At 48.0% G+C, this 65,960-nt stretch overlaps 2 protein-coding genes across 3 annotated transcripts; one reads left to right on the plus strand and one right to left on the minus strand.

The window, feature by feature from the left end:
• The first annotated feature begins 25,005 nt into the window (after positions 1 to 25,005).
• Positions 25,006 to 35,694, plus strand: Alx3 (ALX homeobox 3). Its single transcript, XM_047559890.1, has 4 exons — positions 25,006 to 25,302; positions 30,889 to 31,205; positions 34,081 to 34,209; positions 34,588 to 35,694. Exons 1-4 carry the CDS (start codon positions 25,026 to 25,028, stop codon positions 34,894 to 34,896), a joined length of 1,032 nt encoding a protein of 343 aa, XP_047415846.1. The 5' UTR covers positions 25,006 to 25,025; the 3' UTR covers positions 34,897 to 35,694.
• Positions 35,695 to 40,818: 5,124 nt separating this feature from the next.
• Positions 40,819 to 60,312, minus strand: Strip1 (striatin interacting protein 1). 2 transcript variants are annotated; one of them, XM_047521170.1, is made up of 21 exons: positions 60,116 to 60,312; positions 56,861 to 56,930; positions 56,054 to 56,128; positions 55,579 to 55,713; positions 55,357 to 55,477; positions 54,512 to 54,580; positions 53,383 to 53,489; positions 53,151 to 53,278; positions 51,456 to 51,638; positions 50,868 to 51,085; positions 49,564 to 49,629; positions 49,391 to 49,454; positions 48,092 to 48,163; positions 47,458 to 47,532; positions 47,132 to 47,229; positions 45,838 to 45,964; positions 45,523 to 45,623; positions 44,660 to 44,726; positions 44,031 to 44,135; positions 43,184 to 43,388; positions 40,819 to 41,770 (listed from the first exon to the last, which is right to left on the minus strand). In XM_047521170.1, exons 1-21 carry the CDS (start codon positions 60,293 to 60,295, stop codon positions 41,523 to 41,525), a joined length of 2,514 nt encoding a protein of 837 aa, XP_047377126.1. In that variant the 5' UTR covers positions 60,296 to 60,312; the 3' UTR covers positions 40,819 to 41,522. The 2 variants fall into 2 exon arrangements, with proteins under 2 accessions (XP_047377126.1, XP_047377136.1); XM_047521180.1 differs by lacking the exon at positions 48,092 to 48,163.
• Positions 60,313 to 65,960: the final 5,648 nt, after the last annotated feature.

The raw sequence follows: 65,960 nt of genomic DNA on the forward strand, positions 1-65,960 counted from the left end.
GACAGGTTTGAGAGTCAGAGGGCCAGGGCTGCTCACAATCCCCGTCCTGGAGTGATGCAGGAGGGGAGGTGACAATGAGAAGATGAGGGAGCCACTCCAAGCCTAGAAGAGCCAACACGGAGTAATTTTTCCAGACGAGAGACTTCCTCCTGGTCTTCGGAATAAGATGGTAGGAAGGAGGGAGGGGAGGGTCAAGAATGGTCTCTACCACCCAGTGGGAGGAGGACTGCGTGCCATGGCGGACACAGAGCCTGAGCAATGGTGCCTAGACTGGGCTAAATATGCCTAAATATGCCACCACCTGAGGGGAAAAGTTCTATCGTGAAGTCAAACCTAGAGAATGAAGAGGAGGTCAGGAGGTATCTGCGTGTCCAGTTGAGGGAACAAAGGCCTGGCAGGGCAAAAGACTGGGAGAATGATGATATCCCTGGGCTGCCCTCTGGTTGGGTGAGGAGTATGGGAGAAGGGCTCTGGAGGGGGAGCCCTGGTGTCACACTCTCTCAGCTTGCTGAATGACCTTGGGAGCCACATCCCTTCTCAAGGCCTTGGTCTCCTGCTCTATAGCACAGAGTGATGGAATATAAGCTAGGTAGTCTGGAGATCCTGAGAGACATTTAGCAAATTCTTAAAAAGAAGCCTGTGTGGCCATGCATCTGTGTATCTGCTACATGAATGTCTATCCTCACAGCCCAGTAAGTCAAGGAAAGGACCCAGAGAGGTTCAGGGACTGGGTCAAGGTCACACAGCCAATGAGAAAAGAATCCAAGGCTCAGAGAATCTGTCCAGTGCCCCAATCTTTGGGGCTGAATAGCCTCAACATCCAGATGAAAACCTCGAAGTCAAACAACTGAAGGTAGAGCCCCCACACCTCTGCCCAGACCCTCTGTTCACCCTGCCAGATGCCAGGAGAAGGGTCTGGATCACCCTCTGCTCCAACACTTGGAGCCGTCTTTTCCTGGAGTGGACTGCTGGATGATAGCTGAGGGTCCGGCCAGCTCTAACACTGCCTAAAACCACAGGGCAGGCTTCTTGGGGCAGATCTGAGTCTTCTAATTCCAGGGAAGGGTTCTGTTCCATGATGATGCTTTTGCCAGTCTGAGATGAAGGAGAAAAATAAGCAGTGAATTCTTCATTATCCCTTTTCCAGTTTAAAATGTTCTTCCTCGTTATAAAACATTATGATGAAGGGAGGACTACTAGGAAGTCTATTCTTGGCAAAATAAAAATTACCATACCTAGGTCCATCCTTCAATTAAAATTGTTAATTGGTCCATAAAATCCACAAGTTTGGAAACAGCTATATTAGTTTATGCAGGGACATTCTTACCTAGTCTGAGGCAGAGTCCAAGGTTTTGCATGCTACAATTAATAAATTCTTGTCACAGGACTTACTATCATTGGGGTCAGCGGAGACTTGTACTGGGAGATCTGGGGTCTAGAATCTCAAGCATGGGCAGGCCTGAGCAAATTTCTCAGCTTCAGTTTCCTCTTCTGCGAAAGGAAGAGACGACTAGAAGGCAACCTCTGGCATGAATCCCAGCAGCAGCAGTCCACAGGGCACCTACGCACAAGGTAAAGAAACCAACCTGGAGCACCGAGCACACAGCTCTGCCCCAAACCAAAGACGTCTTGAGGAGGAGGCAGGGCTGCACTTCCTCAGCCAGCCCATGCAAGAGAGATTCTACCTGCCAAGAGAAAAGAGCCAATCTGGACATTAACCAGGACATAGGCTCAAACCAGCAAACGGCAGCTTGCCCACAGTTCTAAGCCTTCGGATACATCTCGCAGGCCCTCCAGCCTGGGACCAGTCTTGTTTCTCAGAGGGCCTCCTCCAATCGTGAGTCATCTCTCCCCTGTAAGTCAATTTGATCCAGTGCAGCAAACCTGGACCCCAGTGCCTGCTCTGCACCAAGGGTGGGAGACACATGCATTATCCAGAAAAATGATGAATATGTCAGTGTTGTAACTTTTAAATTTAGAATATATGTATTCCTACTTATCTACTGCATACCAAACTGTTAAGAGGCATTTAAGACTAATAATATATTTGGTTTTGCATACACTTATTTGTGCTATTGACAAATCTCCCGAGCTCTGGGAACATTTTTTACTGGGTCAGTGGTTGACCTCAAAACCTGCATTTTCTCCATCGTGGCCTCTACCTTAGTCTATTGGGTGTGTTCTCCAGACTGATTCCCCACCACACTGAGGACCCTCCAAGAACAGAGATGGTATCCAGTATTTAGGTAGCTTGGGATACAGAGGCATATTCTAATACAACAGGAAAGAAGTTGTGGCAGACCACAGGTGAGGCCCTGCCAACCCTGGAGGCATACAGAGAAGAGAGGAGACCCCCTAGGGAGCATTCTGGCCGATGAGAAGGTGAGCACCCGGCCCAGACCCAGCAGCAAGGTAAGCCAGAGGCAGAGGGATAGCAGTCAGCCATCGATGGGGCCTGTGGTCAAGAAGTTTGAATGCGGGAGCCAGGTCAGAAGAGAAGGGAAGGGGCTGAGGTCATTCTGCCTCTTCCCACAGCAACATCCTCACACTCCTGGAGCTGGGGCCTGGGGGGTTGCCTGTTCCAAAGCAGGCCACTGCCTTCCAGGCACTGTCCCCAGGAGAGGTGACTTTGTCCAGCCTTAGTCCAGCTATGAAGTGGTAAAGGGGTATTTGCAGGGTTTTTGGCAGGAGTGGGCACAGTGGCCTCTCCTGGAGCTATGGAGGAGGGATGGTGGCAGTCCTCCCACCCCCTCAGACTGCTCGGCTCTGCACAGCCTCAGCCCCATTCCCCAGACACCAAGGGACACCCGCTGCTGACACCATGGCATTGGGTTTCCCCTGGGCAGGCTCAGGCTCCTGTCACCAGGCCTGCCAGGAAATTGCTGCTGACATGGGGGGAACAGGGAGGCTGGAGATCATGAAGTCTGAGTTTGTGAAGTTCTAAGAGGGCGCTAGACAGGACTGGAGCAGGGGAGATGTTGCAGGTCAGAAGGGAGTGCTGGTCACGCAGAGCTGGCCCCTTAGTCTCCATCCAGGTCCTGCCCCTCCTGGCCTCTCCCCAGTAGGCTGGAGAACCTTGGAGCTGGTGGTCAGCATGGCTGCACGGAGTGGGTATAGGTGAAAGGGCAGCACTGTCCAAGAGTCAAAGGACCCCCTTGACAACCCCACCCCAAAGTTATACAAATTTTCCCCTCAGTACCCCCTAGGATCAAAGTCAGGGCTACCCTACCTTTGCTAGGCCATGTGCACAGTCAAGGGACCCTTCAAAACTTTAACTGGATGGTCTCAGCCAGCTCGACCCCAAGTCCTGGGAGCCTGTGCTATGCTCTTACCCTGTGTCTGTACTCTACCCACTCCCCTCTCCTTCCCCCGCTGCCTTCTTCTCTGCTGCACTTATCAAATTAATCCATGCCTTGACTCTGCACATTTTGGAGAGAAACTGGGGAGGAAGTTTGGAGGCAAGTGGCAGGAGGTGGGAAAGGGTCCTCACACTGGAATTTAAGATGCTCCAACTGTTAGTGTCCTCTTCCAGTTCTCCATGAGGAAGTGTGTGTGTGTGTGTGTGTGTGTGTGTGTGTGTGTGTGGGTGTTGGGGAGGCTGGGATGAAATGACCAAGCATATAAAGCACTCTAGGCCTCAAGAGCAAAGAAAGGTCTGTGGGTTTCTCTCCTCTCTAAACTGCATGCCTCCCTCTAGATGAAAGTCCTCAGTCCTGGATGTGACATCTCCAGAACTTTGATCCTGGACAGGAAGAGAAGGAAGGCCAGAGATAGAGGCAGGCTCTGTGGAGTGTGGGAAAGGGCCAGGTTCTGCTGGGAGAAAGGCAAGGGGCACAAGGCCTGGGCCACAGGGTGGAGGTGATGATACAGAAGGGGCTATAGGAGGGCCGTGACCATCTGCACAGGTACAAGTGGGGGCCGTGGAAGTTCGGTCTCAGGCCCCAGAAGGGAAGGCTGGGCAGAGGCTAGCAGCCTGGGCATCTGACCTCAGCAGGGAGGAGCAGCACCTCCTCCCCCAGCAGAGGAAGCCAGTGTACAGGAACCTCTCAAGGGCAGGACGCACCATCCACTGCAGAAGATCAATCACTGCCCAAAGGTATGCTAGCACTTTTTTAAGAAAAGAAAGGATAACATCAAAGATGGTCCTTCCCAATATCAATCAGCAGGTATGTTAAATACCTGTCACAGGAAAGTGTTGTGACAAGCACACAGGATTGTCCCCAAACATTCCACACCCTCTCTATGTAGGAGACTCAGGAAGGCACCTCAGAGCCAAGCAGGGTCAGGGTGGGAGCTCTAATTTATTGCTTCCCAAATTTGGTATTAACAGACCATAAAACTTTATTTAATTTTCTTACTTATCATTTACTCAAGCAAAGGCATTAAAGGACAGAAAAAATTAAGATATTTTAGCACTTTAAAAAATTAGAGAAGGAGAGAAAGAATAAAATAAAAGCTGGTCCCACCCAGATCAGGGGCTGCTCTGGGGGAAAGTAAAAAAGACCCAGAGGGCTGGGACACACAGATCAGGTTCTAGGGCAGGCCTGGGAGGCGGTTACACCGGGTAATGCATATCCAAATTCCTTGAGCTGTGCACTTGGGATTAGTATGCTTTCCTTACACCTCAATTGAAAAGCAAATCAAGGCAGTAATCAAAGGTTAAGCTCATGGTCCAGGGACTTCAGTTCATGAATTCAGATTCTAGCTCTACCTCTTGGTATCTTGGTGACTTTGAACAAGTTACTTTTCTCCTCTGTGCCTCAGTTTCCTTACCTCTAAAATAAGGGCAATAACTGTATTTGCTTCAAAGAGGTCTTTTTGAGAGTAAATGAGTTAACACATGTGAAACCCATCAAACAGTGTGTGGCTGTAGTAATTACTCAGTAAGTGGTTAGTCATTGCTGCTAATATTATTACAACCAAGTCCAGCTGACAACTTTATACTGACATACAAAAACAGATCAAATAACTTCAAACACAGAAAATGGAACATGAAATATTTCATGGTATGAATTACACTGTACAAGATTTCTTTCTTATATAAACTTACCATTCAAGCAGCTCTATATTTAATTATTCATTCATTCTTCAGCAAATATTTATTAAATGCTGCTACTTCCAAGACTGTTCCTGACAGAGGGAACTAGATAATGTTCATTCATGTCCTCATGAACATACCTTCTCTTGTGAGAAATAGTAGACAAACAAGAAAATAATATAGAATGTCAGTCAACAAAGCACACCAGGCAGGATAAATCCCCAATACTTAGGCATATCATATTCAAACTGTAGAAAATGGAGACAAAGAACAAATCTTGAAAGAAGCCAGAGCAGAGAGGGGACACAGTACCTACAGAGGAACAAGGATAAAAATGACCTCAGCCATCTTTTCAGATGCCACACAGAGAAGATGAGAGTGAACATTTGAAGTGTTTGAAAGAAGAAACCCCAGCAATCTAGAATTCTGTATCTGGTGAAATTATCCTTCCAAAGTGATGAAGAAATAATCATTCTCTCAGATAAACAATGTCAATAGTGATAAAAGTTGAGAGAGAAAATAAAGCAGGAAAGGGGGTTAGAGAATGGTGGGGAAGGGCCATGCCAGGGTGGTCTGGACACCTCCCCAAGGAGCTGCTGGACAAGATGGAGAGTGCTTCAGGCTGAGGACCACAGAAGCAAAGGCCCTGGGGAGGCAATGGAGCGTAGGCTTGATGGAAATAGACTCTCAAGGCAGGAGCATGCACTGCCCCAGGTAGAGAGTAGGAGGTGAGGAAGGGAAGGCAGCCATGTCATAGGAAGTCATGGGAGGGTTTTAAGCCAAAGGGTGATAGGATCAAATATCAAAAAGTCACTCTGGCTTTAGTGTGTGGAAAATAAGGAGACCCCAGCCCAGATGCACTGTGGTAGTCTAGGCAAAAGTCAGTGGGGCACACACCCAGGTGGCAGCAGAAGTCACTGGACTCTGGATATGTTTGGAAGGTGGAATCAGCAGGAAACATCCAGAATGGATCTGGAGTGTGAGGAATATAAAGAGGCCATGTGGACCAAGGTGGGGGACCTAGGAGAGCAGGTCTGTGGTGGAGTCAAGACTTCTCTTTTGTTTGGACATGTGGAACTTGAGACACCCATGAGGTATGTAAGGGGACAGGACAATGAACAGCTGCATTCTGGACGCGAGTGGACAGACAGTAGGAATACAGCTTGTATTCCATGCTTGTGCTCAAGTTTTGTGAGGGGAAAGTCCCTGTAGCTCCACGAAGGAAAGTGGAAATGATCCTACTAGCATTCAGACTCATTCAGACTGGATGTTCTGGCAACATCTAAGACCGGTTCCTCACATCTCCAGAAATTCCCTCAGTTTCTTCCCATGTGCTGAAAACTGCAGCTGCAGCAGAGCAGGTGTCTGATGGCAGATCACTTGGGGAAAGCATGGCAAAGTCAGGAACTAGCTGAGAGGGACCCTCCAGGCCAATGGCCAGGGAACCACTCAGGGCTTCTGGGGAGAACCTGACATAACCTTAGATGGCACCCTGGCTGCAGAGTGAGGAAATCATTCCTCTCCAGTTCTCTTTCCTACCTGATTACCAAGTGCCCTTCATATAACAGCTGTATCTGATCCCCAAATACATGGCAAATAGGGAAGGACTATACCCCTAACACTTGCCAACATTCCTGTTTAAGAAAAGAAACAAAACTGGGATTCAGAGCCTTCAACAGTCAACTCTAGCTACAATGTAGTAACATTGCTATCTTTTCATTTTATTTATTTTTATAGCTAATCTCTGTTTATGGCAAGTGCTACTAGTGTTCCATTTATGTTACGGATGTAAAATTTTCTTTCCAAAGATATTTAGGAGCCAGGCACCATGGCACATGCCTGTAATTTCATCTACTTAGGAAGCTGAGGCAGGAGGATCACAAGTTCAAGGCTGACCTCAGCAACTTTGAGGCCTGGACCTAACTCAAACTAAAAAGGGTTAGGGTTTTAGTGCAGTGGTGGAGTGTTTGCCTGGCATGTGTGAAACCCTGGGTTCTATTCTCAGTACGGGGGAAGGGGGTGGATTTTTTTGTGTCTATACAGTAAAGAAAAATATTAATAGTACAGACAACATTCAGATGTGAGCTCTACTCAAGTGATTAAAATTTGAAAAACATGGCTCTAGAGGGTGCAGGAATAAAAACATGAGTCCTGAGTCCCATCTTTATACCTGAAGCTCATAAAACCCGGAACCAAGGTATAAGGGTGGGAACATGCTCCTTCCCCTGCATCGCCCCCTGCAGGCCACAGGTGGGTAATGTCCCCTCTTCTCTGCCACTTGATAATTCTGTGACAGGATTTCACCAAAGGAGAAAATAAGAAAATTCTCAGTTCAATTCTTACCATCTCAAGGCCAAAAAAATTGAAGCTGTTACCAATGGCATCTCCCCAATTGCTGTGAATTCATGAAATACCTTCCAAATTAGCAAAGATCACAACCCTTTTGAATAAAAGCTGCATCTGATCACACTTCTAATTCATGGGGAGAGAAGCTGTGGACAACTATGTCCCCAGACTTAAAAATGAGAGTGGGTTTTTGCATGACTCAGTGCTTCCGACAGCACCTGGACAGACCCTGAGTGGTCTCTGAGGAATAAGTGGTCCACACTGCTGGCATCAGATGATAGCACCTGTGTGGGGTCCATAGACCCAAGCAAAGAGCAGAGGTGCAGAGGGCAGAAGATCATCCATGTAAGTCATGCTAACCCTTTGGGGGATCCCTCAGAAGCCCCCACACCCCTTTACTCAAGACCTTTTGACCCAATGATGTTATCCCCAAATTAGGAAGTGTGGGTTCTGGGTTCCCAGCACCTCCAGCTGCAGCAGGCTGAGGAAGGCACAGCTGTCTTGCCTGAGGCTGTGTCTCTTGTGAAGGAGAAACATCCGGCCAATTCCATCAAGAATGTCAGTCAAAATCCCAGGGAGGGGTCAGTCAGCTCAGCCATCCTGTCCAGCTAGCTCGTGTGTTCTAGGAGTGGGCTCTTGGGTCATCCTCAGCCAGGAAAGAAGAGGCCCAACTCCCAAGGGCTGTGGTCTTTGTTGTCCTTGTCCCCACACTTCTCTCCCACATAAATCTGTGGGCTGCTGGCCTGCAACCTGAGGGAGGCTCAGGGCCTTGCAGGATGTGACCCAGGATGTGGGGACCCTCAGGCTCCTGCAGAGAGATATGCAGAGGTGAAAGGGCAAACCTGTTTCTAGTCTCCTTATCAGGAGTGGCCGAGTGAAAGGGAAGTGGGCAGCTCTGGAGGTCAGGCTGGGGGGTCATGGCTGGGGCAGGACTAGGCCCAGGAGACCTGAGAGGAATCCCTGCTAGGCAGGGAAGAAAGACAGAGGGGAGACAGAGGGAGGGCCAGACAAGGAAGGTCCTGGGAGGGGCCCAATAAATGGCCCTTTCCCAATGGGAGGAGCAGCTAGGTGACTAAGCCATTCAGGTTTGCTTGGACTCTGGGCCTTCCCAAACCACAACTCTATTTCAAAACTGGGATGGCTGGTCACCCAAGAAGCAGCACTGCCTAGGGGACTGTCAGACCCCACCTCCAGCCTGCTTACCCTTTGTATGAATGTCTTCTTACTTCTTGCCTCCCTTCATGCGTCACCAAATATTAATGCAATGCCTATTTGTGACAGGCTTGCCAGGCAGTGGAAATTTAGTAGTGAAAGGACAAACATACCTCCTGCCATCCCAGAGCTTGAAGAATATGTATCCTGCAAAGCCCAGGTGAAATCCTTACTCCTGCTGCCACCTGCCCAAACAGCCCTGTGTGGGGCCTCTGGGGTATGTTTCTGGAAGCCCTTCCCCAAGGGTGGGGACTATATCTAATTCACTGCTCTGCCTCTCTTACTTTAGGTGCCTAGCACAGGACCCTGAGCAAAGAGGTGCTTAAAACATGTCTTGGGTTGGGAGCTAAGGTACTGAGGGCAGCTGGAGGAGATGACCCAGCAATCTACTGATGCTCCAAGCCCCTCACCCACCCTCACAAGCACACATCTAAACACCAAGGGGCACTTGAAATGACATTCTCCCTGTCCCAGTCCAATAAGATAGACCTGTCCTCCTGCAGGCCCCCAACCTTCTTAGCAGGAGAGCAGGAAGGGAACCCAAGGCAGACTCCAGACTACACTGGGTAGGTGGCTACTGGGATGGTTGGGTTGAGGAGAGACAGGTGCCGGCTCGTCTTCCCCAGGCCAATACACCTTAGCATCAGGCTCTAGAATCCTGTCCCCTCCGTGATCTCACCTACTGAAAGCCCACAATATGTGCCCACAGTGTGGCTGGGGGCATCATGGGGAGGCAGAGCCAAGCCTAGGCTCCTGTAGCTGAAGGAGCCAGTGGCAGAGGTTAAGCTGCTGGTGGGATAGGCGGCAGGTGCTAAAAGAGGATGCAGGTTCCCACTACATCTGCAACAAACTCTTCTGCCCAAAGGAGAGGGTCAATCAACAATGTCACCAGGGACTATAATCTTTCAGCAGATAGGAACTATGCCCACTCATCTCTAACCCCCAAGGAAGTGCTTCAGGTGGGCTCACTATGGCCTGTGGCCAAAGGTCAGATGAAGCCTGGCCCTTGCAGACAGGAGCCCCATGTTTCTGTCCTGCCCCCTAGTGGCATTTTATCATATTGCAATACACAGGGGATGTAAGGAAAGCAGGAGTGTAGAGGTCCTGATGGTGGCTGAGTTCAGCCCACTGGACACCTCAATCCTGGGGTCCGGTCTTGGAGTACCATTAGGATGGGTGTTCTAGGAACAGCTGGAACCCAACCACTCCCAACTAGCTGGGAAGTGGAAAAAAAGAGCAGGATGTGGGAAGACCACACCAGAGAAGAGGGTGCATGGGGCCTGATACACATTACTCACAGGCCACAGACAGAGAGGGCAAGCACAAAAGGGACCTTGGAGCTTTTCTTTTTTAATTTAATTGAAACTCAGGTGTCCAGATTAAAACATAATTGTAATCTTTGATTCCTGGCACACCTTCACACTTTCGTTTAGCTAATTATTCATTTACCTACTTTTCATAACTCAAACTCCTATGAACAAGGTATTTTCTTTCTTTATTTTTAAGCAAAGGGTGCCCCCTTTTCTTCCAAAGGAAACTCACCTGGAACCCCAGTTCATACAAAGTGGAATTCCTGTGGCTGAAATAGAGGTAGGATCTGGCTGCTGCCTGTTTGTCTTCCCCCTTCGTTGCCCCAGCAGCCCTGAGCAGCACTTGGAATTCTATAGAGCATGCCCTACACCAGCACTGCCCATATGGCAGGGATTGGTCTTCTCTATTCCTATGCCCCCGTGCTCATGCATGTCCAGTCTGGTGCCATTCAATAAATGTTGAATGAATGTATTAAACGAGAGAAACTTGTTCAATAACCACTCAAGTCTGCTCTTTGGAAGGGGCACCACAAAGTGTCTCTGCTCCCAAATACCCTCCACCCCCCTGTTAGCCTACCACAATGCCTAATGTTCCCCATCACCATCCAGTCTGATCCTTCATGTCCTCCAGGACCCGAAACATGTTCCTTCTTCCATGAAGCTTGCCTAGTGCTGCCTTTGAACCTGTAGCCACTTTCGACACATCTCTCCTACATTCATCACACTTATTCAGCCTCCTCACTAGGTTGCTTGCATATGTGCTACCTCACTTTCCCAACTGTGCACTCATCAAGGGTAAGGGCATGAAATGCTTGACCTAGGCATGACTTTCCACAGTAACATTCAATGAATGAATGCTGGAGGAAGAAGGAAAAGTCTCCTGATGCTTCTAAGGACACTGTGTCTCCAGAAAGCCCTGTTCATATTCTCCAGGATGAGGACCTGGAACCAGTTTGACCTCCTATGACATTAAGTTCATCAACTTTGCAAAATATCCCCAAGCTGTGAGCCTGGGAGGGGATGAGGATAGGGAAGTATTGGTGGGGAAATGGCATCTAGGGTCCAGTGATGCCAGAGCTGCATGCAGAGGATGGTTCCTGTCCCTGAGAAAGGGTAAGAAAGTGTGGCTAAGGAAGAGTTGGTGATCAGGGCAGCAAGAACAGAAAAACACTAGAGAAAGGTTCAATCCTGCAGGAGTCTGCCTTGCCATGCCTGTTTCTAGTGCCTGGAAGGCTGGGACAGAGGGGACTGGTTCCCTTTTTCTCCCCCATCCCCCAGAACATCTGGGGCTGCATCAAACATAAAGATCTGGTAAAGAAAACTGTTATGGAAATATGTAACCGTGAGACATTATCAAAGACGTCTTTAAAGTCCCCTTTCAACCCCCAGCCGAGTAAGGGGGGAGGTCTGGAAATTGGAAAACTGGGAGACGATTACAGGACCATCAAAGTGGCCGAAATTCAATCCAATCTGCAGGTTTAAGGATGGCTAGCAGACCCCTGCCCCAGCCCAGAAGACTGCAAACCCACTGTTTAAAAAACCAAATCAACAGCATCATCAGATCCTGGTATGGAGCAAACAGTGCCCACAAAGGCTTCTCTGGATTTCCCTTACTTGGGGAAACCTGAGAAGCAAGGCCCTGGGGAGGTGGTGGCCCTGGGGAGGCTCCCAGCTTGCAAGGCTTCTATCCCCACACCCCACCCCACACCATCACATTTGGGCATGTGCCCTTTGTCTTCATCCTTTTGATGCATTTCTTCTACATCTTTTTGTGCCTACTCTTCCTCCTCCCATCTATACATCTCTTCTTCCATCTCTCTTCCTTATTCTAACAGTGTTACATCTCTCTCCTTTTTCTCTCAGAATCTTTCCCTCCCGGAATCTTTAGTATGTGTGTGAGAATGTCCATCCTTATGTATCTTTCAGCACTCTGTCTCTATAATTCTCTTTCTAACCTTTTTTCCCCTTGGCCTCTCTAATTTTTTGCCCTTTTCCTGCTTGTGAATTTCCTGTAACTTCAGACTATGTAGGAGGTGAGGGTCCTCTTTGGTTGGTTTATTTACCAATGTAATTCAGGGTATTTCTCCCAGATGTCCAAATACAACTGACCCCTCCATACATGCCCATCTAGGGATCCCTCCCAGTGGCCATCATCAAGAGCTGTCCATCGCAGCAATATAATGTACCAGCTTGCACAGGCACACAAAATAGACATGTGGTTTTACCTACAAGCAGGCTCTGCAGACATGGAAATTTATGTCAGTCGGGGTGGAATGCTACAGTACATAAAACTGATACAGGCAGAGAATGTCCACAATTTACAATTCTTTTTTATGTAGAGTGAGAGAAAGAAACTATTATTTTGCTACTAATAAAACTCTTCATATTTATTCTTAGATGTGAAGGTTCATCTCTCTTCACATTTCTTGCGGCCATAACTATGAAGACTTTGTTAGATTGAAGGTTTATAATTTTAAAAAGAGCTCAACTGGCCCGCGACCACTCGGCGTTTGGAGGAAATCTCTATTTTGTCATTCATCTTAAAAGAATCCCCTCGGAAAGACAAAGGGAAACACACACATATATTTATCGAAGATTGGAACAGAGAAGAGGAGAAAACGAAAGCACACGCACAGCCCGCGAGGCCAGAGCCCTAGGAAGGCAGAGGAGCCCACGCCGCCACCCGGTGCAGAAAACAGAGAGGGTGCAGCACTTCGCTGCCGGGCTGTCCCGCGGTTCACCAGTGCCTGTGGCCTGCACAAGTGCCGGCCGAGTGGCAGCGTGGGATCGATGCAGCCGGCACCCACCCGCCTGCCGGGTTGCGGGTGGATCGTCTGTCGCGGCCCCGCGCGCCACGCTCCCGGTTCGCGCGTTTCATCGCCCAGCCGGCCTGGTCGTGCGATGGCACCCTGTCGGCTGCGGACAACCCACCGGGCCCCAAGTTCACCTGTACTGCGCGGGTTCCGCTCACGTGCGCCGGGTCCGACTCAGGCCCCAGTACGGTGCTGAGTCCCCAGCCCCGGCTGGAGAGAAGAGTGCGCCGCGCGGCCGCGGGCTCGACTCCCAGGGCGCCCGAGGCTCCCGGAGGTCCGGGGGAAAAAAACCAAGCGCCTGTTCCCTTTGATCTGATTTTATAGAGACTTGAAGTTGACATTGAACTTTGAATGCTTTTTATCTATTTCAATCTCTCTCATTCCCGTTTTAGAGAGGATCTCCTGAGCCGAGCCAGCGCGACGAACAATCCCTTCGGGCCGGCGAGGGCGCGCGGGAAGTACCCGGGCACAGGGATCATACCTCACAGCGGCGCGAGGGTGTGGGATCCACGTTGGACGCAGCCCCTTCCCCACATCCACACTCAACTCCCGGAGCCCCACATACCTCTCCTTCCCTCGCACGCGCCCCCGGGCCTCTCCGAAAAGCTAGCGCGGGAGGGCGGTGCAAGGTTGCGGCGCCGAGAGACTAGGGCGCCTGGAGGCGCAGGGCGCGGAGCCGAGAGGAGCTGGGAGCCGCCGAAGCCGCTGTGCTTTGGTCCTTGCTCCCTCCCTCTGCAGCCCCCCGCACCCACGCCGAGACTCAATTACTTTCAGGTGTGGACCACTTAATAAAATAAATCTTGTGGGCAGGAGGCAAGTTTTTAGGGACCAGAATCAAAATATCAGACTTCGAACCCATAGAGGGGTTTCCCTCAAATACCCTACTGTTTTGGTAGAGCACGGGAAAGGGGGTTCAGAAACAGTGTCTCTTCCTGAGGTGATAACTGCCCTGTCTGGTTGGGAAGGCCCAAAGACTTTCTTCTTGTTTCGTTTTGTCTCGCCTTGTCTCAATCTCTTTCCATCCCTGTTCTCTGTACATGAGAATGAAATCAACAATTGATTGATTACTGTTAAACCAGTCAGAGCCCTGGAGCTCTGTCTGGGAGACACGGGAGGGGGTGTGGGGGACTGAAAGCTGTCTCTCCCTCACCTCTTTCTGTTTCTCCTTTGTCTTTCATCCACTGGCCAATATTCTACTCATCTGAGATTTCCAAACTTGGTTTTGCAATGCTCCAGGGAAACTCCAATGATCTCTAGGGCTCTGTGAAATGCTCAAAGTAAAATAAACTTTGACAGTAATTATTTAACTACAGGTTATAGACGCCCTGACTCTGCATGGAAGGCAAGAAGGATGTTGGTGAAACCAGCAAATCATCCCAAGTGGTCATCACAGCTCCTTGAGGTGAGGAAGGATGACTTCAGATAGCTTAGGGCTCAACAAAAGAAAATTGAGTTCCCAGGAGGGCAAAGGCTTAGTTTGTTAACGTTTGGGACCAGGGAAGCTTCACCCTGGCAAGAGGGGCTGGAACTCCTGGCTTCCTCCCCCACCCACTTACAGGCCTTTGGAGGAGGAAAGGAATGGATTTCTCTCTTCTCACCAGCATTTAAAAGCCTTCAATAAGGTGCAGTTTACACTGAACAAAACAAACTGGTTCCTTCCCTGTTTGCTTAGGAAATTAAAGAGAATTTTCATGTAACTTTCCTAGGAATTTGGATGGATATAAACAGGTTCTGCTCTTTTAAAGGAGTTACTCACCCAAAAGTCTCAGAGGGCCCCTCACTTCTCCTCACATCACCGGATCTAGGAAACTGCCCTTCTGAGCTCAGTAAGGGAAGCCCCAAGAGGTAACCAGATGGCAACAGTGGAGGGCAACTTGCCCTCACAGCGCCTGACAAGGGCCCACATGTTTCCCGTACAAAGAACAAATCTGCCCCATTAAAGAGTTACTCTGTTGGGGAAACACTGATGCAATATTGGAAACATGCTGGGCCCACTGTGAGAGCCGGAAGGAAAGGCAGGTCTTCTCAGGAAGACTGCGAAGACCAGTGAGTGAAACTAATCCCGATATGTCCGCCCATGTCCACCCTCACTTGGCCAATTGAGGGAAGGATTACTGACCAAAACATCCGTACCACACAAGACCATGGGGCCTGTGGTGCACTTACTGAGAAGCCTCCAGGAAAGAAAGGGAGGAGAGGGTGGTGCTGGTGACTGAGGGGCCAGCTGGGGAAGCATGGCCTATCTGTGTGGGGTTTGGGTCTAAATGGGAAGGAACCTTGAAGCCTCCAAGTCCACTTCCCAAAGCCTGAACTTTATAGCAAATAATTCCACATCTTGGGCCTCCACAACACTACTGATCTAAATAGCTATTAACAAATGGAAGATATATAAACATATAACAATTGCCTCTAAGAAAAAAATTATTGAAATCCCCCTTCATATAATTTGCAAAATAAATAGCCGAGGTCATATGGGTGACAGGGAAAGTGGCTCTGTCCTAATTTGTTGTGTGCTCTTGGCAAAAGTCCCCTCTCTAGGCCTCTGATCCCTCATTTCTAAAGTGAAGACAGCAGAATACCAGTCGTTCTCAAAACTTTAGAGTGCATCAGAATCATCGAGAAAAAGCTTACCAAAACAAAGATGGGAGGGCCCACCCCAAGGGGTTCTGATTTAGGAAATGGAGGGTGGGGCCCAACAATCTGCCTTTCTAACAAGTTCCCAGATGTGGCTGGCCTGAGGATCATACTTTGAGAGACTCTGGGCTAGATGAGATCTAAGCTCCTATCCTTATCTAATATTCTGCTCTATCCCAGGCTCCTCTTGTTTTCCCAGCACCCTCTGGAGTGTTTGGAGCAAAATAGGAGAGGAATATTATTTTACACCCAAGTTCAAACCCCTGACATCAATGTAGAATAATTCTTTCAGCTGGCCAACTGGGACTGGTCACCCTGCCCCACTGAAGGAGGTATTCCTGATCTCTGAGTGCAGATATTCCAGTTCAAATTCCCCCTCAGCTGGCTGATCGTAGGATCCGAATCTTCCAACAGTGGCAAAGCAGAGCTGGGCCTAATCCTAGCTAAGCCTGTCGTGTAGATGGCTGCCTTCAGAGGGGCTGGCAAAAGCCCAGGGTACATCTCTGGGCCCCTGCATGTGGCCTAGTGTCTGCCAAACACTTGCCCCAACACACACACACACACACACATGCACGAGCACATGTGTGCACACATGCTCACATGCACACACACTTCACCACACACAGAGCCCCCAGTCAGGAGAACTAGTTTTACTTTGATGTACCTCTCACTGCACATTTGTTTCAGCTCCTCTCCTGGAGCCACGGTCTTATTTATCTTCTTGGCATGGGTTCTTAGGATACTTCTATTCAGGCAGCAGCAAAATCACTCAGCTCCACTGTTTTATGAAGTTTATCAAACAGCAAAATATCCGGTCTCTTTGTCCAATAGATCTGGTGTGAATGTGCCTACAGATCTGCTTTTGCCCAGACGTCTCAGGGTCCGTTTGTGGTTACAGACACCCTCCGCTGTGAGGACCCTGCAGAATCCAGGGCTTGCCTACCTCTCACTGCAAGGGGCCTCTGAAGCAGAGGAAGGGTTCTGAGACTTCTCCCAGAGAGACACAGACCCACACCCAACACATGCGTGTGTTATGTTCACACCCCACCAGCAGAGCTCCACGCTCCATGGCAGACTGGCTTCCCTCTACATCCCCATTCCAATCGGCCTGGCATAGTGCCAGCCAAAGGCAGGAGCTGCTTCTAAAATCATCACTGTCATCGCAGTCCCAAACTCCAGGGCCTTTTTGGAGAAAGCCTCCTCCCCTGCAGGGCAGGCTCAGTCCCTCTGCACCACTGTAAAGGGACCGGGTATTTCATAAGCACCACAGGGACACCCAAAACAGCCACAGGCCTGGTCTTTCCTTTGCCAACTGCCCCCAGCATTCTGCTTGCTTTGAAGGAATCATACCAACCCCTAGGGGCTGGGCTCTCTACCTCTGCCCCAACCTAAGGCCTTTCAGCAGGGCCTTGAGTGTCCCACACTGAGGGATGAGAGAGCCTACAACCAGGTCCAGTAGGACTCAGCACCTAGCACACCCAGCACAATCACCTGATGGCACTGATCGCAGGATTCCCAAGTCTGGAAAGTCTCCCCCAGCCCTTCTCTCCCTGCCCACTTAAGAGATCCCTGGGGGCTGGGGAGATAGCTCAGTCGGTAGAGTGCTTGCCTTGTAAGCACAAGGCCCTGGGTTCAATCCCCAACACCAAAAAAAAAAAAAAGAAAGAAAAAAAAAGAAAAGAGATCCCTGAAGTCCAGAGAGTAGCCTAGGGCTTTGCAGGTACCAATGTATACTGGGGGTTAAGGACGACTTGCTACATGAAAATCTGGCTCAGAGGTTCAAAATGTCCCCCTGAAGAAACATGATGATCCCTTGTCTCCAGAGAGCTAGCTATTCCTCCAACTAATACCAGAGAGCAGGTCTCTGTGGCCCCTACTCTCTGGGCTGCTGATCACCTACCACCTCCCTGCCTCACCCCTACCAGGCAATGTGTCTGGTCATTTCTTCTCACTAACTCCTCTTCCCTCCAGCCATCCCTCTCTATTACCTCAGCCACACCCCAGTGCAGGCCTTTGTCACCTCATGCCAATCTCCTACCTCCTCTGTGTGTCCCCTTCTCCCATGCCCTAAGGCTACCATGGGCAAGTTACTTTGTGCTTTATTTTCTCATCTATAAAATGCAGATAATGATATCTCTGTCCTAAGGAGGTTAGAATTAAGTAAGATAATGTACTTAACGGGCCTGGTCCACAGACAGTGCTAGTAAATGTTAGGCATCATTATTACTGTTATTCTGATCAAGCTACCAAAATTATTTTCCCAAAGCACACCTCTCATCCTCCTGCTAAATAGCAACGGTGGCAACAGGAATACTTAGAGAACACTTAGACAGGGTCGGGTCCTGCTCCCAGCACTTCTCAATATTCCCCAATGCCTCCCCACTACTTAAAGGAAAGCAGGCTCCATTTTTTCACCCCGCTACCTTCTCAGCCTGCCCAGCCTGTCGGTTGTCCTCTCTGCCATTCCTTCACAGAACCCTCTGCAAGCACCTCCTACATGCCCATGCCTTGTTCATTTCACATGAGGCCAGCAACTGTCCTCATCCCAGTCTGCCGGAATTTCTATGGCCCTTTGTGTTTTCTCAGGCTGCAATTCCAAGACCTCTGAGGATCCTAGGGGTGGGGAGGCTTTGCCTTGATCACAGTGGCTGTGCAGCAGGGAGTTCAGGGATTGGTGCTGATGTCTTATGACCATGGGGGCTTTCCACCTCCACCTAGCAATAACCCAGGAAGACACCAAACCCCTACCATTTCTCAGCAAGGACAGGCAGCTCACACTTTACCAAGCATCTTGTATTTCTAGGTAATTATTCATAGATCCAAATCTTGTTTCCCCAGAAGAAAAGCAAATCTGGTAAGAAGGATCCATCCAGACTTTGACTTGGGGAGCATTTTTAGCCCCTTCATTCTGCTGAGCATGATCTCTGCCCCACTAAATACTGCGGAAGGGAAGGAGAGCCTTGGTCTATCTCAGATGACTCAGGCAACAGGGCATACTGGAGATGGTGCAAGGCTACCATGCACCTACCTGGGCATCCTGAGCTCAGCTGACAGCAGTGCACTTGGAGAATTCAAACACAGTTTCACACCTCCGCAAAGCACAGAGAAGGGATGAATCTGCTTCCTCTCTCCACTCATGTGGGCTAAAAACCATGGAACTCTGACATCAGCTGCCAGTACTAAGGGAGTCCCTTAGAGTTTGCCTGCTACGACAGCTAAGCACCCAGGGTAAAGAAAACAAAGGCACACCTTGTCCCCATTCTGGGGTTTCCCTGGTATTCCTCAGGAGCAGTAGTGTGACTGTCATTGCCCATTGGGCTTTGACACTTGCCTGCCCAGCACCCTCTTATGCCCCTTCAGGTCCTCTGAACCCATCAGTATAGTCACTGCTCTGATTCACATTTGGCACTAGAACCTTACCCATGGAGTCAGTAACTTGGGTGTGAATCCCTGCAGCCCATACAGCGGTGGGATATGGGCCATTTTCTGAACCAGTCTACAGCAGCCAGCCTCCAAAATGAACTCCAAGGAGCCTTGTCTTGTGAAATCCTTGCTTACACTAAATTAGGGCAAATCTCTGTGACCAGTAGACTCTGGCAGAAGCAGCAGTGTGTGAGTTCCCAGGCCAGTTCATAACCCACATTGACACTTCCACTAATGTCTCTTGGACAATTCACTATGAAAGAAGTCAGCTACCTGGTTGGGAGAACATTCAGTCAGCCATGGGAGAGACTCATAAGGAGAGAAATAGAAACCTCCTACCAACAACCAATACCAGCTTGCCAGCCTTGTGCACAAGTCACTTGGAAACAAGTCCCCTAACCCCAGTTAAGCTTTCAGAATACTGTAGCTCCAGGTCAACATCTTAGTTGTAGTCCTGAGAAACCTCAAGCCTGAACCACTCAGACAAACTGCTGCTAAATCCCTGACCCACAATCACTGACTGATACGTTAAGTCATTAGGTTTGGGGGTGACTTGTTATGCAACATTTGATAACTAATACACTTCAGTTTCTACATATTTAAGATGGGAATGTTAACCCCAACTTTATAACATTGTAAAGGTTAAACAGATAGTGTTTGCCTGGCACAGGGCAGGTATTCTTTAATAGTGAATGTTATTAATATTACCCACCCACTACCTCTCCTTCCCTGGAGACTCCAGAGGAAGGCTGCATCTATCCTCTCCCCCTCCTCCCAATTCCTTATAAAGTTTAGACCCAGTCTCCTCTCTGTTTTCCTCTGCTTAGGGACAGTCTGGAGTGATGTATCTGTGACATGATGAGGAGCCCCTTCTAGAACTCTGGGGTAAGTTCATTCACATTTCTCAGGGTGTTCAGTGGTATGTGTTTGTATTTCCTTTGAAGGGCCCCAAATCTGATAATTATATACTTATTAGCCCTGTAAAATAACAAATCTGGAATCTGCACTCTGGAACCAATGGATTTCCTGCTGAAATGAGTTCAAGGGGTACTGTGGCCAGTATGCTCTGTAACAGGCAAAATGGGGCTCCAAAAGGCTCATAGACTGCCTCACCCAACCCACAACACACACCCTGTCCCCTCCACTCAACTCCCCACCTCAGAGCTCCCAGACAACGTGATTGTACTTTCTGTTCTCCTTGTTGTTATTATTGTCTCAATGTCTGCCTGCTGGGTGTAGGTCCTGGGTTCCCCTGCCTTTGGAATAGGGGCACTCCCCCAGGACCTGAGGCTTTCTCCTCTCTAACACCCACTACTGAACACACTGCTTGAAGCCATGTTCAACAGAACTAGGAACTGGACTGATGCTTTGGAGCCATCCTTACTACTCCTGGAGTGTCTCTAGATTCCTGCCCCCAAATTTTCTCCTCCTCCTCCACAACTCGAAATCTCTTCTTCCCCAGGCTCAGCAATATTCAACAAATCCTAATTCCCCCAAATTGGCTTCCTCTCCCTCATGTGTGGAATGCTGTCTCCAGGATGCCCTCTCTCCCTCCACCCTCCATGTACTTTCAGCTGGTTAACTCCCTTTCAACTTTCTGGATTGGACCTTGGAGCATCCCATGGCCAGCTGTCCCTATGGCTGAGATAGGCATTCTTCCCATGGCCCACATGGCCCCCTGTGCTCTCTCACCTCAGCACAACTGTGCTACATGGTGTAAATGCCTATTGCTTTGTGTCCCTCTCCTGCTAGTCTGCACAAGCCCTGAGAGTAAGCAGTACTGTCTCTGGTTTGGTCCTCCACACAGTCCTGCTGTCTGGCACATGGCGGCCATTCAACAATGGCTTGATAAGTATAGATTCATAAACTCAATTAACCAAAGTGTTAAACTGCCCAGAAGTTTAAACCTGCCCTTTCTATTTTACTCCAAGAATGAGTTCAACAAAAACTCCTCCACAAAATGACTCTGTGGTCCATGCAGACACTTGCCACAATCCATTTACCTTCATTCAAGGCAGTAAGTCAGATAACAGGACAATATCAGACCCTCTGGACACTGCCACATCACAGACAGCTCCCTCTCTCTGCTCCCCTCCTTCCATTCCACCCCAAACCAGTGAGGATTCAGGCTGAAGAAACATCTGTATAAACACTCACTCATTCAGTGTAGTAAACCACACTATAGAATCATTCCTCCCAGTTTCCCAGTGGAGAAACTGAGGTACAGGCAGATTAAGTGACTTCCCCAGTGAAATATATCAAACCAAGGAAGAGAAAAAATAGTTCTCCAACCTCCCAGAAATTTTACCCCAAAGCAGACTTCAGCCTGAATTGTTAGAATCCCAGCCAAAGATCCTAGGTATCCATAGCACAAACCTTTTTTAAAAATATCATGGATGAGGAGGAAGTACCGGATCTGAAGGTTTATTTACCATTCCTTAGCTTGACCTTCCAGGAGGAATGTGACTAATGAGAAACAATCTACTTGGGCTCCCAAACCCAGAATTTTCATAGGGATCAATTTAGGACTTTGGTGTCTAAACAGGATAAGGGTAATGTTGACTGTCTTTCCTTTGGAGAAAAAGAAAAAAAAAAAAAAAAAAGCAACTGAGTTTTTCCTGTCTAGAAGTTTTGCATATGTGAAGCAAATCTCAGACCTAGGTTACATTCTTCCCAGTATCCCAGTCTTTTCTGGATATCCACTGGGAGAAGAAGGAGGGTATTGTCCTTCATGTGGTGTACACTGAGGGAAGTAGAAAATGACAGGGAAAGAGGTAGCTGGAACTTATGATTCTCTAATTAAAGAACTGACCTTATACTTGAGCCAGAAGCCAGGAACTCTGCTCTCAAGACAGATTCCATCTTATTGCACCTCCAAGCGACAATTTGCTTCAATGTAGATGAGACATTTCCATCTCAGAAACTAAAAGCACCATGTAGGCAGGGATCACATCTGTCTTGCTCTCTGCTATATTCTGGTACCAAATGCCTGTCATCAGCAGATCCACCTATTAAGTGAAGGAATTACACAACAGTAAGTATTGTTTCCATCTAAAAAGTAGTGTTTATCAGCAGATGGAAAAAATTTTAAGTTTTTCATATTACAGAACCTAGAATTATCTGAATCATCTATCAGTTCATCTCTTACCCTGTGGATAACATATCAGTGACAAAATGCTACAATTCAACTGGTTATTAAATAACATGAATGGTGAACTCAAAATTTTTCTTAAAATTCTGTTCCACATCTGAGTTGGTTACCAAACCACTCAGGGCAACTCATCTGAAACCAACTCTGTCCCCAGCCTATTCTGGCCTCAACCTCCCTTTCAAGAAATCCAGCCTTCCCATTGGGAAAACAAGGGTGTGCAGTGCATGATTCCAACTTTGTTATGTTGGCAGGAGGAGGACTTGAGAGAATCATGTGGGGTGGGAGGACCATGGAGTTGAGTGTAAAAACTGGCTTTGTCCACCCTGAACAAATAGCTCCCTTCTGTGGCTCAGGTTCTTTCTCTGTAAAACAAGGATAATATTTGTGCCTACTTCGTGGGGTTGTTGTGAAGATTATATAAGTCAACTGTATGCAGAATACATGAGAGAATGCCTGGCACAGTATAAGTACTATGTAAGTATATTTATCTATAAAATAAGGACCTCTGTGTTACCCCCATGATTTCCCAACCTGCCTGAGGAGGAAGATTTAATAACTTGGAAGTTCTGCTTTTGTGTTTTCTATGCACCTGTTCCATCAAACTCCTCCCAAACCAGAGACAGATGAAGATACAAGTTTGTACCCATGTTGAAAAGGGGGGCTGGAGAGTTCCTCTTGCATGATCCTGGGAGAAATCTCCCAGGAGGGGCAGCTCCACAGACTCACTAGACTTGAATGTAATGTGGGCCATGCTGTCTCCTTATTTATATTGGTCTACACCTCCAAGTGGAAATTACTTCTGTTTCAAGAGTGAGAGCATGCCAGGAAGAACTTCTAGGCTTGGAAAGGGGTGTTCCTGGGGCAACAGAGCTCTGTGTCTCTCTACTCAGCTCTAGCCGCAGGACCATTCATTCTGGAGTCAGGACTTTCCACCAAATCAGTGTTGGAATCCAGAAATCTGGGCTCCCATTTAAATCATCATTGTCATCATCTCAACACAGGACATCAAAATGTGAGTGCTTCTCAAATACCCAAGTCCACACGTATGGCCCATTTTTATGATGAAGAAACCAAGATTCAAAAAGAGTATTACTTGAGGCAAAAGATGCCATTCAATCCAGGCTGCCTTATTTAACTTGTTGGTGACATATTTCCTGTCTCATACTTGTATCCTCCTAAGTAAGCTGCTTGATAACTTTGTTGAATAGGTGTCCTGAATTTACACGTTCTCCTAGGAAAGTCAGTAGCATCCAATTAACAATTGTTGAAAAACCTTATTTATGATGAATGAAAGTTGGTTGTCAAAGCTGGGGTCCACTGGACGCTAGAGAATGGATCCCCCTGGTAAGGCTAGAGGAAAAACTAACTTTGAGTTCAGCCTCCCTCTAGGCTGGAAATACCAGTCCCAGGTGCTCCCATCTCTCTGCCCAGTCTGCAGGCTATGATTAGGGGCCCTAATGGCCATAATGCCTCCAATGTGGTGTTTAAACCAATAAGGCTTCAGAGAAGTTACGGTATGTTTAATAATGGCTTAATGACTCCTTGTGAGATGCAAGGCTTCTGGTTCCTGTTTGGCCTTGATTTACAGCCCAACTCTGGCTGAGGACAGCCAAGAAACCCCCTCTAAGCCTACAACGGAAGAGGGAGGTGTTCACACCAGGCCTTTTGGATTCCTTTAAAAATTGAGAATTCAAATGAAATACAAATGATGTTTAACTCCCCACTCCTCTCTTGCTAGTCTCTGGGGCACTGAAAATATAAATGGTTTAACCTAGACCAAGGGTTCCTCAATCCGTGGGCAGTGATACAGGCCCTAGGGCCTTTTGGTATTTCTTCCCAAATTTTAGGTAGGGTAGAAGTCATTTCTCTTTTCAGAAATGCTAAACCATGTTGGGGCACAGTAGCATATACCACAAACCCAGTGACTCAGGAGGCTGGGGCAGGAGGATCACAAGTTTGAGGCCAGCCTGGGCAACTTAGTAAGAACTTGTCTCAAAAAAATAAGGAGTAGCTCAGTGGCAAAGTGCACCCTGATTGGTGGGAGGAACAGCTGGAGAAGAAAAAATGTCAAGTTACTGCCCTAATCCAATGCTTTCTTTTGACTGGGAATACCCAACTCTTAGCAGATGGGTTTCTACCCTGACCCCTCCATGATAACAGATCTGGAGCATCAGAGTCCTGGGGTCTGAGCTGCAGATAGCCCTTCTCCAGTTAGTCGCCAGACACTCTGAAAGTCACTCACTCTGCCTGTTGCTGAGGGGAACAATAGTTCTTTTGGTCCTACACCTGCTCCAAAGGCTGCTTCTGCCAGACCCTGTTCAGTCCTGAGCTGCACCTGGGAATCTCACTGTCTTCTCTGACCCTCTGTTCTGAAACTCACCAGAATATATAAAAAGACTCTGAGGCTGATTCTGTCCATTTCTATAGTCAGATGAGGACAGAGACTGGTCCAAGGCTGCATAGGCCCCACTTGCAACTTACAGCTGTTTCCACACAATGCCCCCAAATGACTCCTGTCTCTAAGAGGGCTCTAAGGGAAATATGCTGTGCTGGGAGCGACCTTTCTTTCCAGCTCTCAGTGAAAAAGAGCTAGGAAAAGGGGCAGCCCAACCCCTGCACCAGGCTCTCCACCCAGGGTGATGTCAGGAGACTAGGCCTAAAGGGGTTTGTTGGGAGCAGGGGTCTGCCCCTAGACTGCCTCATCCCTCCTGGACCAAGAGCCCGGCTGGGGTGAATATCAGGACCAAGGGTGCAGCTCTGAATGAGGGACTCACCCGGATGGGTAGACAAAAAGGATTCTGACCTCGAAAGAAAGCAGCCTTCCTTCTCTACTAATCAACTACTTGGGACACGGACTCGGGGTGAATCGGGGGGTTCCCGGGCTCCGAGGGGTTAAACCGCGCGGTGCCGCACGTGACGTGGATAGTTCCAGCATTAAGTCAGAGGAGCGGCCCCCTCCTCTGTACCCCCCCGCCCCCCGCGGCGCGCGCCGCTCCCGGGGGCTCCGCGCCCCCGAGCCCAGGTCCCTCCCCCTTGGCGGGCGCTCACAGGCCGCGCGGGTAGCGCGAGCCCCGGCGGCCTGTGAGCCCCGAGCCGGCATGGACCCTGAGCGCTGCACGCCCTTCGGCGTGGGGCCCGCACCGGGCCCCTACGGGACCACGGGGGACGATTCTCCAGGTCCCCAGGGGACTCCAGCCACTGCGCCTCACCTGCAGCCCGCGCCGCCCTGCGGCCCGCGGCTGACCCGTTTTCCGGCCTGCGGGCCCCTGGAGCCCTACCTCCCAGAGCCAGCCAAGCCGCCCGCCAAGTACCTGCAGGACCTCGGGCCCGGGCCGGCGCCCAACGGCGGCCACTTCTACGAGGGCCCAGCAGAAGGTAATGCGCGGCGCGGTGGTAGCGCGCAGCCCGACCCTCTCTCCTTCCCTACACTGGCCCACCCGGGCCTCCCTGCTTCTCCCTCCCGCTCGCTTATTTCTCAACTTTTTGCCCCTTTCGCCTTTGGCCACAGCTCCCTCAGAAGCCTGATTGCCCCTGGCCCGGGCTAGGCAAAGGCCAGTGCAGTGTGGGAGGCAAAGTCCCTGGTGGCCCCGGCGGCGGGAATGGGAGGCAGAAGGTCAAGGAGAGTGGAGCGGCTTCGGCCCGGGGGCTCTGTGGGGCCCGAAGGCAGGAAGGAGAAATTATATTTGTCCGAAGTTGGGCTGGAACTGCCGCCAACCCAGAAGCTAGGACTGGGCCGGGGGTCCGGGAACAACACTGAGCCCCGACGCTGGACGCTGGGAGAGAAGGCTTTTGTATCTGACTCCTTTTGAGGACGAAGAGCCTGGGCCTTGACCTGGAGTGGCCAAGCGGGTCTCAGCCGAGGGCTGTGGCCTGGCCTTGCTGGCCTTTTCTTCCCCGGCCCAGCCTCAGTGGGAAGGGCGCTGCTTATGAATTCTGCGCTTGGCAAAGTGACTATTGCTGGTGTCACAATGCGGGGACCATTCTCAAGACAGAGTAACTATGTTCTTATTTCTCAGACTAACCTGGCCTCCCCATCGTTTTGCACGGTGATGGCCGCTCTTCCCGTCTTGGCGTTCCGGCCCAGGATCCTCACCGTTGGGCTGTCGGGAACAGCCCTGGGCGGGCCTAAACCCTGGGCTCTTCGGGCTTCTGGGCCAGAGTACTATGTGCTAAGGAAAGGCCGATTGGGCCGTGCCGCCATCCAGGAACACGTCTAAATTGGTCTGCCGCCCCGCCGCCCACCACACCCGCTGACCTGCAGGACTCTCGGCGCCCACGCCTACCCCATCTATGCTGCCACATCCCGCAGCTGAGGCCCAGAGCTGGATCCTCCGGGATCCGCCCATCCCGCAACCGCCCGTGCCGTGCTGGCGCTTCCAGGGCCTCTACCAAGTGGCTGGGCAACTCGGACCTTCGTCCAGCCTGGGCGGTAGGAGTGTGTAGGGGAGGGCGGGGAGGTGTGTGGGGGTCAGTGGAGGAAATGAGCGAGTCCGCGTAGCTTCGTGTCTGTGCACTTTGAAAGAGGCTCTACTGATAAAAACCACAGTTGGGACTTAATGAGAAGCAGTTGGTCTGGCTCCTCTGATCCCTGCCAGACGGCGGCGGGCGCGCGGTGTCGAGAGCACCGCCAGGGACAGGTACCCGGTCTGGCTCCGCGCGCCCGCATGCAGCAGGAACCACCCTCCCGCCCGCGTCGCGCTATTTGCGCTGCATCCTGCGGAGAACGCACGGGTGGTTGGACAGCCCCGGCGCTGAGCTCCCTGCCGGGAAAGCTAGGGCGGAATAAACTGCTGGCAGGAACCCAGCAGCCTGGGATCCGACGGTAAGGATGCCGTTGACAACGAATTGCGGAGAAAGAAAGCCCCATAGTGTAAACAACTAAAAAAAGGGGGATGAGGGGAGAACTGAACAAAACAACGCAAGAGGGCTAGGAAGAGAGATAAACGGCAGACGGCGAACTGAGCAGAAGAACCGAAAGGAATAAATGAACGAACGAACGAAAAAAGCAGCAAGCGAAAGATCGGACGAAGCGGGTAAATGAGAAAGAGGGAAAGGACGGAGAGGGAGAGGACAGATAAAACGAAAGAAAACGGGGCATCCAGAAAGCGTAGAGTCGAACAAAATGGGAACAAGTGAGATAAGAAAATTAACAATTCAAGTTGAGCGGAGGATAGGCCAAACGAAAAGAAGGCGCGGCTGTGAGAAAGGGCAGAACCCTGACCGCTGCTTGCCTCCCCAGGCGTCTTGGCCCAGGCTCTGCGGGCGGCAAGGCAGCAGAGAGAACCTTGCGCGGTTGCTGGGGAGGGACAGTCCCAAGGGCTCAAGCCACACAATCTGTTTGGTGGTAAGTGTTGGGCGAAGGGGGATCCTGCCTTATTTCCCTGCTTTTAAAATACTGGACTCGGAGCGTTTCCAGTTCAGACCAGTGAGCGCAGCAGCTGCGCCCCATCTGCGATGTGATCTTTGCCGAGGCCACGCAGTTGCGCGCTTGGAAGCCTGGCTCACTGCGCTGGGCTCTCGCCTTGCACCCTCGCCCTGGAGGTCTCAGGTTGTCCCTTGCAGAGCGCCCAGTTCTTCTCTGAACCCTGGCTACTTCCTAGGGGTACCACCCTTGCGCCTTCCGCTCCTGGATGCTCTGAGGGCTGGGAAAGTGACCGGCGGTTCCTTCTTGCTGTTCGCCAATCTGTCCCCAAGCGTGGTTTTCTGACCTCGGAACGTGTCCTCTGATAATGACTCCTGCTGGACTTTTGCCCGCCGCGGCTGAGACCCTGAGGCCGAAGACCCAGCCGACCTTGGACGTGAAGGAAAGTCCCCAGTTCTTGGTCCCAGACTGAGACTTCTAAGCCAAGGCTGAGAATCTCTAGGGAGAATACCAAAGCCCCATCGGGGGCCTGCGTTTATGTCCACGCCAGTTTCCGCCAGAGCTACGGGAACCTAGGTCTCAGAAAACTCTGCGAATTGCCTAGGGACCCCAGAGCGGCGACAGGAAACAGCGCGGCGCAGAGCAAAAATTCAGCAAGAGGTGAAAGCCTGTGGTTGTTCCTGCCGCCACAACGGGACACCATCTGTCTGGACAGTAGGGCGATCAGTAGACATCCTCAAGAGGTGCTGCTTCTGTGCTGCATTGAAGGCCTGGAGGGAGCATCTAGTGGGCTCTGGTGTGAGGCAGGTGTGAGGTCCGGGTCCAGGGTCAGTGACAGAGAACTTTGGTTATCATGTTCACCCTGTTCACCCTGGCTCCTAGCCTTCACTCTGGACAAACTGCATGTGTGGTTCTGAGGTTGTGCAGGCAAAGGATACTGTGGATACTGAGCCTTGGGCTCAAAGTGTCCAACACTAGTACTCTCCCTCAGTCATCCAGTGTCTGGACCAGGTGCAGTGTCTCCTACACACACCTCAGATGTGTCCCCTTAACAGAGCAGCCTTTCCTGACAAGCTTAGATTCAAATTGCTGGCTTCCATTCCTGGGTAGCCTTTCCATGACTGCCACCTTCTATTTCTCTCTCTCTCTCTCTCTCTCTCTCTCTCTCTCTCTCTCTCTCACACACACACACACACACACACACACATACACATACTGTTTCTTTTTCTTTTCTTTCTTTTCTTCTTTTTTTATACTGGGGATTGAACCCAGGGGTGCTCTAACACTGAACTACATCCCCAGCGTTATTTATTTAGAGACAGGGTCTCACTCAGTCATCCAGACTGGCCTCAGATTTGCAATCCTCCTGCCTCAGCCTCCCCAGTAGCTGGAATTACAGGCATGTGCCTGGTCATTTATCCTATTTTTATCTGTTCTCTCCTGGACCTTGCTTCTCAGGAGGCTGCTCAGTGTTGTCTGATAAACTACCCTGTCTCCCAAAGAAGGGGAATGCTATGCTCTCCCTGGAATCCACTTGGCAGATCAATGGTTTCAGGGCAATGGCAATGAAAGGAGAGTAGTTCTTTGGTCCTTTGAGAGGACTGTAGACTGGGCAGGAATGGGAGGTGTCCTAGAGGCCAGTTGGCTTGGGCTCTTTCTTGGAGTAGCTGTTCTTAAAAAAAAAAAAAAAAAAAATTCTCCTACACTTTTATCCCTTGACCCTAACAGCTGGGTGGCTGAAGATCAGGAAAGTAAGTCCCAGGACCCCAGATCTGATCATTTCCTCTGGGCATGTCCTATTGGGTAGACAACCGAGGGTGCCAGAGGCAGATGAGCAGTCCCCAGAGCTTTGTGGAGATCTCCCCAGTGTTGTCAGTCCTCTCAGAACTCCTGCTCTGAGCTACTCTCACCCCTTTCCTGCCTGGAGTCAAGCATAGCCTCTCTGAGAACCCAAGACATCAAGACTCTTCCCTTTTGGGTCATTTTGAGGACCCACTGTGTGAGGGGTGTCCCCTTTCTAGTCTCCCTGCTTTCCCTGACCATTTTCAGTTATTAGATTCAAGTTCTGTGAGTTCTTCTTCCTAAACTTCTACCAAATGGAACTATCCCTAGAGCCAAAATATGTTTTCAAAGAGCAGAACATTTCTTCCCCTGGGTTCCTTCACCTGAGCTGTGAAGGAGAACTGGTGTCTGAACTGTTGCTGCAGTCTGGGCATAACAAAGGCCAAGCCCTGTCTGACTGTCCCAGGCCTCCAGGACACACATGGGGAGAGCTTATTTCAGAGCCTGGGTGGTCCTGAGAGTTCACAGATGACCTTCCAGCAGAGGAACTTGTCCACCAACATGCAGATAGGGGACTCCTTTGACCCAGATCCTGAGAAGCCCATCTCTCTGGTTATATCCCCCCACAACTGCAGCTATGACCCCTATCACCAAGTCCCCAGGAGGAAACTTGTATTTTGGTGCCAGTTAACTGGGCCTCCTGAGGGCCAGGCCCCCACTGGAGATGGGCCTGGGCCAGGGAAAGGGCGGCGTGAGTTAGTGGAGCGTCTTTGTGGCGTCGTGGCTGCAATCCCAGTGGACTCTTGAGGAGGGATTTCATGGGGACACTGCTGGGGGTCCTTGCCAGAGGGAGAGGGAGGGAGCGATCAGGGTGACCCATTTTTCACCATGCCTTGTCGGTCGGTCATGGTGGGGCTCGGCCAAGCTTCCTGAGTGAGGGTTAGCACGTCAGAGTGGGGCTGCTGGGAACTGTGCCCAGTCTGCAATTGAGCCCTCCCTGTTTGTTAATCGTAGGTCAGAAACTCCTGAGGAGGGAGGAGTAAGCATGACGAGAAAGATGGAAAAAGGGGCCTGTGCCCCACTGCAATACTGGTCCCCCACCTCTCCTTCTCCAAGATAGCCTATCTGGCCTCCATCTCTCCATTGTTGGAGCTTAAGTCCTTATCCAGACATCACAACTTTAGGAGAAACAGGCAATTTCCCTGTTCACATGGAACTATCCCAACTTGTCCCATCTTGTCCTTGACATAGCAGAGTTGGGGGATTTTATATTGACTTGGGACTTAGGGTTCAGAGAATGAGACCCAGCCAGCCCAGCCAAAGATGGTCTGAGCATCTCCATGCACTGCCTGCCTACCTGGTTCTGTGAGCAAAAAGGCATGGGAACCAAGGCCTGCAGAGTGAGGAACAAGGGAAACCTTCCTGGCAGGGGTGGGAGATGTCAACCACCCTGTCCTCACCCCCACCCCCATTCTTGGCCCTGCCAGGGTGGCAATGGCGCCAATCCTGGCACCTCCACACCCTGTGGGATGCACCACCACAGAGCACTTCCCCGAAATGAACCCCCCTCTGGCCCCAGCAGATCCGCCCAGACCACAGAGCACATGGTTCCCCAGGGCCCCCTCCCCAGCTGGAGGCTCAGCAGGCAGGCCTCTGAATGCCAGGCTCCCATGGAGGGTGGCTGCCGGGAGGAAGGGCAGGGAAGGGAAAGGCAGGGGGAGGCGGAGACTGGAGCGTCAATGTTCTTCCCCTCCCTCCATTCCACCCACAAAACCCCCGGTTCTGTTTCCATCCTCCTTTCTGTGTTTCCATTGCAGCTGAGGAGACAGCTTCCAAAGCCGCCAGCTTCCCCCAGCTGCCCTTGGACTGCCGAGGGGGCCCCAGAGACGGGTCCGCTAACTTACAAGGCTCCCCGGGCCCCTGCCTAGCCAGTCTACGTGTCCCTCTTTCCCCGGGACTCCCTGACTCCATGGAGTTAGCCAAGAACAAGAGCAAGAAGCGCCGTAACCGCACAACCTTCAGCACATTCCAGCTGGAGGAACTGGAGAAGGTCTTCCAGAAAACCCACTACCCTGATGTGTACGCCCGGGAGCAGCTGGCTCTGCGCACAGACCTGACCGAGGCTCGGGTTCAGGTGAGGGCACCATGGACGTTGGGCTCCCTGGCTGCCTCAGCCACTTGGACCATGGGCCAGACAGTGGAAGGGCTGGAAGAGGCAGCAATAGCACCTCACAGAACTGCCCCACCCAGGCCAGCCTAGCCTGGCCTTCTGGGGCTCACCCTCCATGCCCAACTTCCCTGTGATCACAGGTTCTTCCAGGCCAAGTCAAGGTTTATATGTGGGTGAGGGGATAATGGCCTCTTGGAGCCAAAAGAGCTGTATGGGAATCCTAACTCTGTCACTTACTAGATGCTCAGGTGATTTGGGGGCATGTGGTTGGATCTCAGTCTCAGTCTCCCTGGAAAAGGGAATGTTAGCAACAATTTAACCTTAGGATCCCAGGTGGAGCAGCATTGTAGAAGCAGTGCAGTTCCAAACACACGTCAGGGCTGCTCCCAAGGTAGCTGCCCAGAACAGGAATGTCTCTGCTAGGGGTGTCAGGGTCATTGTGAACCAGTCACCTTCAGCCCCTGCTAGCTCCCAGACCCTACCTAGGAGATCCTAGCTGGGAACCCTTCCACACCCCAGCAAACACTGCCCCATGGACTCGAGGTTCAGGGCTTCTGGGTTGGGGCTGTAGTCAGCTTCCCAAAGCAGGGAGCCTAGCCTGTGGGCAGGGTGGGTAGATACTGAGAAAGAGACAAGAGAAGGTACAATACAAGTCTGACCCAAAAGGAAGACGTTTGAACCTGCTTACTCACAGCAGGCTCCCTCATGTCAAGCAGAAGACTCTGGGAGGGGTGGGGTGGGGTTCTAGGGAAAGGTGAGGTGGCGGCTGCTCCAGTAGAAGAGTCTGCCTCCCCCACCAGGAAGCACTTAGCAGGGGCAAAGCTCATGCTTATCATGTCCTGCATGGGGCCCTTCCAGAGATTCTTTGAAGGTGCTGGTTTGGGGAACAGCATATGGGGTATGGCAGACCAATCTATAGAGGCCAACTGCCATTAAGCAGAGAAGACCTCACAGCTGGAACCAACATAGGAAAAGAGGGGCTTGGGCTATTTCTCCTTCTCTGCTGGGTCCTTTTGCTTCCTCGTTCCTCCCAGGTGGCACCTAACACAGACTTTCAGGACTGTTTCCCCAGGCTCTCCAGGGCCAGGGGTCATCAAAGAAAGTGTCCTGCATTCAAAACAAGCTTTCACAAGCTATGGGAATCCAGAACAGGGATCTCTTCTCTGAAGCATCTAAGCAGGCCTTGGGGTAGGCTCTGAATAGCTTTTCCCTACAGAGGTGCTTGGGGGGATGACACAAGCTCACTCCTCTTCTAGGCCTTTCAACCCTGGAAGGGTGCAGGGGTAGCCACGAGGCTCCCAGACCCAGTTCAAAAACTTCCCCAATGATCAAAGCTCTCCAGTAGGGATGTTCTCTCTGAAAGAAGCATGACATCCTCCCATAAATCCCACCCCATGGGGAGGAATAATAAGACCAGATAGTAGACAATGCACAGGGCAGGTCCAGAGCCCAAGTGGAGGTCCACAGTGGGAATTTTAGGGGGAAATGGGTGGTGAAACGGATGTAATTCCCAGTAAAGTTATCAGATTGGCTGGCTCCAGGCTCCTTCATTGGCTTGCAGGGAAGGGAGAGTACACAAAGGAAATCCAGCTGACTGGGCAGGTGACTGGCCTTCCCTGACCTGGGCCAGGCCTGCTCTGGGACTCTCTGCAACCTGGGAGTAAGGGGGTTAGGGCTGTGCACAGCCTCTTAAGTGTCAGGGCCCTGCCTGCCTGCATAAGGAAGAATGACCATGGGGAGCGGGGGCATGTGGGGACTATGAGGACTGGGACATTTCTCATCCTAGCCTGGACAGTTGGATTATTTAAACGCACACATGCACATGAGCATGCACGTATACACACACACACACACACACACACACACACACACCCCTTCTGTTGCAACCCACAACTAGATCTTTGGAAAGCAGCAGTTACTTGTTTCATTTTGTTTTGATATTACCCAAGCTCAGACACATATACTTGTTAAATTACAGAAGTAAAAAAACACATATGACATTACACATATATTATGTATACAGGGACTCAACAACAAATTCATCATAATCACAGATGTGCACAACACAGATATGCCACCCCTACCAAGAGTTCACAAATGAGTGGGAGAGAGATTCCCTAGCTTATGGTCAGAGAATGTGGTGAGCATGATGAGAAAGGGCAGGTGGAGGTGCCTAGCTTGGACATATGCTGGGGAGGCAGGTAGCCCAGGTAGGCAAAACCTAAGCCAAAGCAGCAAGGAGCAAGATCGCTGAGTGTCTTGAAGGAAGGCTATGGCCAGGGTTTGGCAAGCAACTGAGAATTCAGTGCTCTTGCCTGGGAGAACCAGAGTCTGTGGAGAGGGCGGGGCCAGTTTCAAGGGGCCTCGGTAAGGAGCTGGGCTCTGAGCCACAGTCTCTAGCAAGCTACTGAGAGTTTAAACAGGACCATGACCTGAGCAGGAACATCTTTATGATTCCTTGGATTCTGCCAGGTAGGTAGACTGGAAAAGGAGAACAGGCAGGGAGATTTGAACTCCAATACCCATGCACTGGGTCACCAGTGCCCTGGGACTCTGAGGTTCACAAACTCCCCTTGGGCCCTGAGCAGACACAGCCATGCTGCAGAACTAGAGAGCAACTTAGCATGAATGTTAGCTGAGGACCTACAGGGCTAGTAAACCCCCCTGGCTTGGGTCTCTCCCAGGCCCTTCCCAGGCTCCCCTGGCCCTGAAGACAATGTGGATTTACAAGCCTCCACAGCTCTTCCTCTACAGAACACAACTATCAGCTCTCTCCCCAGCAGGCTCTACTCCTGAGGGTTGCTCTAGCTCCCCCTCAACCCTTCCAACCTGCCCCTAGGTCTGGTTCCAGAATCGCAGAGCCAAGTGGCGGAAGCGTGAGCGTTATGGGAAGATGCAGGAGGGGCGAAACCCCTTCACGGCTGCCTATGACATCTCTGTGCTGCCCCGCACTGACAGTCACCCCCAGGTGAGACCTCAGCCCCACCCCAAGTCAGGGCCTGGTGGGGTCACCAGAGAGGACATGAGCTCTGACCCACAGAGACCTGGAACAGCATCAGGGCCATGTGATCTGGGCAAACCCCTTAACTTCCTCTGCAAATCAGACTCATGCATGCTCCTTGAGTAACACCTGAAGAGCACAGGATTCACAGAAAGAAATTTTGTTTTGAGAAGTGGTGGGCCTCCGGATGACAGTGGGTGTGGTGGTTAGCGGGGGCAGCTCTAGGCCAAATGGATGATTCTTGGGAAGATTCTGGGGTCCTAGGACAAAGGGAGAATAACTAGGGAAGGCAGGCAGCTCCCCAGGGCTGCTGGCTCATGGCCTTCCTTTTCCCTCTCTTTTCAGCTGCAGAGCTCCCTGTGGCCCAGTCCAGGGCCCGGGAGCCCAGGGGGCCCTTGCCTCGTGTCTCCGGAGGGCATCCCCTCCCCATGCATGTCCCCATACTCCCACTCCCATGGGAATGTGGCTGGCTTCATGGGGGTGCCAGCCTCCCCTGCAGCCCACCCTGGCATCTACTCCATCCACAGCTTTCCCCCTGCCCTGGGGGGCCACAGCTTTGAGCCCTCTCCGGATGGCGACTACAAGTCTCCAAGTCTCGTCTCGCTCAGGGTGAAGCCCAAGGAGCCGCCCAGCCTGCTGAACTGGACCACGTGATGGGTGGCATTGACATGTAACTGAGCTGCCCACCCCCATTTGTGTTCTCAGCTGCTCTGGGCCCACCCTGCCTGGACACCAGCGAGCACACACATCTGCCTCTAGGGGCCCTGGAGAGCAGCAGGGACCCTTAGTCCTGGCAGGGAACATGCTACAGGGTCTTTCCTTTTAGAGTAAGATGGGACTATCTAGGAGAAAGGGGCTTCCAAGAAGACTTGTGGCAGGACTCTTCCTGCTACAAATGGTCCCCTCACTCAAATTGGGCTGGAGGAAGGGACATTGCTCGGCCTACTCCAGTCTGTCCAAGTCCAGATGTTGCCTTTCCAGCCGAAAAGGCCTAACTGACTCTTCATTCAGGGAGCCCAGGAAAAGGGGAGCATACAGATTGAATTGGGAGGAGCTCGTGACACAGGGGAAACCAAAGAGTCTGTGGTTTGTGACAAAGGGGAAACCAGAGTCTAGGGTTGGCCTCATCTCTTCCACCAGGGTTGTGCCCCCAGTGTCTAGCTTGGAAGACAACATGAACGGAGCTGATCTTCCCTGCTCCATCCCCACTCCTGCCTGTGCCTGATCTCCCAACATGCTATGCAGTCTTCTCCAAAGGGCAGAAATTCCTCCAGAAACCACCAAATATTTGGATTTCCTTCCATGGGACCAGACCAGGGTTAAGCCATGGAAACCATGTTAGATGTTGGTCAGAATAAAACAGATTTCTATAGCCTCTGAGCCCCTGGGATCTCAACCCCCATTTTTGTAAAGATACTTTTGTAAACAAAACAAGTGCTGCCTAGCATTGTGATAAAAGTGGTGGTGTTTTTTGTATTATGGGACAGTGTATATCTAGGACTTGGCACTCGGTTGCTCTTGGGCTGATCTGTGTCTAGAATCCTGGAGCCCAGGGGAAAGTGGGCCTGCTGCAGAGCCCTCAAGAATGATGAATGGCATGCCAGGCCCTGTCACCTGCACATGGTCTCTGGTGGCTTTGGTGGGTGCTGGGAGGCAGGGAAATCTGGGGGTGGGAAAGGAAGCAAAAAGTCGAGATAAGTGTGTGGCTGAACTGACAATGGAGGGGACAATGAAAGAACAGGGTGCCCATTGAGGGCTCTGAGCTCTGGGGTCTGGGACCCCGGAGTGCTGGGGGTGGGGCAGCTGCCTCTCCCAGATGCCCCAGAAACACGTCTGAGCTCTGGGGCAGAGACAAAAGCCAGAACTCTTTCTTGTGGTTTCAGAGTATTACCCATTCTATCCTTCAACCCCACTTTCTGCCTTATCTCTGAAGCCTGAAAGGCAGGAAAAAAGCAAGCCTGGCCCTCCTACCCTCCCAGTAAACACAACCACATTGCTCAGAAGAATTCCACCTCAGACACAACCCAACCACCCCCACCCCACGCCTCATCTTTCAGGCACAGAGAAACCCAAGCACACAGGCTCATGAGTGCTGTGCCTATTCCCAAACAGGGAGCAAGTCTCCCCATCAGATCAGATTTCCTGGCCAAGAGAGTAACTATGATGAGGCCACGCATCCCCAGAGGAGCCAGAGCCAATGTTTTCCCTCTTCTCCCTTTCTTTCCCTAGCTCCTGGTGACTTCTTTCCTCTCTGTCTAGCCACCAGCAGGTGGAGGGGACGATCAGAAAGGGTAGCATCAGGGCAGGAGGGAGAAGCTCCTCCAGCTACCTCCATGAACCTCCTACACCTTCACACTCTGGTCAGTAATGGAACTGGGGCTTGAGCCTCCTCCTCTTGACTCTAGGGCTCACACCACTGCACTCGAAGTTTCTTCACCCACAGAGTGGTCAGCAAAGGTTTGGACCTTTTGCTTCAAAAAAAGTCAGAGAATGGGGCTGGGGGCATAACTCAGTTGGTAGAGTGCCTGCCTCACAAGCACAAGGCCCTGGGTTCAATTCCCAGCACCCCAAAAAAAAAAAAAAAAAAAAAAAAAAGTCGGAGAACTGCAAAGAAATTGTTTTTTTCTACAAACAATTGTTGAGGTTCTACTCTGTGCCAGGCATTGTGCTGCGCCAGAGACAGAACAATGATTGAGAAAAACATGATTCCCTCTTCCTCAACTTAAAAAGATGGAGGGAAGGAAGAAGGAATCTGTGAAACTTAAGAAAAGGAAGCTGAAGTAGAGACAAGACAGAAGGAAAGAAAGTCAAGCCTGAGATGAAGGCAGCAAGAGTAGTACAGAGGCAGGCAGAGGCCACGGGCAGAGGCCAGAGAGGGCCCATGTTGTAGGGCGGCCTGCTGGGGGAGGGCACAGGGAGGCCAGAGACCGGCTACTGGCTCCCATCCAGGGGCATCTGCCCACAGCTCATATTTTTCTGTCCAGTGACAGCTAAATGAAGAGAAAGCTAACTTTACAACCGCCCACTTCACACATAATGAATATGAATGGGTATCCCGGAGCCTGTTCCGTAGGATTATCTGTGAGCTGACGGGTCCTCCCACTGACTGGGCCATCCCAGCCGCCTGTCCCTTGGCTGGGTCAGGGGCAGCCCTTCCACCTGCTTCCCATTAGCTCTGTTTCCCTCCTCCCCCACACCCCTTAGATACAGCCCTCAGGTCCTCCAGATGCCCCTGCCCCCAGCCTCACTTCAGAGGTGACCGGAGATCTTAGCTTAGGCCAGGCTTGGGCTCCACTCACTCTTGGGACAAGGAAGGGGAAGCGGCCCCACCTGGAATCCCAAAGTTAGGAGAGCAGCTAGGCTCAACCTCCCTTTGCTGAAGTTCTTCTTTGCCCCATTGAGAACCACCCCACAAGATTCAGACCTTTAATCTCAGTCCTTGCAGGGGCATGGATGCCAAGTCAGGACTGGAGGGTTCTAGCCATGGAGTCCATCAGTCCAGGCTTCTTGATTCAGCAGGGCACTAGGAAATGCTTCAAGGGGCATTCAGTCCTCCTTCCACCTTCCAGCCCTTACAAATCAACCTGAATTACAACCCCAAAGTGTGGACCCTCTGCAGCATGAACAGAGCCCCAGCATGGCCAGAACTGGGCAGACATTTTCCTGCCCCAGCAGAGGGAGGGAACCTTACCCCTGCCCCAGCCTCTTTGATGGCTAAGCCTAGTCATCTCCACCAGGAGGACAATAAGCACAATGCATCTGTGCCCAGAGCCCCTCCCTTTCCATTCAAAGCCTGAAGACCCCAGTCTCTCCTCCAGGAGGACACTGGCTAGAATCACAGGGATCTTCAAATGTCTATCTCTGTCCCATAAGTGTCCTATTCACCTGGACATCCAGGACACCTAGCACAGAGCCTTGCCCAGAGCAGGTCTTCGAGTTATGACAGCAGGGATGCCAGCTATGGCTGGCTCTTTTGAGAGGCCTCGACTCAGAGCAGTGAGCTAGGATAGGGTATATGAGGAGCCTAAGACACAGTTCTGATCTTCAAGATTTGGTTCTGGTCCTGGAAGGGGATTTATCTTCTAGGGAACACAGAAAATGGATGCAAATTCATAGGATACTTGTGCAAGGGCCATTAGCCATGCTAACAACTGATACCAATTATCATTGTCCCTTACCAGCCAGGTATGTGGGTCCATTACCCAGTCTTATGTAGCTCTCACCACAGAACTATTATGAAACCAAGTTTCACAGCTGAGCCAACTGAAACTTAGAGCTTGATTAGTTCAAGGCTTCTCAGCAAGTAAATGTCAAGAGCCTGGATTGAAAGTCCGGGCTGTCTCACTCCCAAAGGGAGCAAATCCCTTATTTTATAGCAGCAGCATGAGGCTGACCACACCAAGTGCCACATGAATACAGCAGTCACAGAAACTGAGTGGTCAGTTCATTAGAGGACAGATAAGAAGTCAGCCTTGAGGGAGATAAACCCAGTAGGTGTGACAGGAACAGCTGACACAGAAGTCCTCTGAGAGAAAGAAGTTAAGGTTCAGAAGGTAAAAGAAAGGAAGAAGAAAAAAAAAAAAAAAAAAAGGTAGCAGCAACCCCGGAGTCACCTTGAGGGCATATTCAGTGCAAACCAGAAGATAGAACAAGTCTATGGCTAGATGACCTAGTTAGGTCATAAAGCCAGGGACATCTGTCACAAATCTTCTGTGTAGGGACCATGCTAGAGCAACTACTAAGTACTAGCTGAGGAGAACAAATGGGCACACTGGTGCAAAGTGCAGGGGAGAACAATGATTAATGGAAAGAGGAACACATGTATATTGCAGGCACCTGGGTATAAGCCCTGGCTCTAGTCCTTTTAAGACCTTGGGCAAGTTCTTTACCCTTTCTGTGCCATGGTCCTCTCATCTGCACAACAGGGATTGCAATGGTATTTCCCTTTCAGGCTTATTTTAAGAAATGGATATTCTGCATAAAGTGTTTAGAACAGTAGGTGGCACATAGTAAATACTCAGTATCTGCTGAAAACTAAGTAGAAAAATGTACCTTCAACAAGCATCTAATATTGTGTCTGGCATTTGTTTGGCCTCCAGTGAGCAGTACTCTTATGATTAATGAGGGACAGTCCCATCCTCAAGGGGATGTAAGCCTCAAGTAATCTGACCCTCTGTGGATGAAGGAGCACTGGACCCCAAGTTGGGTTAGCAATAAACAAGAGTCTATGTTAACTCAACCATTTATCAAGGGCTTTGTATACCCTGCCTATCTCATCTCCCTGCTGGGATATAATGACTGGGTGGCTCCAAAAGATTTCTGCACAAGAACCCAGGTTCAACCTACCACTAACAAATTCTGCAGCTGTGAGAAACCCCTTGCCCTCACTGGGCCAATGCCTGGGCCTACACATGAAGGGATTCATTTGCTCAGGTTTGACAGTCCTGTTTTTTTCTGCAGGTTAGAAGAGAAATGGGAAGTCAACAGAGAAGGGGACCAAAGCTTCAGTCCAGGCAGTTTCAATGACCTGGATGCATGCTGGAGTAAGAATGTGAAAAATCTATCTTCACCACACGGAAATCTCAAGATACACACTTCCTATCCTGGCAAAAAATCCATCATACACCCAAGAATAGTGTCAAACTTCTTTATCCTATGCAAGTTCCTTTGGGAAAAAGTGCCAAACACTCACAGAGACTTCTCATCCCAAAGGCTGTGTGACCCTCGAGTGCACTGCTGGTTTCTGCTGGGCTGGTCCTAAACATGCTGCAAGGCAAGGCCCATCCTGAGTCTCAGCAGGACCCAGGCCCAGTAGGCACTGAACCTAAGTACCAACAGAGGGGACTTTCTCTGTAGAATGTTTCCTTTATCAGTCAAGACCCCTTTGGAGATTTAAGGACTCAGACTGCTTACAGGTAAGATAAAGGACCTTCTAGCAATTCTGAAAAGGAAACAGTCACTGCACCAGTATGAAAATGGTAATATCCACTAAGGCAGAGGCTGAAAGTGGAGAGAGGTAAAGCCAGATTTGATCAGGGATTTGAGAACAAATATAGGTTCCAGGAGGTCTCAACTGACAACTACCTGCCTGAAAGTTTTCCTTGCTTCTCCCTCAACCATGGGAGGCTCTGGGCTCTTCCCCCAGTACTCTTTTCCACTGGTTCCTGATGGTCTGTTTCCCAGGTTCTAGAGCACATAAGTTTCCTCTCAATCTCAACCATGTGCCTTAGTAAGGGTCTAAGCAGCTAACCCCTACTTTGACCAAGCATTGAAACCAGTTTGGTTGAAGCCAGGCTCGGGGGATGATTCTAAGAAAGTTGGGGGCTCCTAGTGAAACCATATCAAACCCAGGATGCATGACCACTCATAATTCCACAACCTGGAGCCCTGGAGCTGGGCTTGAGCAATCCCAGATTCATGTGGGGTGATGACATTTTAGAAAAGTACCTTGGATGGGAAAGGCAGAAATCCTGACAGGGGACAAAGTGGGTGACCTATCAGTGCTGGCAGGAAAAGTTATTTTTGAGATCTGGAGATTTTTCAGAAGCCATATTTCCTACAGACAAGGTCATGGGATTGCTTTTGTTTCCTTTTAATGTAAACAGAATACACATACACATTAAAAATCCCAACATGACACAAGAACACACAACAGATTTATAGAGAGATATTTACAGGCCCTTGCAAACCCAGAAGGAAACAGGCACCTCTGGTTAAGGAAAGCCTCTCTCCCTACCTCAACCCCATCCAAAACCAAAGAGTGCAGCAGCTACAGTAGCCTCTGCTATTGCCTCTGGATAAAACTGAAGAGGCTGGAATGACATCAGAAACCCCAAGAGCACAACCAAGATATCAACTTTCTGGTTTTGGCCCTAATATTAAACCCTTTCCTTGGCAAGCTGACATGCCAAGGCTGCATGTATTAGGAAGAGTTGGTATGACCCTAAACTCAGATGTGATGAGAAGGAGTAACCACCCCATCCCAGCTTTTCCCAGTTTTGGGCTGACTTCAAAATGAACTGCAACCAACCATGTCCAAGAGAGCAGGGTGGAAGCTGAGGGGAGGAAAGGAAGAGTGGATCCCAAATAGAGAGATGACTGCTCCAGAGCAGGTTGCTGCGAGCAGAGAGGCCAACCTGGGCTGACCCACAGGTCCAGAGCTGCTAAGGACACAGCGGGGTTGTGCTGCCACCTGGAGGTGGATGGGAGCACTGCAGCAATGACCAGGACAATCCCTCAGGTGTGTGATGACCCTTGTTTTAGTTTCTCGTATAGCAGCCTCACTGTAGCAGCTCTTCCCAGGAAATGGGCTTAGAAAAGACCTCCCTTTCTAACCAGAGGTCATAGTTCATCTGGAAGTCCTCAGGAAGGTCCACCCGCTGGCCCAGGACACTCTGCAGGCAGTTATCCACTGGCAGGAAGTCAGGGTTGCTGTGGGCTCGGTCGTAGCGCCGGGCATTAAAGCGTTCAATGTTGGCACGTAGGGCACACTCTTCTGCCTGGAAGTCCCAAGGCCGGGCATCAAGATCTGAGACAAAGCAGTAAGACCTGGTTAGGAGGCCAGCCCTATAGAAGTTCTGCCTGGGTTCTCTGAGGCTGAGGCCAGGTCAGCCAGAGTTGAGAGGGGTGACTGTCAGCTAGAAGCATGACACCTTAAAGCCCATCCTTAGGAAGATGAATAAGAATTCTTTCCTAGATGCGAAGGAGAGTTAGGTCTAAGGAAGAAAATCCATATCTGAAAAAGGCTTATATTACAGAGATTATGTAAACCCAGAGAGGGAGAGCCACGTGTATAACACATCTCTCTGAAGATAAGTTCCCCCTGGCTCTCTGGGGTAGGAGGCAGGAACCTGGAGAGACCCTCATTTGCTCATCCCTTCTCTCTCTTTTTTAATATATATTTTTTAGTTGTAGGCAGTCACAATACCTTTATTTTTATGTGGTGCTGAGGATCGAACCCAGGGCCTCACACATGCTAGGCGAGCACTCCACCACTGAGCCACAACCCCAGCCCTGCTCATCCTCTCTTACTCCCTGATGGTGCTGTGTGCCACCCTGGGCCCACACAAATTCATAGGACACTGGAGTACAGACACAGTAGTGACAGTGCTACAGGACAGAAACTGTAGCACATGGTAACAAGCAGATACAGAACAGTCGGGGTGCATGTGGGAGACTGTGAGAAGATGGGACAGTACACACAGAGGCTCAGAAATGGGAAGTGACATAGCTAATGTTTCAGGAGCAAGTACAGGCAGACTCCATATCTATAAATGCCAAACCTGTAACTGAAGGGACTTGAGCATATGGATTTTGGTATACACAGGTGGTCTTGGAACTAATCTCTGGTGGATACCTGAAGGACTCTGTACTCCTTGCCTGGAACCCTGGGTGTGATGGAGGCTGGGCTGACAACCTGGGGTGTGATGGAGGTTATGAAGCTGAAAAGGAAGCTAGCTCAGATTAGGAAACGGGGAGAGGGAAGAAAGATGAGTGGGTCTCACCTGCCTTGCTTAAAAGTTCAACTCTAATTCTAAGGGAAATAAGAAGCTAACAAAGGATTTTACTCAGAAGAGAGAGCACAGGATCTGTGTGTTGAAAAGATCACTGGGGCTAAGTCTAAAGTACAAATAGAGGGGAAGAAACGAGGAGCCAGTCAGAAGCTACAAGAGTTTAGGTGTTTAGGTGCAGTGGGGCTGAAAAAGAAGCAGAAATCTTGGTGACAATTTCTACAAATGGAATGGCTTGAAGGGCAGGGACAGAGAGAAACAAGGAATGACCACAGATGTCCAACTTCGGTAGCTTTTCAAGTCCTTCCTAGAGCTCCCATCCTGAAGCCACAAAAGCAGGAGCTGAGCTTCCTGAGGTACCCCGGGCAGGGAATGAGCAATGTTACCTTTCCCCACACCTTAATCCAACCCTGCTTCATGTGTGATCTCACCATTGCCATATGCCCAGTCGTCATTCAGCCGATGCCGCACCTTCTGGTAGATGGCAGACATTGTCTTCATGTTGCTCTTGCGCCACTGCCTCCCTAAGTACTTGGTTTGTACCTTGAGCAGCTTCAGCACATACAGCTGCATCATGGCTTGTTTCACCTTCAGGGCCCGCTTCAAGATGGGTGCCGACTTGAACACCACCAGCATCTGGGCAGGGCACAGTGAAAAGTCCAGTTGAGGACATAGGAAACGCATGCACCACCACTAATGCTTCCAGGGTTATAGACAGAGTAATGAGCCATCTCAAGTTTCCCTTGGATTGAGGGGTTTGCTGGTACATGAGACTTTGAATGCTAAACTGGGAAAGTTCCAGACAAATCAGGATGGTCACCCTAATTATGGGCCACTTTGGAACCTAAAGAAAGCTCTACATTCCTTCACCAGAACATCCCCATGTGTACCTACACATAATTTCAGAGAATGTACAAACACTCAGAGATGCCTCCCCATTCCAAAGGCATCCTGAGACCCAGGGGTTAAGGAAGACCCCAGACCCTGGTCATGTTACCAATCAAAATTAAGAGGATAGAGAAAAAAGCTCATCTGTGAGTGTGGGTTTTTTACAGTGCACTGAAGTTTCTTCCAGCTTCCGGTTCAACTCATCAAGGAATAAGGAACCAGCCCTTAATATGCAAGGACATGGCTACAGCAGCAAAGCTAGGTGAGGTCAGGGCTGCAGCAGCAAGTCCTACCCTTGAATTCCTTGCTTTCAGCGGGGGAGAGGAAGGTACAGGTATGGCATTCTTCTGAGAGTTCCCACTTTTAGGCATGCCAACTACACTGACTCACCATTGTCCTTGAATGCTTCCATTTTGTCAGTTTGTTCAAGATTCGAAGCAGATTGATACAAGAAAAGAGATTCCTCCAGCAAAACTGGTTGTTGTCACCTGCTTCCTACAGGTTAAACCCAAAAACAAACACAACACTCACAGCTGCAGGGGTTCTCAGCAGTTTCCAAAAGGCCCTCAACAAACCTGACTCAAAAAGACTAGGTTCCAATGCCTCTACCAGGAACCTTCTCCTCCTCCTCTCAGAGCAGCCCAAGGGGAACACCACTCTAGAAGGGGGCAGGGAATTGTGGGGGTAGTGAGCTTGCTAGATTTTTCCTACAGGAAACATGGGCCATAAAACTAGGGGCTGTGGTCTCAGAGTTCATTGTGGATGCTGAAGAGGGAAGCAGCTCTCCTAGGCAATCTCTGGGCCAGCTATGCCTAAAGACCGGCTCCTGAACTGACTACCCCATATTTCCAAGTCCTTCCACTCTGCAAGGCCCCTCCCTCCACCCTCTTTGCAGGGTACTTTCTAGTGCTTTAAAAGCCAGGCACTCAAAAGTGACCTCTGTGGAAGGTCCTCTATCCCTGTGTAGGGGCGGCACACTTCATGCCAAAGGGAATGCTGGGGAAAGCCCAGCCACTCACCAGACTCTCTGCAGTTAGCTCTGGCAGCTCATTTACCACACAGTGAGGGTAATCCAGGACAGAAATGCTGTAGAGATAAGAGCACCCACATATCCACCATGAACCGGGCCTGTGTCTGGTGGAACATCTGTGACTGAGATGGTTCCTGGCTCTCCTCCTTGCTTGTTGAAGCAGAAGTAGAAATTTACCTTGTTTGTCCCATCCCCACTTCCCTCACTGTAAGATGAGGACATATCTGCTACAAGAGAACTTGTAAGGGCCCCCTGTGGCTGGACACTAGTTTATAATCTTTTAAGAGGTGTAGTCTCTAGCGTACCTTCTCCAAAGTAATGAATCTGCGGCTGGAGGGGAGATACAGAACAAGGCAACTGATTTATGCTAAGACCTACTCAAGACATCTGGCTGGCAACTCATCCTCTGGAGTCTCCTGTTGATAAGAAGACACTCTCAAGGGCAGCTGGCACCAGTGTCAGCTTGAAAGCACATGTGTGTGTAAGAGTCAGCAGGCAGGGCTGGACGGTGCACACAGCCAAGCTCCTTAGAGAAGGGCGGCCCAAATGGTCTCTTTAAAAAATAAAGTGCTGAAGGGATAGTAAAGGTGGCACTGGAGCTCAGGTGAGCACCTCCAGCTCGTGCACAGACTGAGTCACCTGTCACTAGATTAGTTAGACTCAGATTTGGCACACAGGCTTTTCCTCAGGAAGGAGCCCTTTCTTATTCATCAATGTGTTCTTGTGTCTGGCAAAGTTCTGGCTCAAGGGTATCAAAAAATATTAGCTGAATGAACTCAGTGGGAAAGAAGAGCTAAAGGAGCCTTGCTGTCTGGCCAAACCCACTCCCTCCTGGTCCCTGGTCCCCATCACCTGTTCTTGGCAGTGATGTAGGACATGATGTTTTGATTGAAGAACTTTAGGATCAAAGGGATGCAGTTGGCAAACACCAGGTGCTGGGCCATGTATTCAAACTGAAACCAATAGAAGGACCAAAAAAAAAAAAGTATGTCCCTGGAGACCTTACCCTCTTTTTTAATAAAAGGTCTCAATTGTAGGTCAGTGTCTTAGAACATTCATGCAGAGGTCAAGTGGGTCCAAAGGCCAACACCCCATTCTTTCAGACTGGAGGAGCAACACTGTTTGAGGCTCCTGCTCAGAAGACAGGAAGGAAGGTCCTGCAGGTACCTGATAGACGTGGTTCAACTTAAAGTGCTTCAGCAGCAGCAGCAGCAGAGCAGAAATGGCTTTAACAATGACCTCTTTGTGGCGATTCACATCCACCCCCAGCTTCATGCTCTGCAACACTGTGGTGCTGAAAACACAGGTGTGCAGGTGAGCTGCCAGCATGCACAGCACCTCTCTTCTAGGTGCACACAGAAGAGACGGATTCCTGAACCCTCTGGGCAAAGGTCCCATGGTGATCTCAGAAGTCAGGTATACTGCTTCAACTACCTCCCAAGTAATCTAACTTTGCACAATTTATTTCTTCTCCATGACGCCCCCAAATACATTCTGAGCCTGTTTCTCTGCTATTCTTTCCAACATATATTTCTTCTTTTCAAGATCACCCCTATACTTTGGCTGCTCTATTAGCCTGAATTCCCCTAAGTGTGTTCTGTAGCATACCAGCACATTGAGAAGTTTTATGTTATGGGAAAAAGTTAAAGTTTTGAAATCAGATAAATTTAGGAAGCACCAAGTTACATCAGTTTCTTAATTCAAGATTTTTTCACTGTAAATCTGTATGAGGAGATATAATAGTTGACTCTAATCTTTTATTCCTACGATCATCAAGGTGGCCTAGAATTAAGTGATTCTCCCTTTAGTGTAGCCAATCCTGCCTCCTCCCTCACCTGACCATCACTGCCAGACCCAGGGCCACAGCCACCAAAAAGCTGAGCTCAGAAGTGGGCAACACTGGCAGGCAGGTGGGCTGATTAGGTGAGGGCCCCAGTCCTTCTTAATGTAGAACACAAGCTCAGTTGGTACTCTCACAAAGAGAGGAGGTTGGCCCAGGGAGGAAGAGCCCTAAGGGGTTCACTCTATTTCCTGAGACATTTTCCAGGATTCTACCTGCCAGTTCAGTGGCCAATGGGAGATTCCACACAGGCACAGACTCAGCTGTGACTGGCAAACCACCCAGAAGCAGACCCTACCATTCCAGGTAAGACTTTGAGGAAGGGCTCTGGGAAATGTCTAGTGCTATCTCATCCACTTTACAAAGGAGGAATGACTTTTCCAATTCACTCAGGAGTTCACTCAGTGGCAGAGTCTACACTAGAATCCAGGCCAATGGAACTAAAGTCATCTCCTCAACCAGCGAAACTACTGAATCCAGTAGTTTCCCTTATCTGAGTCAGGAATACCCTAAAGTTAACCTGCAGGGAAGTAGGGACCAAAAAAAAGAAACCAACCTAAGAAATATTTGCCTTTTGCCCTCTGTCCCCTGACCTGCACCATTCACAAGAATGACACTCACGGCATTTCCTCAGGTAGGACATCTGCTAAGATGTTGATAGAGTCTGTTTTGGCTTTTGAGGTGGGAGCTGCAGCCAGCAGGATCTTTAGGAGGGCAATCTGGGAAGAAGAGACTGCTCAGACACTCAGACACACACACACACACACACACACATACACACACACACAAGAGCCCAAGACCAAGACAAAGCCCCAAGAAGCAGTGTTCCTGTAGGTCCTCAGGTGGCAGGAGCCTCAAGGAAGACTGGCCAGTGTAGTGGAGAGGGGATCCCACTGTAGGTACTTACTGGTGGCTACTGAGAGGGATCCTGCACACAGAGTACTCACCATATACTGAGGCAGACTGGGGAGCAAGCCTTGGTACAGGGTTTCTGCAGGGACTTGTTCTACTTCCTCTTCTCCCTTTTAACACAAAGAGTACAAACACAAAACCCTAGTCCAAGCTACAATCTCCTGAGCCAGCTTGCTAGCTGGTTGGAGGAGAATTCTTAAGTATCAACATAAACAATGACACTGATTAAAAAGAAAAAAATTATATGTGTGTGTGTGTGTGTGTGTGTGTATAAATAAAAGAAAAAAAAAGAATGACATTGATGGTAATGACAGCAAAATGCATACAGGCAGCATGCCAGGTGCTTTAATTGTAATAACTCAATCCTTATTACAACCCTTTGAAGAAGGAACTAGTATTCCTATTTTACACATAAGGAAACAAAGCATGGAGAGAGACAGGCATACGCCCAAGTTGCCATCTGCTGACTGGTAGAGCTGGTACTCAGAATCAGGTACCTGGTTCAGAGCTTGCACTCAATACCCTTATGTTAGAGATGCATCACCCCTGCATCAGGCACAGGCTGAGAGCTCTCAGAGGCAGGGCTGAGCCCTGAGGCAGCTTTGTGGGTCAGGCCCAAAACAGTTTGGAAACATCTAGGGACCCTGAGGGCAGAAGGCTGCAACTCACCCCTGAGAGAGGAGAGCGAAGGTACTCCTCCTCCATCTGCGCCTGGACCTCTGCAATCGATGTGTACTTGTGCTGGATAGACAGGAGAGGGGGCACTGGGGGAAACGGCCCTCAAACCCTGGCACACTCCCCACCCCCTGGCAAAGACCCATATATTTTTCTTCACACATGGTCTTTTAGAAGACGGCAAAGTCTCCACAAAGACCCCCAACTAAAATTTCAAACCCAAACTATTTTTTGTAGGTGGGCACATACCTTTTATAACCAGGATAAAAAGCCCACAGTACATTAGAAAAAAAAAAGCAAATTAAGAGAGGGAAAAGGGCTTTCAGATAGCTATAGTCACAGGAAAAATGTTATTAAAAGCAAAACTAAGTATGCACTAAAAAAGCTTAGCTGCAGGGACTGGGCTGTAGCTCAGTGGTAGTACACTTGCCTAGTATGTGTGAGGAACTGGGTTTGAAACCCAGTACCACATAAAAATAAACAAACAAACAAAATAAAGGCATTGTGTTCATCTACAATTAAAAATATTTTTAAAAAATAAAAATAAAATATATAGCTGCACAGAGACCAATTGGTGCTGCAAATTTCAAGAATGTTTCCAAAACATATAGTTAACACTCTAGATACTCTGGAGTATACTAGGGGAGAAGACAGTTCTTCCCCATACTTGATGTCACCTTCCATGTGGAAGATTTAAGAAGTACTCTGGTCTTTCCCTGCCTCTTCCTCTTATCCACTGTTTCCCTCTGTGATTGGGGACTATGGGACAGGACAGTCCCTTTCTCCATTCTTTTTAGAATTTGCTGGCCTGCCTGCTGAAAACTGAGAGCCTGTCCCCTTCCTACTCCTCTGCGAGGCCTAGCAGGACCCTTCAGCTCTGCCTGGGACTGGGTATGTGTGCCACTTCATTCTAGAAGTATGATATTAGGGCACTAGCTATGGTGTTCTTAAGCCTCATTCCCCAATCGCTCCACAAGCAGAAAAAGCTAGCACTGCAATTTCCTGTCTGCCTACTCCTCTATCTCAACTGCCTGAGAATGTAGGCAAGGAAAAGGGTTTTACTGGGCTCCTTAAAACCTCACTGGCAGGTAAGATAATCTTTAATGAACCACACACTGCCAAACAAAAGCTCAGCTACAAGCCATCAAACCTATGAAGAGCTGCTTCCCAGGCTGCCCTGTTCCAGCTCTTGCTGGCAGACAGACAATAGTCCTGAAAAGCCATTCCCTTGGGCTGGGCTCACTTTACTCACTGGGGATCAAATAGGCCAAAAGCTCAACCAGAGTCACTTACCTGTTTCAGAGTCTTGATGCTTTCGTGGATTGGCCTGGGCAGCCCCACCACTGTGTTGGTATCACTGGAGAATAAAGAAGGCCTTGTACTGAGCCTTGACATTGATTCATCTGGGTCCCCAAACACCAAAGGACAGGAGAATGAACTTTGGAAGAAACTCAGATTGCACCTACCTGCCTAGAGTGTAACCTATGAATTTGCTGCGGCTGGACTCGAGGAACATCTCAATGTCTTTCTCTCTGCCAAGGGAAACAAGAAAGGTTTTAACAAATACTACTTCAAGGTGTCTTAGTTAATACAGAAGAGCACCCAGAAACTGAACCAGGAAAAGAAAAAGTCTCTCAGAACTCTTTTTTCCTTCAAAAAGGGGAAAAAAGCAAACCTCCAGCTATTTTGTTGTTCTTTATAGTGTTGTTGGATTAATAAACTACAAATATGTGCAACTAGTTTACTCATAAAATTAAGGTGATATATCAAACTTCAAAGCATACTTTATTCAGACAGTAATGTCTGTCAATAAGCTTTCTTAAATATTTAATTTAATGTTTAATTCTTAAACAGAGAGGTGTAAGCTACTAACTTTTCACATGGGTCAGTTTCTTGTCTCAAACAATATACACCTTGCATTTTATGACGACCTCTGCTACATTCCATTCACAGAAAACTGAGGTTTTATCTGGATTAATAAAGTGACTTTATCTTTTCATATGCTCCTTTATTTCTTAAAATTACTTCCAATCAAAAAGATACGGGGGTAAGGGGGTAAGAGAAGAATGGAGGAATGTTAGATTGTGTAGAGGGAAATGAGGGGTGGGGGGAAGGAAAGATAATGGAATGAGACAAACATCATTATCCTATGTACATGTATGATTACACAAACTGTGACTAAATCGTGTACAACCAGAGAAATGAAAAGTTGTACCCCATTTGTGTACGATGAATCAAAAAATAAATAAAAATTTTAAAAATACCATTTTTGTATCTCCAGGTATCCGCCCATTCATCAATTCACCTCCATATTATCTCAAGTATCTTAATTATGGTTCTGAAGAAACCCTTCCTGAATCTACGATTTTTCTGTTATATAGTCTAGTATGTGCGAGGTCCCCAAGTTCTAACCTCAGCACTGAAAGAAACGAATGAACAAATATGTACAACCCCAGGAAAGGTAGGAACAGATTTGCCCAAATAATTGTTTTTACTTTTTTCCTATTCTCCTTCACTAGCAAGTCTGACCAAATGCCAATTCAGATTACCAATTTGAAGCCATATACGGGCCACTTTGTGTGAGACCGGCAAGGCCAACCCCCAGAAGCCCCGAGGACAACATTAGGTACTTTAAGAAAGCTTTGTTCCAAAGCCAAGGTCGGCCTAGTCCTACAGAGGACCATGCACAGGGACTCAGGCCAGGTGCTGGCCTGGGGGTGTGAGGGCTCTGGCTTTAGGAGCCCACAGTGTTCTGGAGGTCTGAACTCACCTGACCTTGGGAGCCCACGGAAGCCCTTTTGGGCAGGTGAGTCTGTCAGTCTGGGGGTGCTGTAGTGGAGGAGGCATCACCTCATCGCGCTCAAGGGGGAATGTCTCCCCCTCCAGACTGTTGTCATCATCATTCTCCTCTTCCTCTTCTCGAGAGTCATCAGTCTTATAAGGATCACGCTCATTGAAGGCATCTAAATTGTCCTGTTTTATCAGAGCCTGAAAATAAACGGAAGGAGATGAGGAGTCCAGAGCCAGCTGACGAGATGGAAAAGGGAAATGCAGGGAAAGTGGCCAGAACAGAAAGGTGTAGGCAGAGAGCTAAGAACAGTGGAGAACCCAGAAAAGTAGTCAAGATTACAACCAAATGACAAATCATTTCTTGCTCTAATAGCTCAAAACTGCCATGCCCTGAATACCCACTATACCCTGGTTCGGAGCTGACGACCACATTCCTGTTGTGGAGGCATTTGTTCTCATTAGGAAGTTGATTAGAGCAGATTCCCAGCACCCACTCCTCCAGGGACAATGCTGCTGCCAGTGTGCATCTCCAGAGCCCTCAGGAGTCCCAGGACCTCTGTCACCTCACCTTGTGTTCCCGGCGGCCCCGTTTCTGCTGCTGCTCAATCAGGTCTGAGGCAGATGCTGGTGGGGAGGCAGCCCTCATGTTGCGGATCACTTTGATGCTGTCCTCAGGCAAGGGGGGAAGACCCAGGAGGGTGCGCTTCTCAGCTTTCATGCTCTGCAGCTCCTCAAAGCCACCTAGTGTGCACTATGTCAAACGGGGATGCAGAGTGAGGGTCATAATGTCCACTGGGCTGGTCCCTGATCATGGTGTCAGGTTCAAAAAGCACATGTGACAACATGATGACCTGTCTTTACAGAGACCCACACATTCTCTGAACAAAGAAGTAAAGCTACCAAAGGAGAATTCAGTGATTTTGGCAAGTAAGAGGAGAAAAAGCAGCAAATAAAGAGTGAAATACCAGTGGGTGGAACCTAGGGCACACACTTAATGCTCTACATGTGACATTTTTCAATTTTAAAAAGCAGCAGACTGGAACTCTGCCCCTTTCAGTTCCTAGAAAAGCTGACAGACTCTTACTTCAAAGGTTGTGCATGCCAGTCTTTCAAAGTCAAACTGGAAACACATTGTTGGTTGTTCAAATTAAAGGGGTACAAAAACATATTAAACATCTCCCTAAAAGCCCAAACTCCATTTTAGGCTACTTAGTATCACTGTCCCTGAGCAACTCAGCTTTCCTCTGGCTTCAGTGAGGCTTCATGAGGAACCAGCAGGATGTCTGGCCAAGATAAAACATGTGGATGACTAGTAAAGGGCCTGAAGCTCCCTGAACCCTGGCTACAGAGAACCCTTTCTGAGAGAAGCGGGCAGACCTCAGGGAAAGCAGTATCCCCCAGGCAGAAAGGGTTTATGCCTGGCCAATGTGGCCACTGACTGTGACCCTCAAGACAAGTATGCTTGCTACTGGCAGCCCCTGCCCCATTCCCATGTCCTTCCCAGCTAGAAAGTTAGTTTCACATAAGACACTGAGAAAAACAGAGGAGCTCAAGACCCATCCTTGCTTCCTTTAAGTGACATCTGATGGAGAGGCCTCAACTACACCAGCTCAAACTCCCTCAATGACTTTACAAACTCCAGGTGTGGAAGGTACTTTCTGAGAGGTGTTGTGTCTAGGGGTGAAGCTATTCTATGAGAAAATAGCATCAAGAGGTTAGGGAGCCAATCTATTTTGACTCAAAAGCTAAGTCTTCCTTGGCTGTTGTGGGCCAAAAGACATTTCTTTTGTCATCTCCTTTCAGGAGCTTTTTATAATTTAAAACCAGTGGGGTTACATATTCACGTAATTCAGCATTCAAAAGCAAATGCAGTCATTTCTAATTATCCATAGGGGATTGGTTTCCAAACCCCTCTCCTAAGTGGTTACCAAAATCTGCAAATACTCAAGTCCCTTATATAAAATGGTATCCTACTTGCATACGACTTATACACATCCTCCTATATACTTTGAATCATGTCTAGATCACTTAAAATACTTAATACATATTAAATGCTACATAAACTATTGATATACTGTATATTTCAGGAAATGACAAGAAAAGTCTGTACATATTCAGTACAAATACATTTTCCCCCAAATATTTTTGGCCTGTGATTGGCTGAATTCTTGGATGTAAACCAATGGAAATGGACAGCCAACTATACAAGGTCTCCCTCCTGTACCATCCCCAGCACCTGAGTTCCCCCTAAGAAGGTACTCACCAATACTGTCTTCCAGAGCAGCAAGAGAACTTTCTTCATGGGAAAGTGGGGGGCATGGCCACTGCAAAATTTGGTGACCATCCCAAACAGCATGATGGCAAATGGCTCATTGTTGTACAGCGGGGAGCCTGGAGGTAACAGGGCATCAGAACAACAGGCAGCAACAGAACCCCCAAAGTCCTCCAGGCTCAGCTCCCAGGCAGGGTATCTAAGAGGATCCCCAGGGTCCTACCCAGCTCGCCTCTGAAGGTCTGTCGCATTGTCCTCCACTCAGCCTTGTCGCCCTCATACTCCTGATGAACAGTCTCCACAATCAGGTACATGATGTTGAGCAGAACCCTGAGCATAAGAGTCAGCTCATAACGGAGCAGGACAAGGGATTGAGGGGCACCCTTGGCTTCCTCACATCCCAACTAACACAAAAAAGCCTGTGTACAAAGGCTAGCTGGTGGGGGAAGGCTGTAATGCAAAGAAAACTGAGAAGAAAAGGGACAATCTGAGTGTCCCACAGAGTAAAAGAATGCTGAAGGCTTTCCTGTCTCATGCTTCATTCAGAGTTTCATTGCTCTGGTTAGGATAAGATCTTACTGTTTTCTATTTCATGTCTAAAAAGTGCTTACTCAAAGCAGGTGCTTAACAAGTGGTTGTGGAATGAATGAGTATGAACAAGAATGTCCAAAAGGACTTACTGACCTAAGCTTCCTGGAGTGTAAAAACCACAGAGGTGTGATTGAGCTACAAGGGGTCAAAGCAGGACATGATCACAGAAAGAATAAGAACGGAGTTCACAATGACAGAGTGGAAACCAGGAGGTGACACCAAGAGACCTTAATACATGGGGAACACCACAAATATTCAGTCTGAAAAGTTTCCAAATTCACCAAAAGAGACAGATTTCGACCCTCAAATATAGAAAGGTAATCTTGCTGCTTAGCAGTTCCTATTACTTCCTGTGAAGCCATGAAACACTGTGAAGTTGTCAGAACTAATCAAGTGAAGGTAGGGATCAAGCTGTGCACATGAGAAGGTGGGAGCCCAGGAAGCAACATCGTGTTTCATTCAAATATAAAATACTCCACAACCAAGTCTTAACGGTAGTGTGGGTCTCCTTGCCCACACTTAACTGTGGCTCTGTTAAGTATCTTGACCCTGGATTTCCTCTATTTTCCAGAGCCCCCCCATAGGTAAAGCCTTCAGCAGGGCTCCCTAATTACTCACACTGAGCCCATCATACCTGCAGATTAGTGTGTACAGAAGGAAAGCACCCACAGCCAGGAAACCCAATGACACCCTCCCACACTCTGCTCTGAGCTCATTCTCTGGCTAAAGCTCAAGGTGCCCAGGTTTGCTGCTTGCTTCACCTCAGGTCTGTGCTGTCAGCCAAGGAGATGGCGGGCTTCCTCACCGCACTGCTGCACGCGGCACTGTTGCTGCAGGAGAGATTTAAGAGTCAGCACTTTTGCCAGCAAGGCCATGGTAAGTAATGCCCCAGCCAAGTATGTACTGCTTCATGGGGAAACCAAATGTTATGGTATGTACTTAGATTGCATAAGAGGTTATAGGATACTGGTTAGGAACTTAGGCCCTGGACCAGACCACCAAGGTTTGAATCCTAACCCTAACACTTACTATGTGCACTTAGGAAAGGTATTCAACTTCTCTGTACCTCAGTTTCCTCACCTCTAACATGGGGGTGAAAATAGTAGCTATGTCATTAACATGAATTAGTACATGTGACATCCTGAACAATGCCTGGGACATGTAACATTCAATGCTCTTAATTATTATTACTGATGGTGTTACCCTTAGATGAGTAGCAGGTGACCTGCCCGGTGGATAAAGGACAGGCTAGAGTAGGCTTTGCTTGAGCCCAGATGTCAGACTTGTGTCTGACCTCCTGCCAAAGGGAAAGTGCAAGAAAAACACAGGGGTTCAAAAAGGAATTCAAAATGAGAAGCTGTCTGACTGGTACATTAGGCCTGCACAGGAAGCTCCAGTGTTAGGGAGCTGTAGGAACCTGTCATTAATCTTGATTAGTCTTTAAGGTGTGGCCGAGCAACTTCCTCATTATTCAACCCCAGCTAGTCAAAACAGAGCCTGGAACCAGACCCCTTTACCCTTCTCAAAGTCAGTCAGTTCTTCCAGTTCTGTCCCCACTCCCCTTCCTTCCTTTCCCTACTCAAGCCCTGCAAGCAGAGGTGCTCACTCTATTTCCATGTTGAGGAGCTCCACCAACGCATTGAACGTGCCCACCTCCAAGAGCAGAAAGATGTTGTAGCGCATCCAGAACTGCACCTCAGCCTCTGAGCTGCACTCCCCAAAAGTTCCTGAAAACATAGGGCACAGCTTGCCAAGCAACTCCACATATATGACTGAGCGACATTACTGGCAGAATTACCAGGGGTCCCTGAGGAAATCCACACAGTACCTTGGGCAACATACAGAATTGCTCGGGCCACCTTGAGTCTCTTCTCCCGGGCAGTGACTTCCAAGCCATCCAGGAGCCTCATGGCATGGGTACGGTGCTGGTTGGTATCCAACTCAGTCCACTTCTTGTCTGTCACTGCAGGGCAAGAGAGCAGTTAATACTCAGCCCAGAAAAATCCTCACAGTGGGATGGATTCTGTGTTGATCCTCAGGATCAGTATCACTGCAGGACCAAAAAGATAATACACTGCCTATGTAAGGAATATGGTCATAATTCTACTCTATGAATCTGAATTTCTTGAAAAGCTCCCACCAAAATGTCCATGAGGCCCACTCCAAGTGTTGCATCCCACCTTCAACAATCATGGTTCAGCAGTTTTCTTATGCTACTCTAGGATGACTTAGGTTATTCAGATAATTAAAGAGAAACCTTGCAGCTCTCTTGATGCAGGGTGAAGGGGACCAAAAAGTCTCACCATGGATCCGGAAGTCTTCCTCAAAGCACTTCCGATTCATCAGGAATTCTGGCCCTTCTGTGTAGCTGTAAAGCTCTGTCAAGAACAAAATCTCATCAGCAGCAGTTCCATGACCACATTCCATACCAAGTTTCGCATGAAGCAGGGAGGGTAAGGCATTTGTTTCCAGTCCCAACTCTGTCCCTTAATCACAGGGACTCCTGGACTATGCTCTCTTAACGACTAAGGGGGTCTTAGTGGTCTGATGTACACAACAGACAGAATGGTGACCTGCCTTGTAGCTAACAACCAAGTCAGTGAAGCATAAATCAGAGCACTTCAGTCTGATGTGCATTCATCCCACAATGCCAGAGGCTGGTCATCACCTTAAACATGTATCTCCCAAGTGCTGCCTTCTGAGTAGGATCTATATTACGGGGGGTTGAAAGCAACTCACACTGATCACACTGCACATGAACAATAATGGCAGCAATAGATGTGCACAGATGCAAGCATATTTACCAGCATCCCTCATGACCCATTGCCGTAAGACAGCACTGTCAAGGGGATGGTGTGTGGTCAAGAAGCATCACAGTCTCACACTAGGACTGGGTTGACAACAAATAGACCCTTCATAAAAGTAAAGGACAACTCAAAGTTATGAGATATGCAGGGCTTGAATTCAATAACTATCACTTGTTTTATACATATCAATGATAGGTCTAACTAGGTAAAGCAACAAACTCCAAAATAATATTCATTCTTAATTTTCTTACAAACCAATAAGGAAAAAACTACCCTCGAATAACATGAAGGCCTATGCTTTACCTGAGAGCTCTGCAGCCCATTTGTCTGTATCAGCATATTCAAACTCAAGGTCTGGAGACTCAGAATAACCCTGTTGATAAAAGGAGGGAGCTTTCCGTGAAAGATTATCCTGAATGGTTTCCAAAGGAAAAACACACATGCTTCAAGAGACACTAGTATGTTATAGGATATCATTGCCTCCACTTTCTTGATGTTGTCACACTATTTTGTCTTCTGGGATAGCTCAGTTCTCACTATTAAGCCTTCTCAGAACAACTACTATTTTGCCTTCAGAGCACTTATCATAATTTATAATTATATACTGATGTGTTTTAGTGTCTGCCTTTCTACCAGAATAGGAATTTCATCCATTTTGTTTACCACATGATTCCACAGTTGTCTAGCAAGGTACTTGGCCTGAATGAGTGAATGAATGGTTTATATTTGAATATATGTATTTGAAAAAACATAAAGCTTCTATTTTGTGCAGTGAATGAGCACTCCATATGGTGGTAAAAATTCAGAAGTGTCACTTCTTTCTGGCTAGTAGGTTATCACCAATTTTGGACAAAATAAGTACTGAAACCTTCAGCTTTCCTGCCCATTTCTCAAATTTCCACGACAAGTGACAAAGAAGGCAAAAACTGGAACAGATTTTTTCCCTCCCACACACAGGATAGAATATGCCAAAAACATATTTTTAATGCTGGAGACAGGTGATTACTAATAACACGCCATCTTGGACACTCTGTACTGGGAAGAGTGAAGAAGTGAGGAAGAGACAAGTACACTTCTTAGGCTTAATTAAAATTTACTTGGGGGGCTGGTGGGGGTGTAGCTCAGTGGTAGAGCAATTGTCTAGTGTGTACAAGGCCCTGGGTTCAATCCCCAGCACCACAGAAAAAAGGAAAAGAAAGGAAAGAAGCTGGGTGCAGTGGTGCAACCTGTTAATCTCATCTACTCAGGAGGATCACAAGTTCTGGGTCAGCCTGGGCAACTTAGTAAGACCTGTGTCAAAATAAAATAGAAGGGCAGTGATGTAGCTCAGTGGTAGAGTGCTTACCTAGCACATGGAAGCCCTGAGTTTAATTGCCAGTACCACAAAAACAAACAAAAATTTAAAATTAAAGAAAAATTTTAAAAATTTACTTGAGAAGACAAAACCACCCACAAGCAAGAACTCTATTCCTTATTCATAGACAATGTACGCATTCACAAGTTACTGAGCATCAGCTTCTCCATTATGGAATGGGGATGACAAAAGGCTACTTTGAATGTTTTTAAGGTCTGATCAAAATTATGTAGCACCAGGGCTGGAGTTGTGGTTCAGTGGTACAGTGCTTATATGTGTGAGGCACTGGGTTTGGTCCTCAGCACCACAATTAAAAAAAAAAAAAAAAAAAAACCTAAGTAAGGTCATTGTGTCCATCTACAACTAAAAATATTTTTAAAAATTATGAGGTGTGAAATAAATGCTCATCAAACTTTAGCCTCCTTGTCCTCCAGACATTGATTAGGCCACCAAAATAATGACAAGAGGAAGAGTGTAGTATCGGTATCTCTAAGTAAACAATTTATTAGCTAGGTCTCCCTGTCTGTTCCACTGGCCTTCCACGTGTTGAATCTGTATAGAAATTAAAGGATAGAAAGATAAATTAAAACGTATCATAGAGGTTAGGGATGCAGGTCAGTGGTTCAACAGTTACCTAGCAAGCACAAGGCACTGAATTCAATCTCCTGCACCACTAAATAAATAAAGTGCATCAAAGAGTATTTTTATCTGACCATTCATGGTTGCTTATGAAAATTTAAAACTTTTTTTTTTAATGAGGGTTGGAGGTGTAGCTTAGAAGTAGAGTAATCACCAGGCCCTACGTTGAATCCCCAGCACCAAATACACACAGAGAGAGAATTTCTGCTGGTGGGGTGATACATGCCTGTAATCCCAGCAACTCTGGAGATTGAGGCAAGAGGATCAGAAGTTTGAGGCTAGCCTCAACAACTTAGCAAAAACTTCAGCAACTTAGCAAGACCCTGTCTCAAAAAATAAAAAGAATAGGGATGTAACTCCCCCAAACCGAAAAACTCCTCTTAATGATCAAAAAGTGGGTTCACCCTTACCAACTGCATAATCCTCCACACTTGAAAAACTGCTGAATAGACACCATTGATGTCCCATTATCCCATCATGCAAGGGCTCCAGGTTGGCTTCTTTGCTCATTCAAATAATTTACTTCAAACTCAAGGTACTGCTACTTTGGGTTTGCCCATTTTTCATTTTACTAGAGAAGTGGCCTTGCAACAAAGAAACAGATGATTGAAAGGAACTGATTTTACAGGTTTAAAAACTATCTTCATTTTTTGGTATGAGCTGGATCATCATGCTTGGACAATGACGAATTCCCTCTCATTAATTAACACCTGACTGTTGACCAGCCTAGGAGTTGACTCAGGTGAAGAAGACCACATAGTAAGTGCTCTGGGAACACAGTTGATTAAGAAGCCTTAAAACTCTGCAAAGTGTGTCTTCATTCATGAGTTCTACAAAGGGAAGAAGTGGGAGGAATTTTAACTTAGGGCGAGGTGAATAGTCGGCTCCAGACTACAGTGTCTCGGAAAGGGGAGGCACTGCTCACTCTGAAGAGGAGGAAATTCTGTGCCCTAAAGTATGTTTTAAAATGTGTATTTCTGATCTTCATCGGCTGAGCATCAGTCGCACTGGGAACATTAACCACCAGGCACCCTCTGCCCATTTCCTCAGCCTGCATTAATTAAGTCGGAGGGACGCGGGATATTTCCCCTGCTACTCTTGCAGTCGCTGTTCACGCAGTACTAGTAGTAATATTTGGCTAAGGGCTGCTTCTAAGTTATTTCTAAACCCTTGCTAGTAATCCCTTCCCTGCCAATACGCGCGATCCACCGCATGCCCAGAACGAGGGGTTGGGGGTGCGGTGGCGACCTCCTGGGCACACGCTCTTCACCCTAGGACAGGACCCGAGGCCGAGGTCACGCCCACGCCCCGGGCCCCAGAGAAGCAAGCCGAGCGATCTGTGGCTCCTGTCCGGGTCGGAGGACATCGCAAATGGGCTCCCGCCTTCACGCCCCCATCTCCGAGAGCTGCCAGCCTCTCTTGAAACTCCTTCGGCTATAACGTGACAGCTCCCCGACCCGACCCGAGCCTCCAAGCCCTCTGGGAAGTCCAGATTGGCCCTGGAACGGCCCCGGGACCCCGCCACCGCCCGCTCGGTGCTGGCCTCGCCCCCCGAAGCTCCTGACCTCGGAGTCTTTGCGCTGGTTGCGATTGAACTCTCTAGTTTTGCCCCCGGGCAGGAGGCCCCCACCAGGCCGCGGTGCTCCGGGTAGAGGCTGCGCGCTTGCGGGCGGCGGAGGTGGTGGTGGCTGGGGCTGCTTGTTGTTCACAATCAGCGGGCCGGGAACACCCGCTGCCGGCTCCATCTTGGCTGCTCCACACCCCCAGCTCAATTCGCGGACAGTTGCTGTTATGCAACTCTCGCGTTATTTCCTCCAGGAAATTTCTCTGGTTGCCATATTGAGTGTGGCGGCAAGCTCTGTAAGCCATCTTGACTTCTACACACTTCCCGAGATTCCTTCTGCGAGAAATCTTTCCCTTTTTGATCATATTCAGTTTCCCCCTCCTTCCTTCAAATTCCATTTAGATGCCATTTTTATCTATGAGACCTCCTTTAGTTCTTCCAATTTAGTTATCCCTCTAATATCACTTTGTACTTATCAGTGTCATATCCCTGTTAGAAGGCTTGGGAGATATAGTACCCAACCTTCATGGAGTTGACATTCACATGGGGTAGATAATGCAAACAAATGAATAAATAAACACAATGTCGACAAATGCTAATCGTGCATTCAGCAAGCATTTAATAATTGTCTCCTATGCACCTGGCAGTGGGATAGAATGGAACACAAGACAATTTTCTGCACTTATGGTGTGTAACAGTGCGTAGTGGGCCTGACAGTAAACATATATATATTATATATATATATATATATAATATATATAATAATAATAATTATTATTATTAGGAAAATAATAGGAGAAGAAGGAACAGAGAGGGTGTTTACTGGGTACAGGAGTGTAGTTGAATAATAACTACTCATGTGCTATATAGTACAGTAGGATAACTATGGTTGACAATTAATTGGCTATTTCAAAATGGGCAGTAGTGTTTTCAATGTTCTCAACACAAAGAAATAGTAAAGCAGGTTGGCCCAGGCTTGTAATCTCAGAGACCTGGAAAACTGAGGCAGGATAATGGCAAGTTGGAGGCCAACCTGGGCAATTTAGCAAGACTTTGCAGAAAATAAAAAGGGCTAGGGATGTAGCTCAGTGGTAAAGCACCACTGGACTCAATCTCAGTGGGGGAGGGAGTGATAAACCTTTGAGGTGCTAAATATGCCAGTTACCCTGATCTGATCATTACACAGTGTATACATGTATTGAAATGCCACATTCTACCTCATTAATATGTACAATTATGTGTCAATTTAAAGTATACATTAAGCCAGGTGTGATGGTGCACACCTGTCATCCCAGTTACTGGGGATACTGAGGCAGGATGGATGTACAAAGTCCAGGCCAGACTCACCAATTTAGCAAGACCCTCAGCAATTTAAGGAGATTTGATGTTAAAATAACATAAAAAGGGCTGATGATGTGGCTCAGTGGTTAAGCATCCCTAGGTTCAAACTCTGATGCCAAAAAAAAAAAGGAGGATACATTAATTTAAAAATAATAAGACCAGTTGCAGTGGCTCATGCCTGTAATCCTAGTGGCTTGGCAGGGTGAGGTAAGCAGATTGCAAGTTTAAAGCCAGCCTCAGCAACTTATCAAAGCCTAAGCAATTTAGTGAGACTCTGTCTCAAAAAAATAAAATTAAATACTGAGAAATATTAAAGAAAAAAAATATTCATGACACTTGTTAAAGATGGTAAGGCAGACTTTATTCAAAGGGGGTCATAGCAATAGCCCTCAACTTAAACTTCAGTTGATGAAACATATAAAACTGCTTTCCTCATCAGATTACTTAAAAGATAGAGAAAAACCTTTTACCCACTCTTCCCAAGAGCAGACGAGTACTGCAAGAAAAGTGTAATTTTAACAGACAAGACCAAATTGTAGTTTTATACCAATGTACATTTGATATTAAGAATCATTGTAAAACTCTTATAATAAATTCATTCAATTTTAGACAGTTTGATCACAAGGAATTCTTTCTCCTGTTTTCTCCCTCCCCAATTTTCTATATTGTTTTAGTTTTTGTCCTTCATTTCCCTTTCTGATTCTGAAATAACCTGTCATTTTTTTTTACTGCACAATTAATTGCTCTTTTTCCTTTAGCAAAGATGTCTCATAATTTTTCTTACCAAAAATACATCTTATTTTTCATGCATACTTCAGGTACAGAGTTGTTTATTTTGTTATTTCTAGTCACTTTAACTACATTTATTAATTAGAATTTCTAGCCCTTAGTTTTTAAATTTCTAATGAAGTAAGCAATTGTGAACTGTCACACAAGATTCTGTAGAAAATTTATGAATATACCATTTAAATTTTCAGTAGTGAGGGTTTTCTCATACTACAATTTTTAATGTAACACAGAAATGTTTAACAGACCTAAATATTGTGAGTTCCTGTGTAATAAGAAGCCAAAAGTAGACAAATGTATGTTCAGCAATAATGTTTTATTGTTTTGTTTTACTTGGAAATGATCTAGTTCGTCATTTAATTTAGCATAACTTAAAGGTTTTAAGTTACTAAGAGATTCGAGTTGGGTTTTTTAAAATTTATTTTATTTTCGTGTGTGTGTGCTAGGGATTGAACCCAGGTTCTCATGCATGCTAAAGACACACTCTAACAGTGAGCTTTATCTCTGACTGGGAAAATGCTTTTAAATATACATATTATAAAACAATCATTGTTGAAAAGTTTATTTATAAGCTTTTATCTCACATCTACTTAGTTTACTCATTCTTAACAATTATGCTTGGATCACTCATAAAAGTTTCATGAGACATTAAACAGTTAGCAATCATCTCATTTTTCTTACAAATTGTGTAACAGAGAACTTGAGTGTATTTGACTTAGTAAAACTAGATAGACTCTAAGTTTATGTCTGAATTATGTATAATGCTGACAACTCTGAGGTGAAGCTCATTTTTAAATTTTTTTTATTAAACCAACAATACTTTTATTTTTACCAATGATTACTCAAATTACATGAAATTAAAAAGCATTGGGGTCGGTTCCTATTTTCCTGAGAGTTTTATGAATGACTTATGTAAAAGTTATTTTTCTTTAACCAGTTAAACAGAACCCTTTTACAGACTGCTTTTGGCAGTATGGCCTGGAGGTGGGAGAAAATCACATAGATGTACCATATGTAGACAGACACACATAAACATATAGATGGATGCAAACAGAAGTCTTAAAGTCCTAAGATTTCAGTCATTATGTAAGACAGTATAAAACTCACTGCTTTATAAAAGACACTTGGCTCTAAATCATGTTTCTGACAGAATAAGTTAAGGCTACCACTCAGATGGTTAAAGCTTTTTTACCAATATTTGTGGAAAAGACTTACATTTTTTATTTGTTCATTTTCCAAAGGGTTCTTTCTTCTCTCTTCCTGAAATCTACACTCATAAAGAGAGCTCTCAGGTCCTAGAGAAGATAGCATAGAAAAAAAACCTACATCTCAAAGCACACGGAAAGGATATAAGTTGTTAGTTTTCTATATTTTACTGTTTTGCTTTGTTTGTTTATTTTGCTAGTTTTTTTTTTTTTTCCTTTTTCTTTAAGAAAAAGAAGTTTTGGGGCTTATTTTATCTAGTCTTAGAAGTCAGTCTTAAGGACACTTCGGACTTAATTAGGAGAGTGGACTGAGGAGTCAACCAGGAGCTGTCTGAATGTCTCCAAAGTCCATCTGAGTGGACAAAATATTCAGTTTGTTTCCCATTAGCTATTTTACTTGTTCAACCACTTTGAGTCCCTGAGTCTCTTAAGAGCAGGTGGACCTCAACCTCAACTGACTGGAGAACTGGAGTGGGAAGGAAATAAGGCCTGGCAGGGATGGACAGAGGGAACTAAGAGGTAGGGATCTGAGAAGGTTGTTCAGTGAACTGGTGAATTCCCATGGGAGGTATAGGATAAATAAAGAGAACAGAGAGGTCTCACAGTAGAGCTAGTGAGAGGGACTTTTAGCCCAAGGAGTCAGAAATGAACACAATTCAGGAAAGAGAGCCAGAAAGACCCTCCATCCTAGGAGGTATCTCTCACAAGAAACCTGATACTCATCCCAGCTTCAGAAAGTATACTCAAAATCTTAGGATTCAAGATCTCTTCTTATCAGCTTCAATAGGTTTGTTGAGAACGATGGTCAATGGTGGACCACTCTGACTCACTATTGAATCCAGGGTCAATCAGGAATGGAAACAAAGTCTTCAGAGGTGCATACTTGGAGTTCTGAGTGAGAGGCCCAGGGGTCCAATGATGAATCTGATTTTATTTGAGCCAAAATACCATAACTGTTAAAGAAAAAATTACTCAGATGCTGTTAAAGGCAGTGAAGCTGACCAATACAAAAATGTGGAGGGAAAAAAAAAAAGATGATAAGGCAGACTTTATTTAAGGCAGGGGCAGGTGGCAGGGGGCTGGGGGGAGCATGGTAACAGGTATAGGAACCACTGCAACTGGGTCTGGTTGTGAGAGAGAGAGAGCGCGCGAGAGAGAGAATGGACCCAACTCCTATTCCAACAAAGACAAGTGGAAATTTATAATGGAGTGGGGTAAAGATCAGTGGATAGAAAATTACTAAGGTAAAACATCAAGGACAGGAGGTTCTGGCTAAATTGACTTGATAATATTATTGCTGAGGGCAGGCTTAGGTGCTAGCAAAGCACTGGTGGTCAGATGCCAAGGGTGGAGGATTTTCTCTAAACACTTAGCAGTTTGCTCAGACTGGATTCAACAAGGACAGGAAGGGAAGCCAAGGTTGGGCCTGGTCAAGTGGAGGACTCAGGAGCCCAGCCTGATCAAAGGAGAGAGAAAACTTGACCCAATTATGTTATGTACATGTATGAATATGTAGCAGTGGAGCCCACAATTGTGTATAATTATAATGCACTAATAAAAATAATTTCAAGAGAGAGAGACTTCATCAGAAGAAACAAAAAGAAGTGAGTGTAAGGGATTAGAAGGTGGCAGGTAGCAGTGTGTGCATGTGATTATGTATTAGGTAGGCTGCCCAGGGAAGGCAGACCTGAGGATGAGGTTTTAGATGAGTTTTACAAGAAAAGGAGAGTTCTGCAAAGATTCAAGGTGGGACCATGGACAGAGTCACCGGTATGTGCAGAGGCCCTGAGGTTAGAATGGCTGGAACTGCGTGAGCGTGGAAGAATAGTAGTTCAGAAGAGGTATGGAATTCTGGGACTAGAAAAATGCAAGGCCTTGAAGGGCATGGAAAGTAGTTTGAATATTATTCTAAGTGAAATGGAAAACTATCAGAGGGTGTTAACCAAGGAGGAGGCATCATGGTCTGAGGTTTAAAAGGCCAGTCTGGAGTTGGGGATATAGCTCAGTGGCAGAGCTCTTGCCTAGGACATGCAAGGTCCTGAGTTCCATCTGCTTTAGGGGAAGGAATTGGAGTATTTCACAAGTAGATGAGGGTAGAATATTAGGAGATGTAGGTGGAGATGATGGTGCTTGCACCAGGGTGGGGCATTGGGTTGATATGATATTTCTATATTGTGTAAGTAGGGTCTACAGGAGTTGCTAATAGGCTGGAATCCTATCAGCCAGATAGGGAAGAATAAAGAATGACTCCCAGATTTTTGGCTTGAGCAATTGGATGAATGGTTGTATCACTTTAATACATAGGGAAGCCTAGAAGAAAGAAAAACGGGTTTAGGGGAAGGTCACGATTTCTGGGTTTTTCTTGGAATATTACTCAGCCATAAAGAAAAATGAAATTATGGCATTTGCCAGTAAATGAATGAAACTGGAGAATATCATGCTAAGTGAAATAAGTCAATCCCTAAAAATCAAAGACCAAATGTTCTCTCTGATAGGCAGATGCTAACACACAAT

Source organism: Sciurus carolinensis, chromosome 1 (assembly GCF_902686445.1).
Source record: "Sciurus carolinensis chromosome 1, mSciCar1.2, whole genome shotgun sequence".
Taxonomy (NCBI): Eukaryota; Metazoa; Chordata; class Mammalia; order Rodentia; family Sciuridae; genus Sciurus; species Sciurus carolinensis.

Bases quoted from the DNA above. Each gene is read 5' to 3' on its own strand.
- Alx3 (XM_047559890.1), top strand. From the start codon at position 25,026: ATGGACCCTGAGCGCTGCACGCCCTTCGGCGTGGGGCCCGCACCGGGC. The intron at 31,206-34,080 runs GTGAGGGCACCA...ACCTGCCCCTAG, and splicing joins TGACCGAGGCTCGGGTTCAG to GTCTGGTTCCAGAATCGCAG. The intron at 34,210-34,587 runs GTGAGACCTCAG...CTCTCTTTTCAG, and splicing joins GCACTGACAGTCACCCCCAG to CTGCAGAGCTCCCTGTGGCC.
- Strip1 (XM_047521170.1), bottom strand. From the start codon at position 60,295: ATGGAGCCGGCAGCGGGTGTTCCCGGCCCGCTGATTGTGAACAACAAG. The intron at 56,129-56,860 runs GTAAAGCATAGG...TGTTCTTGACAG, and splicing joins ATGGGCTGCAGAGCTCTCAG to AGCTTTACAGCTACACAGAA. The intron at 44,136-44,659 runs GTGAGTGGCTGG...TTTAACCTGTAG, and splicing joins AGCTAACTGCAGAGAGTCTG to GAAGCAGGTGACAACAACCA.